The 66,804-nt window shown below is 55.3% G+C and overlaps 5 protein-coding genes across 12 annotated transcripts in view; 2 read left to right on the top strand and 3 right to left on the bottom strand.

Annotated features, from left to right (window-relative positions):
* Window positions 1-13,589: 13,589 nt before the first annotated feature.
* Window positions 13,590-22,884, top strand: FKBP1A (FKBP prolyl isomerase 1A). Its single transcript, XM_027721763.1, has 5 exons — window positions 13,590-13,713; window positions 13,829-13,876; window positions 19,845-19,957; window positions 20,710-20,862; window positions 21,871-22,884. The coding sequence occupies exons 1-4, from the start codon at window positions 13,590-13,592 to the stop codon at window positions 20,836-20,838; spliced, it is 414 nt and encodes a 137-aa protein (XP_027577564.1). The 3' UTR covers window positions 20,839-20,862; window positions 21,871-22,884.
* Window positions 22,885-25,032: 2,148 nt separating this feature from the next.
* SDCBP2 (syndecan binding protein 2) lies at window positions 25,033-27,977 on the top strand. Its single transcript, XM_027721760.2, has 8 exons — window positions 25,033-25,734; window positions 25,830-25,905; window positions 26,139-26,242; window positions 26,415-26,576; window positions 26,805-26,980; window positions 27,057-27,228; window positions 27,352-27,443; window positions 27,535-27,977. The coding sequence occupies exons 1-8, from the start codon at window positions 25,681-25,683 to the stop codon at window positions 27,587-27,589; spliced, it is 891 nt and encodes a 296-aa protein (XP_027577561.1). The 5' UTR covers window positions 25,033-25,680; the 3' UTR covers window positions 27,590-27,977.
* On the bottom strand, window positions 27,846-41,040 carry SNPH (syntaphilin). Of its 4 annotated transcripts, XM_027721759.2 has the most exons (6): window positions 40,936-41,040; window positions 40,713-40,770; window positions 34,074-34,150; window positions 33,130-33,330; window positions 31,320-31,469; window positions 27,846-30,441 (listed from the first exon to the last, which is right to left on the bottom strand). In XM_027721759.2, the coding sequence occupies exons 3-6, from the start codon at window positions 34,115-34,117 to the stop codon at window positions 29,304-29,306; spliced, it is 1,533 nt and encodes a 510-aa protein (XP_027577560.1). In that variant the 5' UTR covers window positions 34,118-34,150; window positions 40,713-40,770; window positions 40,936-41,040; the 3' UTR covers window positions 27,846-29,303. The 4 variants fall into 4 exon arrangements, with proteins under 4 accessions (XP_027577560.1, XP_027577558.1, XP_039240842.1 ...); XM_027721757.2 differs by lacking the exon at window positions 40,936-41,040 and having other exon boundaries at window positions 33,811-34,215; window positions 40,713-40,774; XM_039384908.1 differs by lacking the exon at window positions 40,936-41,040 and having other exon boundaries at window positions 33,130-33,231; window positions 33,811-34,215; window positions 40,713-40,767.
* Window positions 41,041-43,087: 2,047 nt separating this feature from the next.
* RAD21L1 (RAD21 cohesin complex component like 1) lies at window positions 43,088-60,619 on the bottom strand. Of its 4 annotated transcripts, XM_027721823.2 has the most exons (14): window positions 60,547-60,619; window positions 58,202-58,493; window positions 54,425-54,554; window positions 52,846-52,945; window positions 51,814-51,920; window positions 51,254-51,439; window positions 50,540-50,641; window positions 49,453-49,563; window positions 48,184-48,413; window positions 47,217-47,319; window positions 46,311-46,453; window positions 45,529-45,609; window positions 44,987-45,064; window positions 43,088-44,171 (listed from the first exon to the last, which is right to left on the bottom strand). In XM_027721823.2, the coding sequence occupies exons 2-14, from the start codon at window positions 58,283-58,285 to the stop codon at window positions 43,962-43,964; spliced, it is 1,665 nt and encodes a 554-aa protein (XP_027577624.1). In that variant the 5' UTR covers window positions 58,286-58,493; window positions 60,547-60,619; the 3' UTR covers window positions 43,088-43,961. The 4 variants fall into 4 exon arrangements, with proteins under 4 accessions (XP_027577624.1, XP_027577622.1, XP_039240841.1 ...); XM_027721821.2 differs by lacking the exons at window positions 58,202-58,493; window positions 60,547-60,619 and adding an exon at window positions 54,701-58,177; XM_039384907.1 differs by lacking the exons at window positions 51,254-51,439; window positions 58,202-58,493; window positions 60,547-60,619 and adding an exon at window positions 54,701-58,177.
* A 5,341-nt stretch (window positions 60,620-65,960) lies between these two features.
* The window catches only part of PSMF1 (proteasome inhibitor subunit 1), a 5,292-nt gene continuing 4,448 nt past the window's right edge, over window positions 65,961-66,804 (bottom strand). The window contains exons 6-7 of one of the 2 annotated variants that reach the window (XM_039384924.1): window positions 66,343-66,455; window positions 65,961-66,172 (exon numbers count right to left, since the gene is read on the bottom strand). In XM_039384924.1, the coding sequence (XP_039240858.1) occupies window positions 66,102-66,172; window positions 66,343-66,455 (184 nt within the window). In that variant the 3' untranslated portion in view covers window positions 65,961-66,101. Of the gene's footprint in view, window positions 66,173-66,296; window positions 66,456-66,804 lie in introns of both variants that reach the window. The other variant, XM_027721828.2, reaches the window with a different exon arrangement.

Here is a 66,804-nt window from a genome sequence, read left to right as displayed (position 1 = left end):
CTGTGCAGGTTCTGCTCACCGATGGGAACTTTCACATCCAGGTTTGCTGCCAGCTCTCTCCTTGCCGCTGGGAGGGAAAGGGGATAAACGCAGGGGCTCAGGAGCGTTTCTCTGCCAGGAAGAGGGAATTTTCCCTGGAGCCGGAGGGTGGCAGTGCTGCGGAGAAGCCGCTCTCCACCTCGAAGGCTCCTCTGAGGAGCTCTGCCAGATCCTGCTCTCTGTGGGAGGTGCACCCTGTGCTCCGGTGTGACCGGGAGCACCCTGGGACACCGCTGCTGGCTCCTCCTGCCTCTGGTTCTCTCCTTGGTTTTTGTAAGTGATGAGCAGTGCTTATCTCCTGGTTGAGCAGGTCAGCTCTGCCCCGCTGCCTGCAGGATGGACTGCGAGACCAGTGACCAGGACAGACCTGTCTTCTTCCAAAGCTGACAAAAGAGCCCGTGGAACCAACTGGGAGTGATGTACGTGCAATGTCCTGTATTACACTGTCTCCTGTGAGCTGGTGGAGTGTTCCACTATAAAATAAGCTATAAAGCAAAAATGACAGTAAATTAATGGGGAAGGGGTAATACACCAGAACAGAAAAAAGGCGATGGTGGAAAGAGATGCTTTGATTTGCTAAAGAAAATCACCTTCCTTGTCACTTGTGCAGCCCCATCCCTGGAAATGTTCAAGGCCAGGCTGGACAGGGCTTGGAGCAACCTGGTCTAGTGGAAAGTGTCCTTGCCCATGGCAGGGGTTTGGAACGAGATGAGCTTTAAGGTCTCTTCCAAGCCAAACCAGTCCTTGATTCCATGATTCTATTTGGTGTTGTGCCCCTGCAGTACTTAAATCCTTATTTCTGACACTCCTGTAGTTTTTGATGGTTGTTACTGAGTTTATTTGACTTTCCCTCTAGTAAGATCTCTTTCCTTTGTCATTCCGTTTCTGTGTTCTAACATAGGCTGAGATTGGGCTTTTCTAAAACTGGCATTTATGCTCATAAAAAAGTGTCTTTGTTCTCCTTCTTTGCCTGGAGAAGTGTTTCCCTGCAAAATTTTCCTTTTTTTCTCTGATCATTTCCCCAAGAGGAAGTTGTGCCTGTGTTCCTGGCCTTTCACACCCCAGTGTTAAGAAAGTGCTCCACATCTCGTGTGAAAAATCACTTCTTTTCAATTTCTGGATGGTAAGGTACAGTTTCAGGACTGTGCTGTCCTATCTGGAGCTCATGTCTTTCACTGTATCTGACTGTTTTTCTCCAAGTGCTGTGTTTTAACAGTTTTCTCTCCCTCAGATGGGTAATTGTAGGACTTCCTGGGATTTTTTTCCTTTGCGTGCAGTTCTTTGTTTCCTCTTTTTTCACATGTCCTTGTTGCTAAGGTTGAGTTCCTGTGTTTTCTGATAGCATTCACACCATTTCCTGGGAACTTTACCTCCCCCTCTCTAATGCTGCTTCTGCTGTGGGATGTTTCCTGGTCCATGTTTCTTGCATGCTCAGTGCTCTGTTTTCCTCAGGAGGTTCTGTTACCCCAGGGCCATGTGGTGTTTTAGTGATCCTGGTATAGGAACACCCATTTCTAGGTGTAGTTGTACCTTCAGCTGCCTGTTCAGGTAAAACAACGTTAACAGCACAAAGCAGTTAGTTTTAGTTGGCTTTTTTTTTGACCCAAAACTCAGGTAGCCCAGCTGGCAGATAAATGGAAGCAGCAACAAGAGACAGGGAGTAAAAAATTCCAGTGGGCACAACAGCAGCTACAAGTCAGGTACATTTCATGACTCTTCCTTAAATTAACTCTTTAATGGCTTACGGGGCCTACAAGAGCTCCTCTCCTGCCTCATCCATTTTGGTGGTGATTGAAGTCCTGACTCCTGTTCCACCAAGAGAAGGCAGCTGTGCTAAAGGGAATCTGAGAGCCTCTGGCCATGCCTAGAGCAGTCAAGGAGAGGTAAGTCTTTGGAGGACTTGCTGGTTGAACACATCCAAATGCTGCCACTTGCAAATTCCCATTTGCTGGCTCTAGACTTCTTTTTACTTTAATTTTTTTTTTTCAATGGGGCTCCCTTGCCCGAGCAGCCCCTCTGTAGGTCCCAGTGCCCTGAGAAAGCTGTTCAGCCAGCATGGCTTGGGTTGGAGCTGTTGGTATCACACATTCCTGGGCTCTGGGCAGGTAAGATGCCATGGTTCTGCTGTGGAGAAGAGGGTGCTGGGGAAGGGACCTTTCCTTCACAGTCAGAAACTCCAACATGACTTTGTTTCTTAAGCTGCAGAGCTTTGTTTTCTCTGAGCCTTTTGCTGCATATTTGCAACAGAACAAGGGATGTAGCTGCTGTGTCTTCTGAGTGCTTTCCCATTTCTTTTCCAAACCTACTTTTAACTAAGTGAAGGCAAAAGATCAGTTAGTGATGGAAGAGGCATCGTCCTTTGGCTCCAGACCCGTGGTTAGACTTCAGGCCTTGGCACATGGTGTTACTGGAAAGCTCACTTTTTGCAGCGAGTCACACGGTGTGCAGCAGCGATTAACAGTAGGATTGGTGCTTTTCACCAAAATCTGCCCTTCCAGCACCAAGCTGAGCCCTGCTGTCATGCAGAGGGGGGCTGTGAGCTCCCCGTGCTGCTCTAGCAATCGTGACATCCTGCCGAGCCCCAGCGGGTGACGCTGCCTCCTGTGAGGCACTGAGAGCACGGCAGAGGCTTTGGGAGGAGCCGAGCAGGGCAGAAATAAAGCCTCCCTGTGTCGGAGATAATTGTGCACTGAATTAGCCAGGGAACCAGAGCTACTCAGCTACTCCCGGGAGGTGACTGCTGGTCAGCCCTTGGCTTTCCTGTCTGTGAGCTGAACATGCAGCTCAGTGCACCTGGGGAGTAAATGAGTGCCAAAGAGCCGGAAGATTAAGTGCTGAGTACAATTTCCAAAGTACCTTGTGTCAGTCCAAATGTAATTGTGTGGTGAGTGGCTACAAAACAGTCTAGGAAAAAAAAAATCAGGATTTGATATTTCCTTTTGAGTTTGCCCTTTCCCCTTGGGTGGGGAGAGATGTATTTTGCTTTCTTATAGATGTGTATGCCTAGATATGCTGGATCCCACTGCACTGCCTGTGGTCCAGCGTGAGTGATATTTGTTATCTGGGATGTCAGTAAAACAGCAGTGAGGAGAGATGCCACTGACTCAGTTGTACTGTGGCTTATTAACCAAGTTCTGACTCAGCCAGGGAAATTTGGGTGGTTTAGATTAACCCCCACTGGACAAGGCAAGGCTGAGCTGAAGATGACACATTGTGATGAACTTTGCAGAAAGGGTGCTCACTTCACCTTGGGTATAGGGGTGGTACAGAGACACTAACACAGATTTAACATTCCCAGTGGGAGCAAGGAGAGGGTTTTGCCTCTCCTCTTGTGCCCTGGCTGCTGCAGATAAGTCAGAGATCGAGGCAGGATCTGCTTTTAAAGAGCTGCCCAATGGGACCAGACATGCCAAAGGGATCATTAGCGGGCAGAGCGATGGTGCCATCACTCCCTGCCAGCCTTTTCCTGTGCTTTCTGTCCTCTGAATCCGATTTCTCCCCCTGCTTTGCTTAGCCCAGTGTTCATAGCAGTGCTGGCTGCGAGCTGTGAGTGCTGCTGCCTTGGGAACGCTGCTGCTCCCACACTGCCAGCGCCAAGGAACTGGGCTCCCACCGCCCTTCATGCAGGAGTAATTCTTGGTTTGTGATGCTGAGACTGCTGGGTGCTCTGGGCTATGAAGGGTCTGTGAAAGGGGACTGAAAAGCACATTTCTTATCACCAGGCTGAAATGTACCATGTGGGGTCTGCATTGTCGAGATCCCTCAGGAGCTCACAGACTGAACGAGGCTGGTAATTGCAGATCTGGCTTAATAAAGGAAATTGTATCCCACACCTCCTATGCTCACTGATGTTGTCCTGGGCAAGGGCAGTGCCAACACCTCACACTTCCTAAGGACAGAGAACAGCAAAGGGCAGGGGGTTTCCACAGCCCTGAATATACTAATGGGCTGACAGAGCTGGGAGAGAAGAGAAGGCTCCAGGGAGACCTTAGAGCCCCTTCCAGTGCCTAAACGGGTCCCAAGAGAGCTGGAGAGGGACTTTGGACAAGGGCCTGGAGTGACAGGACAAGGGGGAATGGCTTCAGTACGGAGATATTGGGAAGAAATTCTTCCCTGTGAGGGTAGTGGGGCCCTGGCACAGGTTGCCCAGAGAAGCTGTGGCTGCCCCATCCCTGGAAGTGTCCAAGGCCAGGTTGGACAGGGCTTGGAGCAACCTGGGATAGTAGAAGGTGTCCCTACCTATGGCAGGGGGATTGAAACAAGATGGTCTTTAAGGTCTCTTCCAACCCAAACCATTCTGTGATTCTGTGAGGAAGGAGCCAGAGTGGGGTTCTGGGCCTTCCTGGACTGCCTTCAGAGAGAGAGGCTGTGTTGGGGAGTGACCTGGGGTAAGAACCTGGTTGTTCCTGCTGCCCTCTGCCTACCTGCTCCTGCCATTTTGTCTGCCTGCTCTGGGTTTCACATGCTGGTTCTTTGCAGCTGGTGGTTGCTGGTGCTGAGACAGGAGTCCTGGAGTAGCTCCAATGTGCTCCTGTAGTCCTCTGGAGCTCAGGCAAAGGACTTCTTCCCCACATCCATAAGATCTTACTGTGGGAACAGCGTGGGCTGGGGAAGAAACACTGGACACAGCTTGACCTTTGAAGAGCAGCGGATTCTCCACTTGACTGTAGAGAGTCTGGGAGCTACTGCCCCAAGTACTTGCTGCCCTGTGAGCTCTGACAGGGTCTTGCAGGGCAGGTCACGTTCCCTCCCTCAGCTCCTCCTGGGGCCCTGCAGGTGTTGTACCTTCACTTGTCAAATCTCCAGCCAGCTCTGATCCACTCATATCTCCAGTGCACTCCTTGATGTGCAAAGGCAACATCTTCCTCACCCTGGGTGAGGAAGGCTCTGCTTCCCTGCCACGTGCTGCTGCAGGACATGGTCACGTCTGCTGTCACACTTCTGAGCGGTGACAAAGACACTGAGCTGCACAGGCCGACCCAAGGGGCTCTCCGACAGGGGAGAGCGGTCTGCGGAGAGGTAAGATCAGTGTCCCAGGGTGCTGCTTTCTCACATGCAGAAGCGGAATTTCACACGTGCAGCTCACCCTCGCGAGCGCGCTCACCCACGCGGAGCCTGCCCGGCTCGAGCCGCAGGCTGTGGGGGTGGTTTGAAGTGTTTATGACTCAGGCTCGGGAACACATTGTTAAAGAAAGGCTCTGCCGTTGTGGGGTTGGTGCTGACTTTCAAGTGAAAGGGGCAGAGCCGTGCAGAGCGCTGTCCTACCTGCTGAGAGCATCAAGGGAACAAAAGCTACCACAAAACCGTACAGCCCAGAGAAATGCCTTTGTAATTTTAGAAACAGAACTGCTGTGGAAATAAGATGTTGTGTGAGTAAGTGCTTCTCGGTGGTGCAAGCCTAATGCCTCAGCCATCCCCGTGGGACAAAGCTTTTTAGACTGAATGCCTGCAATTTGGAATACAAGGGACTTGACCCTCGCTGTGCTGTAAAAGGCAAAAAGCAAACTGAGACCAGAAGCTGAGAGGCAGGATCAGGCTGCTGAGCTTAGCTGGCACGGGGAAAGTAGGTGCTCTGCTCTCCTGGGTGTGCAGGGAGAAGCTGGACCCTCCAACCTGGTGGGCATGGCAGCGTCAGTGCTTTTTCCGTGGCATGGGCTGTGGAGGAGTTATTGCTAATCACTGCGTGAGGGACACTCACTCAGTGCCTTCTGGAATGCTGCTTTTTGGGATTGTGCCCACGATTTTGTATGCGGCTCCCTAGTACCATTACAATGAAGGTCTGTCATCCCTCCAGGAACACCTTGACTGGTGTTGACGGCACAGTGAGCTATCCCCAGTCCAGATAGGCCGGGGAACTGCCAGATTGCCCCCTCACCCCACCAGAGATGAGGGCAAGTGGCAATGTGAGGCATTTCTTGACTTGATTTCCTGGTTCCCCAGCTGTCCATGTGACACTGCAGCCTGTTCCTCCATCCAGCCTCTCACGCAGCTGCCCCGTGCCAAGTGTTCATCCCTCTTTGCTCTCTGCAGGGCTCTTCTGGAAGAGCTCACAGTCCTTTACAGTCCTGTCTGGACCAGGTGCCTGGGATAGCCATCTGCCCTGCTGGGCAAGGGAGCCTTCCATGTTTTTCCAGAGAGGCAGTGGATTTTTTGGGTGCAGGACAGAGCCCATCTGCTGCGCTCTGAGCTGCACTGGAGCTGCTTGGGAATTGGGAAAGTTGATATGTGGTGTGACTGGGAACCCAAGATGGTGATGAGCCTGTTAGCCCTAAGGATCATCCACGGCAAGCTGTGCTAAGAGAGAAGGTCAGCCCTGATCTGCACTGTGACCCCACCACTGGTTGCCCTGTCCTGACAGAATGGCCTCAGGACAATTCTGCTCGTAGGAGAGTGTCAGCCAAGGCCACATGCTGTTCCAGTGGAAAGCTGAGCCTGGACGGGCCGTCCACTCTCTCTGTGGCCTCACCCTGTATCCCTCAGGATACTCCTGGTCTTGTCTGATGCTGAGGTGTATCATGCTAGACAGCAAGTTCGTTTTGGGGCTGTGGGGAAGTCAGTGCTGTAGGTTGCTTCTGGGAACTTGCCAGATACTTGAGGCTTGGTGTGGTGTTTACTAAAGCAAACCACATCCAAATAAAACAGAGGCTTTGCCATCAGCCCTTTTCCTGCACACTGAAACGTTCCTTGTGCCTCCCCTGCTGATCTATAGAAATCCCCTGGGCTCTGGCCTTTGCAGTCTCTCTCCTCACTGTCTCCATTACAGTCACTTTAAGCCGGATGCAATTTGTACTTTTTAATGTTACAGAACTTGAAGCGCTGGATTGTGGCTCAGTAGAATGGGAAAAAGACAGTGTTAGAGCAGCTCAGCAGAGCACTGTGCCTCAGTTAGATCCGTGTCTCATGCGTTAGTAGCCTCTCATCTCCTGCAAACATGCCTTGAGGAGAATAGGAGAAACACCAGGGGTGTGACCTTGGTGACAAGACAAGCCTAAGAGGAGCAAATGAGACAGATGCTCACTGATCAGCACTTGCCTTGGGGCTTTGGCTGGTGGAGGAGTGGGTGTGGGATCATGGAATCACAGAATGGTTTGGGTTGGAAGGGATCTTAAAGCTTTTCTTGTTCCAATCCCTCTGCCATGTGCAGGGACACCTTCCACCAGACCAGGTTGTTCCAAGCCCTGGCCAACCTGGCCTTGGACACTTCCAGGGATGGGGCAGCCACAGCTTCCCTGGGTAACCTGTGCCAGGGCCTCACCACCCACAGATAGTGGGCTGGAGCAGGAAGAGAGGCTGCTGGCCCGCCTGGCCCCTTGGAGCCACTCTGCAAGAGATCCCACGGGCTTATGAACATGGAACACCACTGAGCAGGACCTGGGGATCCAGGCAGAGCCTGAGGGAGGGAAGCACTGTGCCCTGAACCACCGGGATTGCCAGCAGTTGGGGAAGCACCCCACAGCACCCCAACTGCCATGACCACCTTGTTTGTGGGTGTCAGGTGGAGCAACGTCCAGCCAATGACAGGTGTGTTTGTCGTGGGGAGTTATGACATGACTCAGAGTTTAAATCAGGGATAAGCAGCAGATGGGGTTTAGCTGTCAGTCAGAGGTTCATATCATTTCTCAGGTTGGATCATTCCCTGGAGTTTCAGCTGCAGGAGAAGCCAGGGCTGCTCTCTGCACAGAGGTTTGCTCTGCTGCTGGGGCATTCCCTACCAGATGACAGGCAACACCTTGGGGTTTTTCCTCCAAATCTTCCTGTTGGATGTTGCGCAGGTGAGTGGCCACGTGAGATGGGGGTATCTGCGAAGGGGCTCAGCAGTCTGGGGCAAGGGTAGAGTTTGGTGGGTGTTTCAAAGCCCTTGGAATGCTTATTGGAAATAGACATTCAAACTGGACCAAAATCACATGATGTAAACATTGGTGGTGGAGATGTTTCTGGGCCATTTCAACACTTGGAGGGATCTCCAGGGAATGCAGATGAAATGCTGGCTGGAGTGAGTTGCATCATGCTGCTGCTTCACAGCGTTTTGTTAGAATTTCCTTTCAAGCTGTGATTTCCCTTTCTCCCCTGGCTGGAGCCATTCCATGCCTCTTTGATAATTTTCCTTGGAAGAACCTTGGATGCAGTTACTGACCCTGTTATTGGCTTCCTGGTCAGCAAGAGCCCAAGGAGAAAATACAGCAAGCCGGTCCCATGGTGAGTGTCCATGATGGAGCCTCAGGAGGGTCTTTGCTGGGCTCAAATTCCTTGAGTGGTGGCACAAGGAGGCAGCTGGGATGCCCTGCTGGAAGGTAAGGTTTGTGAGGGGTTCAGTGCTCTGAGAGGCCAGTGAGGTGGCACATGCAGAGTTTGGCAGTCAGCTGTGCCAGCAGCTCTTCACCAGGCTCTAACCACGGGCAGATCTCACACGTAGAGGGTTATTGCTGCCCCAGGGTCCTGCTGCAGGGTAAGGACTTGAAGAAGTTAAGCAAGAGAATACAAGATGTTGTCAGCTTGGACACTACCTTTTCTCTCAAATGTTAGTGCCTCCTCTCGTAGATCTTGATCTCGCAGCAGCTGGGCTGTGGTTTGGAGGCCAGGGTTTGGCTGTGCTGTGTAGCTTGGCTTGTGCAAGGAGCAGTGTGACCACCTTATCTGAGGGCTGCATCTGGCCAGCTCTGCTTCCTCCCCATGGCTGCAAGCTCCACGTCATCCAGGGTGCTTGGCTACAGCGTGACGTGGTCCCACCCCTGTCTCCCTGAAATTCCTGTGGCACCTGTTCAGGTACTGCTTCTTCCAGACTTGCAGGACTGTAAGGAACATGATGCCTGGGGCTGACTGTCTTTACACACCATCCTGTGCTGCAAGGGACAGGGGCACAGCCAGCTGGGGAGTCCCAGCCTCTCCAGGAAGGGACCTGGAGTGGAGCCTGGGAGAGCTCTAGCTGGGGAGCAGCAAGGGATGGATCCAGTTTAAAGCCATTTCTCCTTGTCCTACCCTTGTCTGGCTTCTCACCAGGTTTCACAAATGCTTGTGTTCCTTTTAACCCACATCAGGTGGAGTGTGGCGGCTGGGAATGAATCCGGGCTGAAGAGGGTGAGTTCGCTGTGCAGGACGTGGATTTGCTGCGCTGTCAGGATGTGCTGCTGTCGGGGAAAGTCGTTGCTTCCTGTTGTTTCCCATTCCCTGTCCCAAAGGCCTGGTTTGTATCCTGACCCCCTCCCTCTCCTGGCTGGCAGGCACAGGGAGGGGGTCCTGCTACAGCCCCAGCTCTGCCACCTCACCAGAGCTTTTTCCAGGGCTTGGCCCGGCAGGTCCTGACAGATCTGGGCAAGGCAGATCCATGCTTTCCTTCTGGGAGAGACTGCAGTGCTGGGAGGAAGGGCCCCCACCAGCCCTGGAACAGCACTGACACACCAGGGTGTGGAGGTGTCACTTAAGCTGGTGGGAACACATGCACAGCAAACACAAGGGTTGTATTTGAGAGGAAACTATTTTTGACCAGTTTTTAGGGAAAATGCTGCAGAGATAGTGGATTTCTTTGTGCTCAGACTGCCCTTTCATGCGGAAAGGTTTAGAATTTCTTTGAACAAGGCTGAAGTTGAAGCCAGTGGTGGTTTCAAGCAGAAACAACAACTGGTAGCAGGGGGGTGGGAGCCAGCTCTGTCCACCTGCCTGGGCCATGTCACCTGAGTCACTTCTGGGAAAACAGGAGCTTCTCCCACGAGAATGGGCTGTGCTGCCTCTGGTCAGGCAACTGGGGTGGGTCTGGCAGCTTGTCCTGGTTTTTGCCAGGTTGGGAGGTTATGGCAGAAGTGTCAAATGAATGCCAAGAAGTACTGAGCTGCTTTTAAATCGTAGCCTGTAGCTAAATCTCCTACAGCAGCATCTTCAAGAGATGCTGGCACCCCCACATTTCTCCTGGCAACAGTGAGGGGGCAGCAGGGGGAGAGGGGGAAATCAGCCATCCCAGGGCTGTACAGCTGGGCTGGGTTCAGCCTCATGCAGAGGCAGAGAGGGAGGCTGGTTATTTTTAGGGCTGGTGCTGGATCTGACCGTAGGCTGACCTTGCAGCTCTCCAGTCTGGTGCACACTGGCAGGATTTGAGCAAATTGCTCCCCAGTTGTGAGATGAATTAATGCAAAGCCTTAAGTCTCATGGTGCAATGCTGTGATCAACGGAGGGTCGGTGTTTTAGAGTGGCATCAGGATGGTTGCAGCAGCCTGGGTTCAGAACCATTGCTCGGATGCACAAAGAATCTCATTTTTCTTTTTTGTTTTGGTTTGGTTTGTTTGTTTGCTTGTTTTGGTTTTGTTTTGTTTTGTTTTCTGGAGCATGAAGGCTCTTCTTTGGGATCACTTGGCTCAGCCCAGCCAGGTGTTGGAATGTGCTGCACTCCGTCACTGCCTCGCTTCCAGCCTGGCTGCCTCTGGATTTAGGAACAGCACAGGGGCATGGTCACTGCCCTGGTCCTGCTGGCCACACTACTGCTGACCCAAGCCAGGTGCCATTGGCCTTCTTGCCCACCTGGGCATCTGCTGGCTCATGTTCAACTGCTGTTGACCAGCACTCCCAGGTTCTTTTCTGACAAGCAGATTTCCAGCCTCTCTGCCCAAGCCTGGAGCGCTCCATGGGATTGCTGTGACCTAAGAGCAGGACCTGGCACTTGGCCTTATTGAACCTCATACCACTGGTCTTGTCCCATCAATCCAGCCTGCTCAGATCCCCCTGTGGAGCCGTCCTGCCCTCCAGCAGATCCGCAGCTGCTGGTGTGTGCGGTGCCTGCCAGCCCACTGCTGCCCGGGGTGGTGCTTCTGTAGCTCAAATAATGTTCCTTTTATTTTTTTCAGCATTAGATCTGAATGGTCACTCTTGGCATTTCTTACTTTGTGAGTTCTGCCAGCGGGTGATCCAGAGGGCAGGGAGCGGTTTGGGCAGAATTCACTAGTTTTCAAGTCTTTGTGTTTTCTCCAGAGTTTAGGCACCAGAATTTGACCTGAACCTGTCCTGCGTCTGTCTGCTGGACCATGAGCAGTGAGGGGTGATCAACCCTGGCTGAGCTCCTTACCTCTGTTGAAGCACTGCTTGTTGCAGTGCCCTTGCTGCTGGTAAGATGAGCAGGTTATGCCAGGAAGTTAAAAAAAAACCAACAAAATACCCCACCCAGAGCAAGAGCTGCTGTGTCTGACGTGTGCAAGCGTGCCTGCACCAGTGAGGTGAGGGCTCCAGCATGGGCTTACATCCAGCAGCATTTTCCCCTTTCAGATCCTTGTTTATCAGTGGTTCTTGTAAGGAAAGCAGGCCCAGCTCTCCACAGAGACAGTATGAATCAGGAGGGATGAGAATTTGCCCCTTTTTCTACCCTGTTGTTTTTCACCTTGACTCAGGGCCTCACACATCCACCCTGCTGATGTGGAAAGTCAGGGACCACAGGAATCATCAATGTGCTGGAGCTTTAACGTAAAACATAATACTATGGATCAAACAAGAAAAAACACCCCTTGGTAGTTCAGTATTTAAAAGATGCAAGGAACAGAAGCAATTAAAACTTGCTTCATGCTATTATCTGTTATTTTAAGTCTCCTCCTCTTGTGTCCCATTTTAATGCACTTGCTGAGAATCCTGGCTTTTTATTAGTCTCTTGGCTGTCCTTGGAACTTCTCTGTTCCCTTGTGGAGGCTCAAGTTCATCTCCTTGAAGTAAAGAAATAGGACACTTTGAGGCAAAAATCCTGTGCTTGGAGTGATTCTTTTTTTGACCAAAAAAGAAAATAGTTGCTGCTTTTCCCAGAAAAAAAAAAAAAAGTCCTTTTGAGTGTTAGATTGTTCAAACCTGTGTGTCTTCTTCTGAGCCTGCCCCTGCCCTATCTGCACAGTGGGGAGCAGCACAGGGAGCAGCATTAATCACAGAATCATTTTAATCAGAAAAGACATTTAAGATCATTGAGTCCAACCGTTCCCCTGGCACAGCCAAGGCCACCACTAAACCGTGTCCCCAAGTGCCACATCCATGCGTGTCCTAAATTGCTCCAGGGACGGTGACTTCACCACTGCCCTGGCCAGCCTGTTCTAATTCCTGAGCACCATTCTGGTGAACAAATTTTCTCCAATACCCAACCGAAACCTCCCCTGGTGCAACTTGAGGCATTTTCTCTTGCCCTGTTATTTGTTGCCTGGGGGAAGAGCCTCACCCCCACCTCACTACAACCTCCTGTCAAGGAGCTGGAGAGAGAGAGAAGGTCCCCCCGCACCTCCTTTTTTCCCAAACTGAGCCCCCCCCAGCTCCCTCAGCTGTTCCCTGTGCTCCAGCCCCTTCCCTAGCTCCACTGCCTTTCTCTGGGCACATTCCAGCACCTTAATATCTTTGTTGCTGTGAGGGGCCCAAAACTGACTCCAGGATTTGAGGTGCCTCAGCAGTGCCCAGCAGAGGTGGACAGTCACTGCCCTGGTCCTGCTGGTCACACGATGGTGGGCACAAGCCAGGATGCTGTTGGCCATTGCCATTGGGGTTCCTGAGCAGCTCCGAGGCTGCACTGCGGTCTTGACTGTGTCCAGTTCTGGGCTCCTCACTGCAAGGAGGACGTTGAGGTGCTGGAGCGAGTCCAGAGATGGGCAATGGAGATGGAGAAGGGTCTGGAGCACAAGTGTGATGAGGATCTGCTGGGGGAGCTGTGGGGGCTCAACCTGGAGAAAAGGAGGCTCAGGGGGACCTTCTTGCTCTCTACAACTCCCAGAAAGGAGGGTGTAGCCCAGTGGGGGTCGGGCTCTTCTCACACGTAACAAGCAATAGGACAAGACGACACAGTCTTAAGACATTGGAATGGGCTGCCCAGGGAGGTGGTGAATTCACCGTCCATGGAGGTTTTTAAGATGAGACAGGATGTGGCACTTAGTACCATGGTCTGGTAACCACGGCGGTGTTGGATCAAGGGTTAGACTTGATGATCTCGGGGGTCTTTTCCAACCCAGTTGATTCTATCATTCTATGATTCTAAGATGCACCGGGGGAGGTTTGGGTTGGACATCAGGAGGAATTCCTTCACAGAAAGGGAGATTAGATATTGGAATGGGTTGCCTATGGAGGTGGTGGAGTCACTGCCGCTGGAATGCTTAAGGGCAGCCTGGAACGCGGCACTCGGTGTCATGGTCTGGTTGACACGGTGGTGTTTGGTCACCGGTTGGACTCGATGACCTCGAGGAGAGGTCTTTTCCAACCTAATTAATTCTGTGATTCGATGATTCTGTGCTGGGCCACACATCTCGGGCCCGGGCATGGCCATACACGGGCACAGCCCACAGGGGCCCCAGCCCGGGGGTCCCTCACGGCCGGCCCGCGTTTCCCCGGCAACCGCGTGGAGCCGAGATGGCGGCGGGGCGGGGGGGGGGCGGAAGATGGCGGCGGCCGGGGCGGGACCGCTCCCTGGCGGGGCGGGAGGGCCGCATGGCGGTGACGGGCGGGTTCTGTGGCGGTGGTGGGTGGGCTGGATGGAGGTGACGGGCGGGCTCTGTGGTGGTGATGGGTGGGCTGGATGGCGGTGACGGGCGAGTTCCCTGGCGGGGCGGGCGGGCTCTATGGCGCTGACCGTCGCGGCTGCGCACACGCGGCCCCTCCTCCCTCGGGCTGCGGGCGCTGCGGGTGCGAGCGGCACCGGCACCGGCATGGGCGTGCATGTGGAGACCATCGCCCCCGGCGACGGTGAGCCGCGGCCGTGCCCTCTTCCCCCACACTCCCCATCCCTCGTCCCTGCTCTCCCCGCGGGTCCCGGTGCGGGTCCCGGTGCCGCGGGGTGACGGTGCGTGTCTCCCCGCAGGGCGGACGTTCCCCAAGCGCGGCCAGACCTGCGTGGTGCACTACACGGGTGAGTGCGGGGCGGCCCCGCCGGCAGCGGAGGGGAGGGAGGGTCTGCCCGGCCCGGGCACCGAGGGAGCGGGGACTGCCGCTCCCCACCGCCCGCCGCCGGCTGCCTCCGGGGACCCCGGGCCCGGCGGCCGGGATGGGCCGTGGCGCTCCCCGGGGGAACCGGGGGGGTCCGGGCCACCACGGGCGGCTCTCCCGGGGGGGGGGGTGCGGGGACGGGATGGGGGGTCCTGTCGGTGCCCCGTGGCCGTGGGGAGGCCCCGTTGTCCCCATCTCTCCCGCAGCCTCATCCATGGAGGGGCCTTTTCCCGCACGCATCTCGCCTTGTTTTTGGGGGTGCACCGGGAGAACAGCTCGAGGGGTCCCCGGGGGACAGGAAGGGGCACCCAGGGCAGAGCCCAGCGCGTCTCTGGGGGTTCCAGGGCAGCCGAGGCCTGCGGGCTGTGGAGCCCAGAGCCCCCACGGGCTCCACGAGTCATCCCCGAGGCGTTTCAGGGTCCGCTGCCTGGGAGCAGGACCCCCCTGCCAGAGCTCCCTGTAGGGATGCAATCCCCCTCCCCACTACTGCCCCAACCTCTTCTCCCTTGTGGGACGACACCAGGGGTGCCTGTGGGGCAGCTGCAGACCCAAATTCTGGGCTTTTCTGGGGCAACCCCAGTGTGGGTAACCAAGACACTGTTTAGGGGTCGGGGTAGTGCTTCGATGAGGGGCTTCTCCAAAGCCAGAGAGGGTCATGTTCCATTCGGTGTTCTCCAGCAGCCTTCTGCAAGCTCGGGGGGCGGGAAGAAAACAACCTTGAGACCCCAAAATATGCTTTGGGGGGGTCACTTCTGGGGCTGCTGTCCCCCTCGGCCTCCTTTTGTACAGCTCTGGCTCATCAGGTTGGGTAAAAACGAGTCAACGACTCATTTGTGACTGTTTTTGCTAATAACCAATTCCCCTTTCCGCCTCCCTGGCCATGGTGGGGGGCTGGGGAGCCCCTCTGTGCAGGGCCCGGATAGCCCAGCCTGCCGGGAGGGCTCGGCGGGCATCCAGCCCATCTGCTGCTCCTCCGTCTCCCCCGTTCTTTCCCCTTCCCTCGTCAGCAGGGAGAGGAAGCAGCTTGGTCTGCCCGGCCGCCCCGTTTCCTCCGCCGGTGGAAGAACAAAGAGAGGCTGGCAGGCAGTCAAGTGGCTCCCGGTGGGCCAGTCCTGCCGCCTGCCAGCCCTCCCAGCTCCCAGCCCTTCGGCTCCCAGCGCTGACTCCCCCCCCTCCTGCGGCGCTGCCGCTCTCCCCAGCTCCGTCCCCCCCACTCTGGCAGAGCTGCCTGGGGGGTCACCACCGTCCAGTCCCCACGTCATGGTGCTTCAGGCAAAGTGCTACGTGGTGACTTGCTCCCGACAGGCGCTCCCCAGCAGCAGCGATCCGCTGCGCCCCTGGGAGCGGTTCTCTAATTTCCTTTATTTTGTTTGTTTGTTATTATTGTCTCCTTTTGTCCTTTATTCCCCCCCTCCCGCTCCCCCGCCCGTTCCGTCCGCAGGCGGCTCCTGCCCCCCCCCCCAACCCGCCTCGGCAGGCAGCAGGAATCAAACACCTCCAGGCCCTGATGCCGTTTCCCTGCGTCGGCAGCATGGCTCCCGCAGCCAGCCCTGCCAGAGGCTGGAGCGGGGCTTGGCTCTCGGGAATCCTTACAAACCTTTGATTCCCGGCTCCCTTGCAGAGCAGCATCAGGGATGGCGGCAGAGTGCAGTGCTGGAGGTGCCGAGCTCCGAGGCTCCTTCCAGAGCCCTGTGTTGGCTCCGTCCCCGGCTGCCCTTTGCTCCAGTGCTGGGGAGATCCAGCCTGTGGTGTGGAGCCTGTGGTGCAGCTCTCCCTGCACTGGGTTATGGATGCACAGTGATTTGGGTAAAAACCATTTTTGGGAAAAAAACAGTGATCCAAGGGTGAGGGACTGTGAGGAGCTGGCTCAGTCAGCCAGAGGCTGGTGCTGCTTCTGCCTGTGCCCCAGCTACTGCTCCATGGGGCCTGGCCCCACCGAGAGCATCCCAGGCATGAGGGATGGACAGATAGACAGCCCTGGTGTGGGAGGGTAGTGCTGGGGAAGGAGGTGGAGAGCTAAGAATCCTCTGGGCCTCCTGCTTGAGGGATGCCAGTTGCTTATGCTGGGATTGCAGAGGTGGAGGTGTATGAGGGGAGCTGGGGGAATTTGACCCTTTCCCCCTCCTCCATCCCAAGACCCAGGTCTTTTAGTGGAGAGCTCACACCGTGGGGCATCTTAAATAGCCTTCGATATGAAATCTGCTACATAGGGCCCTTAAAGGAGCTAAATCAAGGATAAAGGCCACTGATACGTTCAGGATTGCTCGCAGCAACTGGCATGGGATGGGAGGGTGGCGTGGGAGTGAGTCGGTGGGGAAGGGGTGTGGGTTTGGGGGCCAACAGAGCTGAGCCCCCTGGGTCAGAGCAGTGGGCAGAGTGGGGGGTCTGGCAGTGCTGGTGCCAGAGGGACCTGCTGTCTGAGCACACGGGGCTGCGGAGAGTATGGGGAGAATGTGGGTGGGCATGCCACCGTGCTTCTGGATGGGAAATGGGGAGCCGTGGTCATGCTGGGCAGTGCCAGGACAGGAGCAAGTCTGACATGGCTTGGCCAAAGGGCTTTGCCTGAGTGGCAGAGCGCACTCAGCATCTGCAGTCTTGGAAGGAGAGGGGTTTGGAGCAGGGAGGGATACTAGAGAAAACTATCTTTCTCCAGCAAAGTAGCACCGAGGGAACCATCCTCTCCAGCACCTGTGGGGTGGTGGTGCTCTCCCACTGCTCTGGGTGCTGCTGCCCTCGATGCTCTCCTGCTGCTCAGCGAACACCCTGTGGTTGTGAGACATTTCCTACCGAGGCATCTGACTGTCATTTTACGGGTTGTGACACTTGTGGCAGCTCCTGCACCCCCTTCCCTTCCTGCACTGGGGTCATCTCTCCTGCCAGACCATGAGAACAGTGGACAAAACCCCCTCTGCATCCAGCTGCAGGTGGCAATGGGTGGGCTGGGTGATGGGAAGCACTGGTGGAGGCAGGATTGAACCTCAGCTGTGCATCCTGGTCCTGAGCAGAGGGGAGTTGGAGCATGCTGGGTATCCCAGGGCTTCTGGGAAGGGTTTTCCATCCTGTCCCAGCTGGAGCAGGGGGGCCTGCATCACTGCTCTGGTCTCTCCCTGCCTCTCCTCAGGAAGCTGGCTCCACGTTGGAGCCCCTGGGCAATGATTGTGCCAAGGATTGGCAGCCTAGAGGGGATGGAGGAGGTGCAGGTGAGGCTCTGCACCTCCAGCAAAACCCGACCCAGCAGGTTTGTCCCAGGGCTGACTCTGCCTGCTCCAGCGCCGCTCTCCGCCGCCTCTGCCCGCCCGGGGGGCCCGGAGCCAAGTCGCACGTTGCAGCCAGCATCTCCCAGCTCCTGCCTGCCAAGTGTGGCAGAGACCTGGCACGGCCACTCTGCCCGTCCTGGGCTGAGGCTGCACTCCAGAGCCCCTGCTCCATCCCACGACTGCTGCAGCCCCTGCAGGGCTCCGTGCTCTTCCTCACTGTCGTTCCCTGAACCCTCCCAGGGTCTGTATAGCCCAGGTGGGATCTCTTGAGGCTCAGAGCCCTTCAGGCTGGTAACCAGGGTAGGTGGATCTCTGTAACCCACCTCCATGGGCTCTGCTCCCCTCACAGGACTGGTGGTGGCAAGCACAGAGCTGTGCCAGGGACTGTCTGCTGCTCCTGGGGCTCTACTGGGGTGGCTGCTTTTGCCAGAGGATGCTTTGCCTCCTTAATAGCTTTAAGATCTCGTTATCTCCTTGCTCAGGGATGGCATAGATGAGGAAATGGTTGCTCATACTTGTCCAGGGCTGGAGAAATCTCCCGGGAGGCTTGTGGGCAGAGGAAGTGCCTGAGATGAGGACGCTGTCTCCGAAGCATTGGAGCCTCTTTGTTTTCCCCGGTGGCGTAATGGGGGATCATGGCAGCCTCACAGCAGCCCCATGCTGGGGAGCAGGGATGGGCTGTGTGTGACCTCTGTCCTGGGCCGGGGGCAGCTGAGTGATCAATCCCTTGGGCTACTGCAACCAGCTTAGTCTGTCAGTCCCTCTCTTCTGCAGGCAGGGTGCTGCCAGCCCCAAAACACTTCCCGAGGCTGGACTGGGTCAGGTGAGCTTGGCAGCAGGGTTGAGCAGTGCCATCCAGTCCTGTGCAAAGTTGGCCGCATCTCCTGGGCCGCTGATGGTGCCTCTACGTCACCCTGCTCGGGACACCGAACAGGATGTGCTTCTGCAGGCAGTGGATGCCCCAGGAGCAATCCCGGAGGTCCCTGCTTGCTGTGGCGAGTAGGGGATTGTGCTGCACAGCCCCTGGGGTTTTCCTTGGTGGGTGTCCAGTGAGGGGGATGGCAGAGAGCTGCCACCTCCATCCTTCCTCAGCCACCCTGGCTTGTTGCAGCGCTGGAGGGCTCGGAGCCGAGGCGGGGTCAGCTCGGGGCTCAGCCAGGCAGCGCTGCCGGTGCCAGCCAGCACAGCCTGCCCCGTGTCCCTGCTGCCAGCGGCCCCGCCGGGCGGGAGGAAGGCCAGCGGACGGGAGCAGGGAGCAGTGCCAGATGGGGCTGGAAGCAGGTTCAGCGGCGAGAGGTTTATCCTGGAAGGAGGAAGTGAGAGAACTCCAGACTTACTGTTCCAAAGTCCAGGGCTACAGCGTGACTGGCTGAGCTGATGCTTGACATCTTGGAGGGGGGATTTTTGCTGTTTGTGAAATTAAAAGCTTAATTCTACTCCCTGAGAGAAAGCTTCCTGCAGCCCAGAGGTCTCGGTGCTTTTTGCCCCTGCAAAAGTGGTGTATTTTTTCCCGTTCTCTTCTTTCCATTTGGCATCTCCCATCTCTGTGGCTGCTGGTCCCTGCATGCCATTTGCTCTGGTAACAGTGCAAGCAGGGGCCAAGATCCCCCATCCCATCTTTTTCACAGACACATTTTCCCTTGCCCATGTGCCCTGGCAAAGGGAAGTCATTCTGCTCTAGGCCTTCCTGGGAAAATTTGGTTTTTCAAGGCTACAGAGCAGTTTCCAGCCAGGAAAACAGGTTTTTTGGGCTGTTTCAGGAAGTGAAGAAGTGAAAAGCATTTGGAAGAGAGTTTAATATTGCTCTTATCATACAGGGTTTATTGTGCAGGGCACTGGCTGCGTTAATGCAGAGCTGGAGCTGCCTTATAGGAGCTGGCCAGTGGAGTTACTGCTCCTATAAGGCAGTGCCAGCTCCAAGATTCCCCAAGAAGGTCAGGCAGGGAGCAAGGGAGGGGAGGAAATTCCTCCTTAGCTCATGTTGGGGAGTTATATTTAGCTCTGGGGATATCAGCCTGGCTCAGCCCTTGCTGGGGAACGAGGGCTGCCCCAGGCACACGCATCCAGCACTTGGTGCTGCCTCTCCCTGTTGTCATTCCTGGGCCCGGGAGGGATTTGGCACAGATCAGCAGGACACAGCTGGGCATGGGAGGGCTGGAGGCTGGTCAAAGCCTCCAGATGGGGCACTGGAGCATCATCAGTGTTTTGGATGACTAAAGGGGGAAGCCTGGCAAGGAGTGAGAGGTGTGTGCCGGTGTGATAGGAAGTGCCGGGCCGGATCCTGCTGCCTGACAAATGGCTGGCAGTGGTGCTGTGAGGTGGGCAAGGTTTTCTTCCCCCCCTTCATCTGCTCCCCTTATCAGTCCTTGGTCCCAACCCAGAGGACCACTTCTCTTTGGGCCGAGACAGCCAAGAGCCATCCTGCCATGCCCCAGGCTGGGTGATGCCCCAGGGGCTTTCCCCTCCAGGACCCCTGTGCAAGTGTTTCCCAGGGAAAAGGAGGCTCAGCTGAGACACATCTTTGACTCAGAGCCATGTGAGCTGTCCCAGGGGTGACTGTCACAGGTCACAGCAGGTTCACGCTGGCGCGCGTGGCTCTGTCCCTGTGTCACCATCATCTCTCTCTCTCCCCAGGTATGCTGGAGGATGGGAAGAAGTTTGATTCCTCCCGCGACAGGAACAAACCATTCAAGTTTGTGATGGGCAAGCAGGAGGTGATCCGTGGCTGGGAGGAAGGAGTCGCTCAGGTGCCTGGAGCTCCTCAGTCGCGATCCATGTGCCGGGCTGTGCCGAGCCGTGCGCCGGGAGCTGCAGCGTGGGCAGGAATCGCTGTGTGCAGCTCATTCCCTGTTTTATTATTTTTTTTTATTCTATTCCCCTGAGATTTCCACCCCTCCGCCCCCTCGGCGCTGGGAGGTGTGGGCGTGAATATCACCTTCTGCATTGCCACCTGCCAGCTGGCAGGGATGGAGCCGGGCCGGGCCCCAGCAACACCTACGGCACGTCGGTGACTCAGCGGTGACATTTCTCCACTGAGTCAGCTCCGAACCAGCGGGAGCGCTCCAGCCTCCAGGGCTGTGAAGCCCACGAAGAGGGAGGGCTGGTGGGCACGGCACAGCTCCAGGCTGTGAGCCCACACCAGGGAGGGCTGGTGGGCACAGCACAGCTTTGGCTCCTGCCTGTGTGACTGCACCCGCTCCATGCCATGCTGGGGACATGAGCACAAGGGTGACAGTGGCTGGAGGGAATTGCCTGGCGTTCCCTGCTGTCACCTGTGTGAAGGACATCTCAAGCTCTGCTCATTTTCCAGCCCGTGCTGCTTGCCTTTCCCCTCTGATGTTCTCCCCATTCCTCTCTTGCCCCTCTGGTTTGTTCAGCCCAGGGCCTTGCTCTTGCCCAATGTAAGGAAAGCAGTGGGGACAGGTCTGTCTCTCCCCTGTCACTCACCTGGCGGCTGTGCCCATCTCCTGACATCCCTGTGTTTCTGTCCCTGCCCCAGATGAGCGTTGGTCAGCGGGCAAAGATGACCATCTCCCCAGATTACGCCTATGGCTCCACTGGCCACCCAGGGATCATCCCGCCAAACGCCACTCTAATTTTTGACGTGGAGCTCATGAAATTGGAATGACCCACCCCAGCACCCTGTCCTCGGGTAAGGAGGGGCAGCTGCTGGCAGGGAGTGTGTGGACTGGGGACAGCTTAAGGCCCTTGTCTTTGGTCTTGGGACAGTGTGGGGAGGTGGGATGGTGGTGAGAGGCAGGAGGAGTGGGTGGCAGTGGGGAGTATGAGAAGGAGGGGGCAGGTTTCTGGCTGTGGGTAGAAGTTGCTCTTGGGAGTCTGGTGAGCTGGGGATCAGATCACTGCGGTGATAAAAGTGAAGCTCCCAGCCTGGCAGGGCGGGTTCATGCCATGGATGTGTTGTGGTGCTGGTTGTCTGTGCCTCAGGTTCCATGTGCTGTGTTGCTGCACCACGGGGCTTGGCTGCTGCTCCCCCTCCTGCCTCTCATGCTGATGGTGCTTGAGGCTGATGGTGTGGACAGCAGGCTTTGATTATGACCCAAGAGCTGGAGCACCTCTGCTATGGAAACAGGATGGGAAAGCTGGGGTTGTTCAGCCTGGAGAAGAGAGGGCTCTGAGGAGACCTTAGAGCTCCTTCCAGTAACTAAAGGGGTTTCAAGAAAGCTGGAGAGGGACTTTGGACAAGGGCCTGGAATGACAGGACAAGGGGGAATGGCTTCACTGACAGAGGACGGGTTAGATTGGATATTAAGAAGAAATTCTTCCTTGTGAGGGTGGTGAGGCCCTGGCACAGGTTGCCCAGAGAAGCTGTGGCTGCCTCATCCCTGCAAGTGTTCAAGACTGGGTTGGGCAGTGCTTGGAGCCACCTGATCTAATGGAAGGTGTCCCTACCATGGCAAAGGGTTGGAATGAGATGAGCTTTAACGTCCCTTCCAGCTGAGACCGTTCTGTGATTCTGTGGGGCTGTGCTCTGGGGTGCAGGGTCCCAATGGTGGGGGCAGGATAGGGCTGTGCTCCCCCTCTAATTTGGGCCTGACTTCTGCTTGAAAGGCTGGATGTGGTTTGTGCTGAGGCTGCCATGCCCAGAGCTCCCTCGGCGGGTGGGCGGCTCTGTCACGCTGCCTCTCCTCTCTCCCCGCAGGTTTGGCACATGGAGGAATCCAGAATCTCAGCTTCAAGAAGAGTGCACATGACTTTGTACGGAGCTTTTCCTGATAGTCCACTACACTCATTGTATAACCTTACACCTTGATTGAATGCCTTTGGTCACTAAGCTTTGCGTCTGACTCTTCCTCCTCGTATCGTGTTTTTATGTCTTTTTAAACTATACGCCGTAAACCTCAACTCTTTTTGGGTCAAGTTCTTAATCTTATTTTTGTTCCAGGTGTAGACTGCGTTTTCCCAGTAGCACGCAGATGGGTTGACCTTAGATAGGAGTAATTTGAACAAAAGGAATCCTGTTAGTTACTTGTTTTGGTGCAGATTTATGGTGTTTCCAAACCAGAAATTGCTGCTGCTGCAAAAGCCATAGCAGAGTGAGCCTGTTGAGGCTAAAGGGATGCAGAGAGCAAGGTAGCACTAGGATTGTTCATAGGAATTCTGCCTGGAATGGGACAGCGAGGGAGCAGCCTGGCCTTTCCCTGTTCTCCATGCAGGGAGCAGCATCGGGGAAGGGGGGCTGCTCTGCCCCTGCTTCACCCTGCCACGGGGTAAGCCTGCCTTCCCCCCAACCCACTTTTGAATTTAGGGAGTTGGGTTTCCATCAGAGCTCCATCGCACCCTGAAAATCCCCAGCATGGAGCATTCTGTAAAGAGAAAGGAAAACAGTGGACAAAGGGAAGGTGCTGTTAGCAGGGGAGGTGATGGAGGCTCAACTCAACAAAAACGCCCCTGTCCTCCCTCCCTCCCCCGGGAAAGGAACCATCAGCCCCTGCTGTCCCCGCTCTGAGCACACCTGCCCGTTCTCTCCTGCCACCTGATGCTGGTCATCGCCGCTTGCCTGGTCTCACAGGACACATTGCTGCCCCCCGTGCCCCCTCCTCTGCTCTGCCCAGTCCGTTGATAACAGAAATTCCTGCCGGTCACTTCCTTCTCCGCCGCACAAAGGTATCCAGTTTATTATTGCAATAAAAACGCTTTATGCTGGCTTTTCTCAGCTCTGTGTCCTGGAGGTTTTTCCCTTGCCCGTCTGTCGCTCAGCACAGCAGGGGCTGGGCTGGGCTTGTGGGGTGCTGTGGGTGCTGTGCCCGGCTCACGGGGTGCTGTGGGTGCTCTGTGGGGTGCTGTGGGTGCTGTTCCTGCCTCACAGGGTGCTGTGGGTGCTGCTCTGCGCTCCCAGGGTGCTGTGCCAGGTTCATGGGGTGCTGTGGGTGCTCCGCCAGGGTTGTGGTGCTGTGCTGGTGTGCCTTGGTGTGAGGCTCAGGTGCTGAGCTCTGGGAGCGCAGTGGGATGCCTGGGGCTCCTGGGCTCTGTGGGGAGCTGATGGCAGCCTTCTGGAATTTGCATAATTAATTGCCTCACCATAACCTATTAAGTGTTGCCCTCACAGCCTCGTGCCCTTGCAGCTGTGATTCACCCCAGACTGGGAGCATGAAGGGCAGACTGATGCATGTTCCCAGGGTCCCTGTACCTCTGGGGAAGTCTGTCCATACATCTCCCTGGATTTATCTTGGCCCTTTTTGGAAGCTGGACATGGCACGTGGGACACGGCACATCCCCCGCTTTGGGCTTGGCTGCTCCAGCTGTGGATGTTGTGTGTGTGTAGGAGCTGCTCGGGCACCAGCACAGGCCAGCGCCCGGCTCCTCAGCTGACAGCCTTTGATCCAGTGCCACGACTGATAACACAGCCACAATCGATAACACAGCCAGTCCCAGCTCCAGAGCAAAGTTTGTGTGTAACAACAGGGCCTGGAGGGAACTGTGGCCCTGGGGCAGGAGCAGCTCAGCCACTGGGATGCATTCAGGAATAGGGGGCTGTGCAGGATTGGGGCCAGGCTGTGCAGGAATTAGCACTGCCCTTAATTGCTGCTCAGCGAAGCAGAATGGGAGCTGCTGGGGCACCAGCAGCCCACTCTGCCCTTGGCTGTGGCTGTTTCTGGGCGGAAGCTCAAGGCCAGCCTGGGTTTCTCTTCCTGCAAAGCTTTTTGCTTTAATTATTAACCAGTGCCAGGCAGTGCCGTGGCTTCTGGCTGGAGATAAGCCAGGGCTGGGGAGAGGCTTGGGGGACCTTGCTGACCTCAGGCCCGCAGTCCCTGCATGGTTCCTGCAGCACCTATAAGTGCAGGTGGGGTATAGGTTCTTCCAGATCTGGTTTTAGGGGAGATGAGGGTTTTGGGGAAGAGACAGACTCCTAGGAACCATCTGTCTGTATAGGACTCTCCCTGCCACTGGGGCTGTTCTCGTCCCGGGCTGGCCACGGCAGCCAGGGACCATCCAGCTAAAAATAATACCAGTAAATAAAATGCTTCCTCCTGGTCTGGCACGCAGGAGTGGAGGCACAGGGAGCTGGGACTTGCCTGGCCATGGCTGCACAGCAGGACTGGCCCCAAGCCAGAGAGCTCTGGGCTGGTGCCACCGGCTGTGGGCCCGGCTGAGCACCTTCAGCACCACACTGCCCAGCCCCTGAGGACACGGTGTCCTGTGTGGTCCCTGGTGCGAGCAGCAGGATGTCACAGGTGAGTGCTGGAGGGCTGGATCCCAGAGTGACACAGCAAGATCCCATGGCAGTGGGATGCCACATCCACCTCGCGCTGAACTCCACACTGGTTCAGTTTTTCCACCTGTGGTGTGGGACTCCCACGGGGCTGTCATGCCTGGCACGTGTCCCAGGTGACAGCTGGAATGGTGCAGGACACGGCATCCCAGTCACGGCTGTGTCAGCCCCACGTGCCCGGGCAGTGAGGTGTCAGCAGGAGCCACCCGCCCACGCAGGGGCTCACGGTGGGGCATCCCCTTCATCCCCCAGAGCTGTGGAGCCCAGGATGGGGTGTGGTGGGGGGCCCCCCCTTGGGGGGGCCAAGCCACATGCTGGGGCTGACAGGAGGGGTGATGCAGTGTGGGGGGGAGAGTGCTACAGGCTCATCCCTGCTCCTCCAGGATGCCCAAATCCATAGAAAGCCATCCCTGTCCCCAGGGCCCTGCTCAGTGTTGCCTTCACCTTCCACTTCCTCTTCCTCACCTATGCCCTATCTGTCTGGGCTGCAATCAGCTGAGGCTGCCTGGCCCCTCCCTGGGCTGGGCATGGCTATAAAATCCAGCGGCCAAGCAAAGGGTGTCACAAGGATCTGGGAGCTGTTGGCAGGTGAGTGCAGGGGTGCCAGGGTTGGGCTTGGACAGTCTTGTCCGTTGGATGCTGCTGCCATCCCCGAGCTGTGGGTGGGATCCTGCCTGGTTCCCACAGGGCTTAGAGCTGGATCTGGATTTGGCCCCTACCCACCAGTTTTGGATGATACTTTTTGGGGAAGGCAATGCTGTGGGGCAGAGCTGGGGGAGTGCAACCTTACCCTGGGCACAGTATGAGGTGCACTGGGGACAGAGGGGGCTAATGGGGGGCAGAGAAGCATGGGATATCCCTCTCCCTTGCCTGGATGATGCCAGGCTGGTCCCTCAGGGCAGGTGGACATGGGGAGCAGAGGGGCTGATGGGAGGCACAGGGTTTGTTCCCATGGGATATCCCACTCCTCTGTCTGAGTGATGCTGGGATGGCCCCACTGGACAGGTGGACATGGGGAGTGGGACCTGCCACCAGGAAAGCAAAGCCCAGGTGCCTGTGCCTGGCAGCCACCCATGTCCCAGCCACCAGGAAGTAGCGGCCCTGGTGACACAGCCTTGAGTCACGCCAGAGGCTCTGGGCGACAGCCTGTCTGGGACACCTGGGCCGGGAGGGGGATGCTTGGGGAGAGGTACCCCAGTCCCTGAACTGCCCCATCCCTGTCTCCAGGCAGCAGCAGCGATGGCAACGCTCTACCCCTCCCTGGAGGACATGAAGGGCCATCAGGTCCTGCAGGTCAGTGCCAGCAGCATTCCGGGGGGTGAGCAGACCCCAATGGAGGGTGCACAGGGTGGGGGGCACAGAACTGAGCAGACCCCATCTCTTGGCAGGCACAGGCAGCTGCTGGGGTGAGGACTCCCCCCACCACAGTGGTCACGGAGAAGCCAAAGCTCACCTCGGGCACCGGTAATGTGGGGCACAACCAGCTCACCCTGTCCAGGGGCTGCCTGGGGGGGTGATGCTCACCATGTGGGGGACTCAGCTGAGATCCCCCAAAACTCAGTACGTGGGTGGGGGATGGAATTTTGAGGGTTTCTTTCTGCTGGCCCATGGTCCCAGGGGGCTCACAGGCTGGAGGGTGGCAATGTCCGTAGGTAGGGGACCCCAGGAGCTGAGATCACCCTCGGTGTGTCCCGCAGAGCTGCCCGTGCTGTACCCCAACCTGTCCGAGCTGGAGAACTACATGGGGCTCACGCTCTCCAGCGAGGAGATCCAGAAGAACCTGCACCCAGAGGACAACACTGTAGGTGTCTGAGCCAGCTGCTCTCCCTGTCCCGCATGGGGTCCCCGTGCCATGGTGGGGGTCCTTTTGGGTCTGCATCCTACCCAGGGAGGGCATGCAGCACCCCCCAAGGGCTGAGGTGCACAGGGCCCCGTGTCCCCCCCATTCCCACTGACTCCTGGCTCCACCACAGGCCCTGACCCCTGTGGGCCCCACCCCAGGCCAGCTGGTTGCCCCCCTGACCGGGAACAGCGTGGGGCTGCGGCGGGCAGAGATCAAGCCGGGCGTGCGGGAGATCCACCTGTGCAAGGATGAGCGGGGCAAGACGGGGCTGCAGCTGAAGAACGTCGACCAGGTGAGGGGCTGGGCTGGCACGGGGCTGGGCACAGCACAGGACAGTGTGGCACGACGTGACGTGGTGCACTCGTGGCATAATCGTGACAGTGTATCACGGCACGGTGTCTCATGGCACGGCAATGTGTGGCATTAAATGCCACAGCGTGCCACAGCACAGCACAGCAGGGTGCAGAGGGCATGGCACGGCATTCCATGGCACCGTGCCACCGCTCCTCTGTGTCCCCAGGGCATCTTCGTGCAGCTGGTGAAGGCCAACTCGCCAGCGGCGCTGGTGGGGCTGCGCTTCGGGGACCAGGTGCTGCAGATCGACGGCAAGAACTGCGCGGGCTGGAGCAGCGACAAGGCACAGCGGGCACTGAAGAAGGCGAACCCCGAAAAAATCGTCATGGTGGTGAGGGACAGGTGAGCGGGTGGCAGTGCTGGTGGCAGTGCTGGTGGTGGCAGTGCCAGTGGCAGCACTGACCCTGCTCTCCCACAGGCCTTTCCAGCGCACTGTCACCGTGCACAAGGACAGCACCGGCCACATCGGCATCGTGGTGAAGAAGGGGAAGATCGTGTCGCTGGCCAAGGACAGCTCAGCTGCCCGCAATGGGCTCCTCACCCACCACTGCATCTGTGAGGTGAACGGCCAGAACGTCATCGGCATGAAGGTAGGGCTGTGCCCTGCTGGTGGCACAGGATGTGCCCAGGGAGTTCAGGGTGTGGCCAGAGAAGCTGCAGGGGTTCTGAGGAAAGCTGGGCACCCCACAACCCCTCCCTGCTCTCCCCCACAGGATAAACAGCTCACGGAGGTGCTGGCAGGGGCTGGGAATGCGGTGACACTGACCATCATCCCCACTGTGATCTACGAGCACATGGTCAAACGGTGAGAATGTGGGGCTGCAGGGACCCCCACACCCCACAAGGCCCCCTGGGTTCCCCTCACTGATCTCCTCTCCCTCTGTCCCTCTGCCCAGGCTCTCATCAGGGCTGGTGAAGTCATCCATGGACCACTCCATCCCTGACCTGTGATGCCATCACTGCCTTCCTGGGGAGCTGACACTGGAAGCTGGGAGGAGCTGCTGAGGGGACCCCACAACATCTGAAAAGAAGCTTTTTTAGTGTGAATCTCCTCATCGCTCCAGAGGCTGGTGGCTGCTGGGTGGTTCTTCCTCTCCTCAGAAGGGGTGGGGCAGGTGTCCTGTCCCAGGGTCCCCATGTCCCCCTGTCCCTGCTCAGGCCAGCCCCCCTCAGGGTGGACGCCAAGGGCTGGCTCCAGCCAAAGCAGACACAGACCCAGCGACGTTTATTACATCCACCACAGAGAGTGAGTACAGGACAGGGGAAACAAGAAAAGGGGGGTTTACAGCTTTTTCAGTTCTGTATTTAAAAAATATATTATATAGATTTGTCTTTCAAATATAATCGTTACATTTATTTCTTGGCAAAGCTTTGGATAGTCTAACAGACGTGTACACAGATCCACAAATACATTGCACGAGAGGCGAATATCCCAGCTCCGCTTACACCTGCCCCGGCTGCCTGGACACTGCTGCTCCCCAGATCTTTTCCCCGGCACCTGGTGCTGGGCTGGTGGAAGAGCTGCTGCCCCCCACTGCCCCCCAGCACAGGCAGAGCCGGCGGATGGGGGATGCAGGGAAGCGTGGGGCACACGGGATGTGGCTCGTGCCCCCGCAGGGACCGCTGGGTGCCGGTGTGTGGAGCATCACCAGCTCCCAGGGCACCCGGCCAGTGGCACCCATGGGTGGGGGAGTGGGCTTGGGTTGGGGTGGGGGGAAACACTGTTAGTTCAAGTCACGAAGAAACCACAGACATTCGTGGGGTGGGAGCGCGGCACGCCCGGGGGGAGCCTGAAGTCTCGCGCCCCAACAGCCCCGCTGAGCAATCCTCGCTGTCTTTGCGTCTCGACAACAAAAAAAAAAGGCATTTTTCTGGAGGCCACCAGCAAAGCGGGGATTTGGGTGGGCCAGGGGGGCAAAGGGCTTGGCTCTGCCTGCACGGCACTGCCCGCACCCCGGCAAAGGCATCCGAGCTCCAGCACATGGTGGGATAACCGGCATCACCGCTGCCAAAACTGCGAGAGGCCCCCGACCTGCTGTCTGGTGGCCAGAGTCCCAACACCCGGGCTTCAGTCTGTACCCAAAAAAAAGTGAATATAGTGCAAAGCAAAGGGAGGGAGAGCCCACGGCTTCCTCGGGGCACTCCATGTGTGAGCAGCAGCACAGTTCCATCCTGGTGTGGGGAGGCATCTCCCAGGGAATGGGCAGCTGGATCGAACCGCTCCGGAGCTGGTTCCTGTTTCCGGGCAGGATCCCCCCATCCCGCTGCCCACAGACAGACTCTGCACCTGGAACAAGGGACCACTGCACCCCCAGCGCTCCCCGCTGCCAGAAGCTGCTTGCCATCACCCACCCGTGGCAGGGCTGACCCTCGGGACAACCTGGGGACAACCAAAAAGCAAGTGTGATGGAGGGAGAGCCCACCTGGTGGGTGCAGCCCCCCGCAGCCAGAGGCACGGGTAGGGATGTCCATGAGCAGGGGGTGATGCTTAGTACCCCTCTTCCAACAACAGTCCTTTCCTTCCTCCAGGACAGAGGAGCTGGAGGGGGTAGCACACCCCGACACACCCACAGACCCCTCCACCCCATCCCACCCGCCAGTGCCACACCAGGGTTTTACAATCAGCAGTCGGGTCCATGGGGGCGGGTGGGGGGCCTCGGGGGGGTCAGGGCTGGGCGCTGCCCCCGGGGCCAGGGCTGGCGACGGGGCGACAGCCCATCCTGCGGATGGAGTGGAGGGCGACGGTGCAGCAGCCCCGCAGCAGGGAGCTGATGTTGTAGATGGGCTGGCCCTGCCGCCGCTGCGAGCGGCACAGCCAGGCCACCGTGGGCACCGCCGGCACCACCACTGCCAGCAGATCCACGATGAAGTGGCGGCTCCAGTAGCTCTTGGAAGGGTTGTTCTCGCAGCCGGTCGCCTCCGTCAGCTCCTCCTCCGCCACGCAGGCGATGGCCACCGAGGGGCTGGCGCTGGGGGGCTGCCGCACCGCCGGGTTGCAGGGGGCACTTCCCTCAGCACCGGTACCCGCCGTCGTGGCATCTGGCTCGGCCACCAGCATGTCCGTGGCCCCAGCGGGGTTGGCGAGCTCAGGGACGGGCATCGTGTCTTCCATTTCGGAGACCCAGGCGGAGGTGGGGCTGCCCAAGCTGCAAGCCTGGGACTTCATCACCTTCTCCAGGATGGTGTCCAGGTCGGGCTGGCAGGGCACAAAGTCCGTCTGGATGGCCCGTTCCTGCATGCAGCTGGCCTGCACCCCTGCCTCCACGCTGCCCCGCAGTCCCAGCACCTTCTCGTAGGTGTTGTTGGGGGGCAGGCGGGTGCCAGGCTCACCCCCCACCTCCAGCGGGTCCGTGTGGCCCGGAGCCTCCTCCATCCCCACGAAGCCACTGTCGGCCCCCTCGTCCAGCGAGATGGTCTGTGAGCCCCCCACGTTGCGGTCCCCGGCCCCCTGGTCGCTCAGCTTGGTGTAGGTGGAGCTGCGGGTGAGGGATCGGGCTGGGGACCCCCCGGCTGACTCGCCGGCCCCCTCCTCCTTCAGTGCCCCGTTCTGCGCCACCTCCATGCTGTGCAGCAGCGTCTCCAGCTTCTTGTTCTGGATGTTGATGTCCACAAAATACTTCTGGAGGCCCTTGTCCTTCTCCAGCAGGTTGTTCTTCACTGTGTCTATGACCTGCTTCAGCTGCTTTATCTCCTTGCGGGCCTCCTTCAGCGCCAGCTGGGCCTCCACGCGGTGGCACTCCTCCTCGATCCAGTCCTCCTGCATCCGTGACAGCTGCGTCTTCAGGTCCTCGATCTCAGCGTCCCTGCGGAGATGGGAGGGCACCGCCACGGCGCTGAGGGGGCTGCGGGGACAGCCCTGCCCTCGTGTGCCCAGCACTGAGTTGGAACCAGATCACCCAGTAACACTCGTGACTGGATCCAGTGGCTTGAGGACCCTCGGGAGCAATGCTCAGGACCCCAGGGGGTGACACTCAGGGACCCCGAGGAGGGATGCTCAGGGAACCTCAGGAGCAATGTTCAGGGAGCCCTAATAGTGATGCTCAGGGACCCTTGGGAGTGATGCTGAGGGCTCCTAAGAGTGATGCTCAGGGACCCTCAGGAGCGATACTCTGGGACTGTCAGGATTGATGCTCAGGGACTCTTGGGATTGATGCTCAGGGATCCCCTGGGAGTGATGCTCAAGGATCCCTGGAAGTGACACTCAGCCTTCTCCTGGAGGGGCTGCAGCACCCAGGGCTCCCAAGGGCTGCGTGGGGGTGGGCAGGTGCCCTGGGCAGGCGTGTGGCAGCTGGCATTCCAATGAGGACATGCCTAAGCCCGAGAGGAGCAGATGGGGATTAGCCACCCTCTGACGCTGAAATTCAGCAAAAGCACGGCAGGGACTTAACCGGGGCAAGGGGAGAGCGCAGCCACCACAGGTGGGACGTGAGGCTCTGTGGCCCCCTAATCTGCAGCTCTGGGTTGGATGGGCAGCAGTGCCAGACCCCTGCAATGCCACAGTAGAGCTGTGACCTCGGTACCTGGGCACGAGCCCGAGGACAAGATGCCGTGCTGGGAACTGAGACCCCCAGAAGGACCAGTCCCAGACAGGAGCTGCCAGGTAGGTGGTGATGGCTGGTACCAGGACCCTTCCTGGCAGCTCCCGTGCCAGGGAGTCAGTGCCTGCTGCTCCCGTGCTCACCTGTCCTGCAGCCGCTCCTGTGTGTCCTTCAGGCGAGCCTTCAGGTGCCGGATGCAGACCTCCTTCTGCTGCAGGGGGGTCAGGTACTGCTCCGGCGTCGGCGGCTTTATCCCATGGTTGTCACTGCAGAGGTTGTACTTGGACGAGCGCCTGCAGGGACATGGATGTCACCCATTGCCAGGGCCAGGGTCAGCACAGGCTCGGCCCAGGGGTACCAACCTGCTCCCGGGTTGGAGCAGGTCCCAAAGGAGCTCTGAGAGCAGAAGGGGCAGGATGAGTGCCCGAGGGTGCTGTGCTGCTGGCAGGAGGGGCAGGATGGCAGGTGGCCACTGCAGGTGTTCTCAGGTGCTGTTTGCTGGCAGGAGGGGCAGGGTGGGTGTCTCAGGTGCTGGCAGGAGGGGCAAGGTGGGTGTCTCAGGTGCTGTGTTGCTGGCAGAAGGGTAGGTGCAGCTCCTAGACCCACTAATGCTACTGGCGGGCACTGAGCCTTCTGCGGAGCTGGGATTTCGCTAGGGCATGAGCAGAGCTGGGAGCAGGTGGGCACCGAGGTCTCTGTGTGCCCATAGTGAGCTTTCCAGGAACGACTGATGTGGATGGAGACCCCAGGGTGGGATCAGCCCCATCAGGAATGGAGGCAGAGGATGGGGAATGGAAGGGTTTCGGAAGGAGCAGGTCTGGAGATGGCGGCTGTCCTGCCTCTGGAGAACAAGCCAGAGCATCCAGCATTTGCTCCAGGCTGGGCCAGCGGCACATCTGGACCCTCCTTGTGCCACCCCTGGCACTGGGGTGGAGGAATTGACATCTCTGGCCCAAAGCCTAGGGCAGTGTAGAGTGCTGGGGCTGGTCAGGGAGGCTGGTTTTGCACATTTAGGGGTATATGGTGGGCTGGGAGGCACATGGAGAGCTGGGAGCAGAATGAGCGGCTCCTGCATGGCAGTGAGGGAACCGAATTCCCCGTGCATGGCAGCAGGGTGGTGGGAATTCCCTGTGCATGGCAGGGGGCCATCCCAAAGCCCCCATGCATGGTGGCCAGCAGCCCAGCAGCCTTCGGCCAGGGACAGAAGCATCATGTTAGAAGCATCCAGGCAGGACTGTAGCCTTGGACTGCCCCATGGCCACTGTCCCCAGTTGCAGCACTCATGGGCCCTGATCACCACGTCACCCGTGGGCCCTTCAGACCCTCCCAGACTGACTCCACCTCTGGGAGCTGGAAGGTGGCTGGGGACACGCAGGAGTTGGGCCTCACTCCCTGGAGCAGTGCACCATGGGCTGCTGTGCCTGAGGGGCTGGGGGTGGTGCTCGTCCCACAGATTGGTGCCAGCTGTTTGTGCCCCAAACACACCAGCAGCTCCCTGCTAAGAAGCCGGGGTGCCACCAGCTCTTGCCAAACCTTTGCCAGGCAACACAAAGGGATGGAAGCGAACTTCTTGCTCTCGTGCCTTTGGTCTGGAAGGATCCAGGTGCTCCTTGGAGTGCGGGAGTGGCAGGAGGGAGCGTGCAGCGTGCAAGCCACAGCCACAGCAGGACGGAGGGAAGAGGACGGGGGTCCCTGAGTGGCAGGCAGGGGGACAGGGAGGGACACAACACAACAGCAGCAGTGGAGAGGTTTGGAGGAGGATAGTGAGGGTCTTTGGAGACACGCCAGCAGCTCTGCCAGCTCCAGCTCCCCCAGCCACCACGCGCACAGCCTCGCTCCACTGGGCCCTGCGCTCCTGTCCCTGCCAGGCACCGGCACCGGCAGCAGGGGGGGGCTGCTCCCCCTGCCCAGGGGCACCCGGCAGCCACCCTGGGGCCACGGGTGATGGGTTACCTTGGGGTGGGGCTGCTGTCGCTGCCCTTGCAGGAGCCAGAATTGCTGCTGCTGCTCAGCGAGGAGGTGCCGTAGGTGTCCCTCCCGGGGGGCGAGGGGCGCCTGGAGGCAGGGAGAAGAGGCTGTGTCTCAGGCCGAGTGGCTGAGGGCGCTGAAGACTTAAAGAAGGAGGCAAAGCCACTCCGTCCATAAACCCCGCGACTGCCAACCACCACACCGAGAACACACAAGACAAAAGGACAAAACAAACAGCAGGGATCAAAATGGCACGGACATGGCGACGGGCACAAAGGCAGGGCTGGGGGGGACGCCCACCCGCTCCCCCCTCCCTGGCGTGGCAGCCCCTGGATGCTGGCACAGCATCCTTGCACCCTGAGGACCTTGGGAGCCCCTGGGACCCCCCGGGAGCCCCTGGAGAGTCCCCTGGGAGCGTGGTCCCGGCAGAGCTCGGGCCACGTCTGCCAGAGCATCACCTCCACGTGGGCAGCTCTGCCTCTTCTCCCTGCCCATTCTGGGCCTCTACCTCCATAACAGCAGACCAGGTCATGGAGACATTGGAAAGGAACGAACGCTTTTTTCCTCCCTTTTTTGCCTCTATCACTCAGCTCGAGGAGAGACTTTCCAAGGGCTAACACACCTCCCAGTTTCACTGCCCCAACCCCAGTGCTCTCCACCACTCACTGCCTGCCTTCGCCCAGATGGACGGTGGGGTCGATCCTGGCCGTGGCACAGACGGACAGAGGGACGGGGAGTGCAGCGCTCAGGGGGCCACATGCACGGACAGGGAAGTGCTGTGCAGTGGGCAGCGCCATGCAACCCCCCGAAAGCTGGGCTGGGGGTTCGTGCTGCGAAGTGGCAGCTGGTGGTGGAGGCGTGGGGATCATCCCCTCCCGGCTGCAGGTGCTGGTGCCCGGTCCTGGAGCCAGAGGTTGCAGCATATTCACCTTCGTGATCCAGTGGACGAGCGTCTGCTCCCCGGCATGGACATGGCCGCGGTGCCACGGGTCCTGGGCACGGGGAACTGCGGGTGAAGGCAACAGAGAGAGGAGGTGAAGGCAGGAACGCGGCCCCAAGGAGGCAGAAACCCTGCAAAATGAGAGGTGAGCCCTGGCACCAGGGTATCAGTGTAGGCCCGAGGGCCACCAGTCCCAAGGCAGACGTGGACAGCATCCCCTGCACATCTAGGCTGTGCTTCCTGCCTGCCTCCCATAGACTGGGAATGCTGGGATGCAGCATGCCTTGGGCCCATCGGGATGCTGTGGGCACAGGGCGAGGGTGTTCTTAATTTAGAACAGCAGAGCAGGTGCCTGCCCATGGTCTGGAGCTCCTTTCCCACCAGGCTCCAGACACGGGACAAGATTCCCGCTGCCCTCAGGTGCCCATCCATGCCAGAAGGAGAGTATGCCACAGAGACACAGGGTGCCTGCAGCAGTGGCATTACTCAGGGCAGAGATGGGACAAGGGCTCTGACACCCGTCCCTGGACCTCCCTGGGCAGGCAGCTCTCCCCGCAGTGGGATGGGCGCCTGCTTTGCCATAATTAAGTCCAAGTCACGCATTCAGCAGTGAAATCAGGTGAGGGAGAACAGATCCCTGCATGATGAGGCAGCAGCAGCTAATCCCTCGGGAACCACAGAGCCTGCTTTCCTGTAAATAAATAGGCCAGATCCAGAGGCTTGCAGCACCTCGGGCACACGCAGGATGTCAGGGAGTGAGGGAAGCATCCGCTCAGCACCCGCATCCTGCCAAACATCCCACGGCACCGCTGGGATCCCCACTGTGCTCACAGTCTGCCAGAGAAGGACGGGATGGGGGCACTGTGTGCTCCTCCCTCCCCCCATCCCCAAGCCCATTCACAATGCCAGCATTTATCCCAGATTTTGGCAGAGCAACGCGAGCGATGGGACCAGCCAGCACATAATCGATGGGTGACAGGAAACACCCGGTGCTGCTGGCCCTGCTCCAGGGGAGTGCGAGGAGTGGGACAAGAGGGGAGGCAGGAGAGGAGGGGGGGCACAGCCAGCTCACCCCAGTGCACCCTTTTGCATTTGCCACCCCAGGGTGGTTTTTTCCAGGCTGCCTCAAAGCCCACCCTGCCCAGCCCAGGCCTCTCCTTTGCCCAGGATTCGCTGTTCCCCGATCTCCAAACCAGGGCACTGAAGAGCCCAAAGTGCTGGGGATGTGCAGCCACAGGGTACCCCCAGCCCCAGCCAGGGCAGGGGCAGCACCCCTGGGACACTGCAAGAAGGAGCTGGGGGTCCTGCTGCTCCGACTTGGGATGGATTTGCCAGGAGATGACCTGGGCAAGGGGAGGCAGTGCTCTGTCCTGCTGGATCACTGCTCCTGAGTGGCTGCGAGCTCTGCTACTGCAGCAGCGTGAATCAGCATCCATGGAGAACCAAGCGTGGCCAGCAGGAGCATCCTCCAGGATTCTCCAGCATCCTCCAGCAGCGCCATGCAGGGCTGCGGCACAGCCTGCACTCCAACAGCTCTTGAGCAGGGATTTAGGGAGATCTGTGGCCACGGGGGTTGACTCCTTGCCCTCTCACAGCCCCAAGCCCTGTGTCCTGGGCCCTGCAGCCAGTGACATCCGTTATCAGCCCAGTGGTATTCCAGCATCAGCCCAGTGGTATCCCAGTATCAACCCAGCGTGCCCAGCATCAACCCAGTGTGCCCAGCACCCACCCAGTGGTATCCCAGCTGTACCCAGGTCTTTCCCCACCCACGGCAGTCACCCTCATGCCAAGCCACTTTGCACAGGGTTCCCTCTGCCCCCTCCTAACACGCAGCACCAGTAAGTGCCAGCACCACAGATGGCACGTGTGTGTCCAGCACTTGGGGCTCCTGAGAGCACCCTGTGCTGCACCCCAGGCACCCCCTGCCAGCATCCGCAGCCAGGAATGGCTCTGTGGGGAAGCCTGGATTTGACCTTATGTCTGAGGAGCTCATTTCGTTCTCTTCCTCCTCCCACTGCTGCAGACTTGCCTGGTGCCCACGCCGAGGCTCAGTGCCTCCCACAGCACCCAGGGTGTCTGGAATTCAACCACCGGTAATAAACTGTCACTGTCTTTATTCTCAAAGAATCAACGGACCACTTCAGTCTCCCCAGAAGCCTCACCATGCCCAAGGGCTGCCCAGGACAGGCAGGGTGGGCAGACTCAGCACCAAAGCCAAACACACACCTTCCCGTGTGGTGCATGGCTCCTAAAGGCTGAGGAAATTATTGGTCTGCACACAGAATTACCCCCATCACATGGACCAGGATGAGCTGCTGCAGCACCAATGGAGCCTCACTAGGAAGGCAAGGAGAAACCCAAGATTAACTCTGGTCTAGTGGGTGGCATCCCTGTCCATGGAGGGGGGTTAGAATCACAGAATGGTATGGGTTGGAAGGGACCTCAAAGCTCATCTCATTCCAACACCCTGCCATGGGCAGGGACACCTTCCACTAGACCAGTTGCTCCAAGCCTCATCCAACCTGGCCTTGAACAATTCCAGGGATGGGGCAGCCACAGCTTCTCTGAGCAACCTGTGCCAGGGCCTCGCCACCCTCACAGGAAAGAGTTTCTCCTTAATATCCAATCTAATCCTGCCCTCTGTCAGTGTGAAGCCATTCCCCCTTGTCCTGTCACTCCAGACCCTTGTCCAAAGTCCCCCTCCAGCTCTCTTGGAGCCCCTTTAGGCACTGGAAGTGGCTCCAAGGTCTCCCTGGAGCCTTTTCTGCTCCAGGCTGAACAACCCCAGCTCTCCCATCCTGTCTCCAGAGCAGAGGTGGTCAGGACAATTCCTGGAGCAAGATCAGGGGGCACTGGTTTGTCCCCATACTGGGGGGACCAGAACCAACACTTTCCTGGAGCCTCCAACAGCAAAAGTCCCCACGAGTCTCCTGGCAGATGTAGAACAGAAGGGGAGCACTTTTAGAAACAACAGCACAAACCAGGGCTTGTTCCATGCAGTGGAATTAGCCTGAGGAATTCCTGATAAATAAAAGCAATGAGCCTTAACAAGGAAACAACTGGAGCTACAGCACGAAAAGCAGATCCCCCACAGAGGGCTGGGATGCAGAACTGGCACAAGACCCACACACTGCCACTGTCCTGGCATGGGTGACCACAGGGCACATCTCCTGGTGGGTCCCACCAGCCACAGAGGGCACCTGGGGCTCTGCCCACCTACTGATCACACCATGACAGTGGTGCAAAGGGCAAAGGATGGCAGAGCAGTGAGAGCAGAGGTAGAGCACCCTGAGGCTCAGCCTCATGCCCCAGAGGAAGATTTTCCCAGGAAGAGCAGCTCAGTTCCTTTTTGGGATCACTGCCCCGCAGAGACGCCTCTTCACCTCCAATCCTGCCACTTCCCCACTCCATCATGGATCCACCACCTGTGCCAGTGATACACCGGGCTGGGCAGGTATTGCCCCTCCTAGGTGCTTCCCATTGGGAAACGGGGCCATGGAACCCTTGGAGAGACCCTCACTATCGGCTCAGTGAAGTGTCCGATGGTTCCTCAGCTTGTTCCTCTGAAGGTTTCATGGCCACAGGCTGACGAGCTTCCAAAGCTCAACTCCTGTGGGATTCAGAAGGATCCGGCTGCTGTGCTGGCCTGAGACACCCCAACAGCTCATCCCATCCCCACGGGGAACATGGGAGAAGGTGTGAGAGCCCAGGGCTCACCGCCAGTGCCAGCCCTCAGCACAACGCTGCTGTGCCAGCAGCTGCCACATTTTCCCAGATTTCTCGCTCACTGCTTCCTTTGTTGAGGCTCCCATCACCCTGCCCGCTGCCGGATTCCCGTGTTTCCCTTGGCACATCCTGTGTGAGGAGCGTTTTGCAACGGTGGCACCGAGCCCAAGCGTCTGAGAGCAGCTTCACCCACTGCAGAGACCTGGGAGAGGAACCGTGGTGTCCCCTGGGAGATCTCCAGCCTCCCAAGATGAACAAGATTAAAAGCAGAGGGAATGCGGGGAGGGAAATCACAGCTTTGTTTTTCCACGGGGCAAAAAGGGCTCCACAGGAGCCTCCCTGCCTTCCTGACACTGCCTCTGTTTTTCTTCACACTAAAAATAAGCACAGCATTGGAGGTGGCCAACCACCAGCAGCTGATGTAGGGCAGAGCCCTGTGTCCCCAGACAGCAGCAATGCCAGGGGTGGCTTGCAATGGAAAAGGGACTGGGATACAGCCGGGCTGTGGTGGGAAGGAGAAGGATCCAGCAGCCAGGGCCGGCAGAAGTCCTGATGGAGGAGGGGGGTCAGCACTGGGGGCACCATCCGAGCAGCTGCGGGCAAACACTGGTGACCATGTCTGTGCTCCTACTCCTGCCATGGGGGATTTTTGGGATACAGGGGTTGCATTGCTCCTGCTCAGGAGATTCCAAGGATGTGGTGATACCTTGGCTGGTATCACCAGAGGCTGGGAACCTCTGCTCCAGTGGAGATGGCTCATCCCAAAGCAGGCAGAGCTTCACCTGGGTTCCGGGTAGAGGGAGATCATGGAATCACAGAACCATTTAGGTTGGAAAAGACCTTCAACATCATCAAATCCAACTGCTAACCCAGCACTGCCAAGGCCACTGCTAAATCCAGCTCAGGGCAGAGCTGAGTGCTCAGGGCGCAAGCAGGGACAAACCCCACGGGGTGTTTATGCAACACCACCAGAAAAATCAATGGTGCTAAAAGTGGTTGTATCCCATTCCAAAGTGCAGGAGCATCTCCTTTTATTCTCCTGTTTGTTATAAAATGCTGAGTTGCCACATGGAGATTACAGGAAAACAAAGACCATTTGGAAAGCTCGGGTTATGCAGTTCATCACTTTTCCAGCTGACCTGGCTGTACCTCCAAATGGGGAGGTGGCAATTCCCAGCCCTCACCAGCTAAAAACAAGGTGCCTGATCAGAGGGCACAGTCTGGGCTCTCGCTGGGCCCTCTGGAGTCAAGGGGAAATGGGAAAATTGCTCCATGACAAATGCTGTAGCAGCATGAGAGCAGGAGCAGGACACCCAGTATGCAGACCCCATGTCTCACCCCGGGCTGGGAAGGTCAGCAGGATGGGATGGAGGTGACATCGCACCGCACAGCCCATCCTGCACAGGTGCTCTGCCAGGAGCAGAGCTGAGGACTGGGAAGCAGAAGGAAGAGCCCACTCCTTCAGGATACAAAGGCAAAAACATGGAAGACAAATCCAGCTTCCAGTGCAACAGCTACTCCTCCCCTCTGTGCCTCGGCGCAGCGGAAGCAGGTCTCCCCTAACCACCATCCACCTTGAGAGAGGGCTGGGAATGACGGCGGTGCCGGGGGATTAGCCCTGGGTCTCCGCACCGCTGGAATGGCCTACTTTAACCACACACCAGATCTCCTGCCTCAGCCCTCTGCAGCGCTGCCGAGGTGGGAGCAGGGGCACTGCCCCTCTGACCCCCACCCTGGGACCCCGCAGCCCTGGACACCGGGATCTGCACCTTCTGGCACAAGGTCACAGCACGGCGTGTCCATTGCCCAGGGAGGGTGGGAACACCAGGATTTTATAAGCAGAACAGGCGCCCAGCAGCAGGTTCTGTGCGACAACCACAGCGCTGACCTTGCGGGGAGGAGAGAACAGAGCACCCGGCTCAGCCCACTCGGGTGTTTTCGTGTCCCTTTGGAGATGGAGCATGAAGCCATTAAGTAATAAAATGTCAACTGCACAGCAGCTCCAGCTCCAGCAATGCCCCACGGAGCCAGAGACACACTGGGATGCTGCACAAGCAGATATGGGGCTGGTGTTTGCAGGGACAGTCTGGTGCATAAGATGAGAGTCTGATCCCTATGACGTGGGACTGGTGTATGCAGGAGGGTCTGGTGCAGGAGAGGGGGGTTTGGGGTCTGCAGGGAGGGTCCGGTGCATGTGATGTGGGTCTGATCCATGTGACATGGGACTGGTGTAAGCAGGGAGGGTCTGGTGCATGAGATGTGGGCCTGGGGTCTGCAGGGAGGGTCTGGTGCTTGCAGGGAGGGTCTAATGCATGTGATGGGGTCTGATGCATGTGACAAGGGTCTGATATGGGTCTGGTGCATGTGATGTTGGACTGGGGCATGCAGGGGAGGATCTGGTGCATGTGATGTGGGTCTGGGGTGTGTAGGGAGGGTCAGGTGCATGAGATGTGGGTCAGGTGCATGAGATGTGGGTCTGGTGAGCGCGATGTGTGGCTGATGCTGCTGTGTGGGTCCTAGTGCATGTAATGTGGGTCCGGGGTTGTGAAGCAGGACTGGTGGGTGTGGTGGGGGGTCCAAGTGGCTGCAGTGTGGGTCGGGGTATGCCATGGGGATCTGGTGCATGCCGTGGACTCCGGTGCATGCAATACGGTCCTGCCGTGTGTGCCGCGGGGGTCTGGCACACGCAATGCGGGTGCGCTGCGGGCCTAATCCGTGACCCGCCCCGAGAACCCTGTGCCCCGGGAAGCCCCCCATTCTGACCCCCCGCGATGCGGAGCGGCGCTGGCAGACCCGTGCTGCGCCCCCCGCCTCCCCTCTCCGAATCTGCAGCCAGAAAGGGATGAGTCACGGCGGCCCCGCACCGCGCCCCCCGCCCCGCACCGCGCCCCGCACCGCTCACCTGCGCGGGGCCCCGCCGATGTCGGGGGCGGCAGCGCCGGCGGAGGGGGCTCAGCGACCTGCCGGGGAAGGGAGAGAGCGGGCGGTGAGCGGCGGCGGCGCGGTGCCGGGTGCGGTGCCCGGCGCGGTGCCCGGCGCGGTGCCCGGCGCGGTGCCCGGCGCGGTGCCCGGTGCGGTGCCCCGCGCCACCCCCCGCTGCCCGCGCCCTCCCCCGCCTCCATCACCTGCGCCGGCCTTCATGGGTGCGGCGGGGCGGCCGGGAGCGCTGGAGGGATGAGGGATGGAGGGAGGGATGGAATGGGGAGGGAGGGAGGGAGGGATGAAGAAGGGAGGGAGGGATGAGCCGAGCAGCTGCGTAATTTGCTCCCTCCTCTGCGATCTTAAAGCGACGGCGCCGCGGGTGCCTCCCCTCCCGCCGGGTTTCCCCCCGTTTCTATGGCAACCCTCCTCTGCCGGGGCGTAACCCCCTCAAAAAAGAAAACAGCCGGTTTTGGGGTCCTTCCCCGTCGGCGGAGCCCCGCGGACCGGGTGAGCCCTGCGCCCTGTGGCGCTGAGCTCCTCGCCCCGCGTAACCCCGGAGGAGGAGGAGGAGGAGGAGGAAGGGGAGGGGGGGAGACGGGGCAGCCCCGCTCTGCGGCCACCCGGCCCCTGGAGTCCCATCGGCGTCGTAATTTTCATTTTAGCAAGTCCAGCTCTGAGGAGATCCCTGCCCCAAATTAGTGACGCATTTTCATAAAGTAAAATCAATAAATAACTGGAATTCTCTGCCCTATTTCCATCCGCTCTGGGTGAGCGCGAATTGCCGGGGCTGGGGTGGAGAAGCAGCATCAGCCACAGCGAGCTGCTGCCCCGGGCTGTTCCTGGGGTCCGGGGGTTTGGGAGATGAGGCTGGAGGCTGGCACGGCACGGCACAGCACGTCCTCCAGCACAGCCCAGGTACTCATGGCATTGCCCACACGCTTCCTGCGGTAGCTGTCGAGATTAACCTTCCCAAATTATTCCATGAGGAAGCGTCTCGGGAGCCCCCGCGCCACGTCCTGCAGCCTGTGAGTGGGTGGGTGGGGGGAGCAGGAGGGCACCGGGTCTGGCTCTGCTCCGGTGTCCGCGGCCGGGAACGCCCAAGGTCGTCTGCGGACACCCCCGTGGAGACCAGGAGCATGAGATGCACGTGTTACATACACCCAGGTAACATCCGACCTGTGTGTGTCCACATACGGAATCATGGAGGGAAACGTTCCCGTGTCGGTGCGGTCAGAGCAGAATCAGCTCCTGCTTTGGGTCCGGACCTGAGGCCCATTGTGCTTCCCAGCCATTCCCAGCTCCCTTTGTCACACCCCCACAGTTATTCTGGAGTTCTGACAAACCTGTTTGGTTAATACATGCCCGTCTTTCCTCCAGCGCTATTTCCTGCATGATTTGTACCTCATTAATCCCGACACACAGACTGTTTTCAGTGTATATATATATCTCCCATTTATTCCTGCCCGCCTCCAGCTGCCTTTTGTTTCCCTTGTTCCTGGTGAATCCAGTGCACAGCCTCTATCCTTGAAAGGAAAATTAATGAGTTATCACATCTGCTGCCACTGGAGCAGCTCTGACCATGTGGCACAGGCAGCAGCTCTGCTGTGAGATGCAGAGTCATTCCTGATGGCTTTTGGGGGAGACAAATAGTTCCTCCTTCCCTCTGCAGTCTGCAGTGCTTGGTTTCCTGGGATGCTCAGACTCTCAGAGTGGGAGCACTGCTCCAAGGGGACTGGACCTGCTATGGGGAGAAAGGGAGAGGTTTTCACCAAAACCAACCCCTTTTCCCACCCAGGTCAGCACTTGGCTCTGGAACTGCCAGGCCCGGCCCAAGGAGAGGATGAACCCACCTCAGTTCCAGTCTTGGCCTGGGCCATGCTCCTGTTCTCACCCAAAAAGGGAAATAGCATTTGTTTTGCTGAAAAGGGAGAGGTATTTTACCAAACAGGGACACTTTTCCCTTTCTTACACCCCTCAGAGAACAGCAGCAAATGTTTATTGCTTATTTTATCAAAAATTCCTATGTGGAAATAAAAGGACACCAGCTGGAACACCCCATAGCCAGTGGCCACCCTGTGCCATCCTCCTGCCCCAGACTGGGGCTTCACCCCTTTTTAAAGCCTTTTTACTCCCTTAAACAGACCCTCAACCCAAACCTCACCTGCCCTGAACCCTGTGTGACAGGAACCACACACATTTGAGGGCCCAGAGACACAGGGGTGTCACTGAGGTGAAGTGAACACCCAAAAGCCAGGTGACAATATCACCCATCCTTTCCAATTTTAAGTAAAATCACCACATCCCTGACTGAGATGAACCCACAGGATTCAATCCTTCAGAAGAAACACCAACAAGTGAAGGAAACATCTAATTTTTATTGATTCCACATGAAGGGAGAGTAGTGTCCCCACAGCACCAGAGCACCTGAGTGGGGGCACAACCACTCCTCTGGTGTCTGTTGGGGCCACCTGGAAACCAAGAGCTTCAGAAAATGACAGTAAAAGGGGTAAAATTTATCTTAAATTAGACAAAAATACAAGGAACTAGTAATATTTCAGTTAACATCAATTTTTAAGTACATCTACACATGAATAAAGGTGCTAGTAAGTAAACTATCTCTGAAATCTGAAATTGCAGGACTTCTGGGTAATAGAATTTCTTCCTGAAACTTATGGACACTTCCAGGGCCAGTGTAACCTCTGTCTCTCTGGACACACAAAAGCAACACTGGAGACAGGACCTTGCTAGATCTTAAAATATCAAATACTGAACGTTCTTTGAAAGGAATAATTTTAAATAGACTAAATTTTTTGCTAAGGAAAGTTAACAGATGTCTCTTACTGATGGTGTGAGAGGATTAACAGACACAAGCCTCCATAAAAACAATTTAATCTCCAAAAGTGGTCTATGAGAAACGTTTTGAAGGACTTTATAAAATCCCTTCAAGGACTTTTATAAAATTCCTTTAAGGACTTCCATAAAATCCCCAACAATGTAAATCTCCTATGTAGAATATATGTTAGTGGTATCTTATTAACCTATCATATAACCATCGTATAACCATGAATATTAAAGATAAGCCCAGCAGTGAACACCTGGGGCAGCAGTGAACACCCACACGGGCCACTGCTGCCTGGTGTAAATGACAGGGAGCTCTGCTCAGCTCCCATGGTTGGACAAGGCACTCAACCCCTTTCCCAGGAAAACTGTTTGCTGAGAAGGTGTAACTTCAGGTGTGCCTTGATGAGCTGACGATTCTGTCAAACATGGGCCCGGCCGTGGCCGTGAGGTCGGCGAAGGGCTCGCGCTGCCGCAGCTCCAGGACCAGCTGCTTCTTCAGGACCAGGAAGATGTAAAACTTGGCTGCAGCTTCTTTCCGGTTGTTGTTCCGACAGAGCTCCCGAAAACTGAAGGAGCACGAGCCTGATGTCCTCAGTTGCTGTGTGAGGGAAATGAGAAATCAGTCAGGTCAGCTTCCCCGCCGCTCAAACAGGATCCCACGGGCTCCAAGCAGAGAGAGCTGCCCAGAGGGAATATCTGTGCTTGAATGCCTCGAATAGGATCCAGCCTTCGTGGAATCATGGAAGAACAGAACAGGTTGGGTTGGGAGGAACCTTAAAGATCATCTCATTCCCCCGCCCCAGGCAGGGGCACCTTCCACTAGACCAGGTTGCTCCAAGCCCACATCCAACCTGGGCTTGAACACTTCCAGGAGTGGGGAGTTTACAACCTCTCTGGGTATCTTGGCATCCGTGTTGATGGAAATGGCTCTGAACATTTTATTGCCACAGTATTGCTGGTACCTACCATGTGTTACTAAAATCTACAATTCCAATGAATTCCGTGACTCCAACGGATCACTTCCACCGTGGTTCATGTCTGAAAACACTAAATATCCATCTGCAGCCTGTTCTTTGGTTACAGGGACCTCACAGGCAAGAACTAAGTGTTCTTATCTCTTGTTTTTTAAAGGCTACACTGAGGTTTAAGTATGTATTTATTATTTGCACAGAGCCTTTGAAATGCGTTTGTATAAAATAATGTTCAGAAAAATCTCGTGATTCCTGCAGCTGTGAGAGGAGACCCCATGTCAGGCACCCCAAATCCTGACATAAATACCCAAAAAAGCACAGTTACATGCTGCAGGTGAGGGGCAGCAACATGGACAGTGTGGAAGGAGGAGCTTTTCTGACATGGTCCATCTGAAATCAACACCTGGTTTTGATGTCTAATAACAAGATCCAGAACTGGTACCTGTAAAGTTTTGTGTAACTGAAGAGTTCTTTTGCTCCATTTTATTTCTTCACTGTCTTTCTTGATCCTTTTTTGCTCCTTGAGAGGAAGTAAACAGAAAGTTAGTGTTTGTAAAAAGTCACACACTGTGATGAAAAGGAGTTCCAGCTTGACTGAAAACCTGAGCATCTGGGTGGCCAAAGTCAGGGAATCTGACACGTCAGTGCTCACACAAGGTTTTGTGAACAGAGAGAAGAAGGGTACCTGTGTGCTTTCTGCTGCAGAGACAGCTCAGGTGCAACAGGCCAGGTACCATGGAAGGCATTCCAGTGAAGCAGCTCCACAGCAAGGGACTGCTCAGTGGGACTGGGATTCTGACAGTATTTGTACCGGATGTTCAAATATTTGGCATGGGATTTTGGGCTTAACCTCTGAAGCTGGCAGCTGACTGCCCTGGTTCCTGATGCCACATTTTTTTTTTATTTTTTTTTTTTAATGTTTCTGAGAAAGAACAGGGTTCTCTTCTGAAACAAGCCAGGGCCACCAGCTCTGAGGACACACACCTTTGGCACCTCCACCTGCTGTTCTTCAGCTTCCTGGCCCAAGGAAGTTTTTGAGCTCTCGGAGAAAGCTGCTCCATCCAGCTGTGGGCACGGAAAGGACAATCAGCAGGGCTGACCATTTATCCATACAATGAGATTCTCATTACTTAGCTCTGCTCAGAGGATTTAATTATAATGAAGTTCTCCAAAATTAGCTAACAGTTGCTACTTCCACCATGCCTTTCCTGACACTGGGAAGGACCTTGCTGTAGGAGTCATCCTACAGCTGAACCTACACCTATGGGCACAGTTCAGTCACGTAGCACATGTTCTCTGCTGCCATTAGGTCCAATTTTGTCACTTTTCAACTTTAATGAGGCTTGTATTCTCTAAAGAATGCCCTTCACCCTAAGTGAAGATGGTAGAGATAGATAATTTGTTATTGCTTAAGTATTTCCTCAATATGAGACACAAAATGTTTTATCCTTTATAAAGATTATTATATTTATCTCGTCAGTACAATATTTCATATTTAATATTAAGCTTTCATTTATACTTAGTGATTAGACTGTAATCTATGCTTATCAACAGACAGTTTCATTAACCATTCCTTCACTGTGACAGTTTACCAAAGTAATTATAAATAAACTTTTATGACACAAGCTACTTCATGTTCTCTTGGTTGGCTTTAGCCTCCTTTTCAAACATTAATAATTTCTTAATGTGTTTTAGGTGGAACCTTAGCACAAAGTGGAACCAATATAAACACACTTAGGTCTCTAAAATTGAGGAAAACTGCTCACTATAGTTTCATCACAGTTCCCATTGGTTTCATTTCTGGCATTCTGTGGTGGAATAACCATAAAGGAGTCATTTCTAATATTTCTCTCAGTCTCAGAATGAGCTGACTCCTGCAGGTAACTTGGCTCTTCTACTGGCAGCATCCCTGTATTAATAGAAAACCAGAGTTCAAGAGGCAATTACTGTGAGTCACTGTCCTTAAAAAAACCCACTGAAAATCAAAAATCACACCCTAGTTTGCAATATTTGAGAGTAGGAGCCATAATGAGCAAGTATTAAAGAAACATCCTTCCCAACAGGAGAATGGAAGAAGAACCTTCCAAGGGAGTGTTTCCTTTTCTAAAAGTTGACCTTTGTGGATTCACAGGAGGGGGGTTTGTTGATTCATTTCTGAGGCAGAAACACAGGTTAGTTTTCACAGAGTGAAACATGACATTTTTTCTTGCCTGATATTAAGAAAACCAAATCTTCCAGATAGAAATAGAATTATTTACATGAATTTGAAAATTTGGAGAGTGGTTTGATTAAGCTCACAATAAGTGGGAATATTTTTTTTAATTATATTAAAAAAAACCCAAATAACACCACCCAAATCTGCAGTTTCAGAGACAGTCAGAGAAACCAAAGGTAACACTAAACATATCTCTTCATGCCACAAGGAAGAAAAAGATTTGCATTTCATTTAATTTCTAAAGAACAAAAGAACAGCAAAGGACCAATAAAAGCAAACATACAAACCAACCTTTTTTATTAATAACAACAGTCCCTTAACTCCCTTAACATTTAACTTTTTTGGCCTTTGATTTGTAGACTCCTGCACACAAACACCATGCATGTGTCTCAAACATTATGTAGAATAGAAAATAGTTTCTAACAGCTAATTCTGCACAAGAGAATTAAAATATTACCTGTGGTATCTTGGTCTTTTCGCATTTCTTCTATTTCAGAGACCCTCTGTACTCTACCTCCTCTCATCTTAAATCTGACACTCTTGAAGCATTTTTCAAACAACTGAAAATAATTATTTTTTCTTTGTTTGCTTTCAGAATATCACATCAGATCATTTGCAAACATCAACACAAAGGTATGAATACGAGCTGCATGTTAACTATCGGTACCCAGAACTTTAATATTTAAATTAGGCCATTCTGAAAATCTGCAGTTTTGATTTTTCTTTTTTTTTTTTTGAAGTAACAGCGTTCTGCAGCTTCAGCATTGTCCATGAACTCCATGAAAAAAAAAAAAAAGATCTTAGGAGCAGCTTGGATCATTTTCCCTTGAAGCCAGGAAGGATGAAAGAAAGAAATGTCTGCAGTTTTTATCCTCTTAGAGAGCAAGTTGTAATTCTGCAGCTGGACTCTAAGTGGTGAAGCTGCGCTGCTGCAGTGAACCCTTCCAAATCCGTCAGCAATACTCTAACAGTAATATTTAAGTCATCTGATGCACATTTAAAGTAAATATAGGCCAAAGATGTCTCAGATTGATTACAGAGAGGGAACAAGCCAGAAAACAACAAAACAAAGGAGAAAGTAGAACAGAAATGGACAGAAATGCAAAAAGTTGTGTCTTAGTGTAAGATCAGTCAGGTGCCAGTGTGTGAAATGAAACACCAACTCTCACGTCTTTGTAATTTTTCCCTTCTTGTTGGACTGCAGGAGGTTAAGGCTGTGACTCTACAGATGATGAAGTAATTAGTGGTGAGTGTGCAAATAATCCTCAGGTGTCCAGCTGACTTGCACTGCAGAGCAACGCTTCCCCTGACACTGAAATTCGGATCAAACTGAGTCTGCAAAACCCCTGTCAGCCAAATCCCACCTCTGCAACGGTCCTGGAATCTACTCAGTGGCATAAACCCCACAGGGAGCTGATCTTTACCTTTTGCAGGTCAGCGTGAACCACAGGCTGTGTGGAGTGGGACAGGAGTTTATCCACACCTCCCCACTCCTTCCACATCATCGTTTTCTTGGTTGGGGGAGCGAGGTCCAGCGTGGCCAGGATGTCTGTGCAGTTGGTGAGCTGGTTGTAAATGGCACTGCAGCTGAGCTCCTTATGTACATCCACCAGCAACTTCCTCTTTCTTTTGTTTTTTTTCCTCGAGGTCACAGCTACATAGAGCAAGTAATAAAAAACAAGTCTTAAGGTCTATTCCCAGGACATTAGGCACAAAAAATAAAAAACAAAAGCCCCGTGAATCAAACCAGCTGCTGACCCCCCAAACACCACCCAGACTTGAAAAATCAAAGTACAAGTGCAGAGGCCCTTTCTTCAAAAGATTGCATGAAATTTTCACTCTTTGTACTCCTGTACAGGAAATTCCCATATGTTTCATTACAGAAGACATATGACTATTGTACTAAAGAACTGGGAACAGGAGGACTTAATGAGAACTCATGATATAGCAGTGAGACTGAATAAGCTATCTTTAATCCATCAGGAAGTTAAGTGTTCCAAAAACTGCTGGTGCACTCAACAGGTTTCATTACCTCATAATTCATATCTGTATTTGTCAGTTTAATCCTTTAGCAATTTAATCAAGATGTAAACACAAAAGAAAGACACAGATTGGTCATATAGTCATAACTTCCTGAATATGGTTCTGGCAGGCTGGAAAATTCCAATGTGGTAAATATTGCTGTCAACGTGAGCTTGTTTATTTGCAAACAGCCAGCAAGGTGATAGGTAGCATTTAGATTTACTCACAGAGGAAATGTAATACTTTTTTTTTTTTTTGGATCTTTAATCAGAGTTAAAAGTTCACAAACCAACATTTTCCAAAGGCCTGAAAGTTTTAAGATTGTTATTTTAAACATAAAAGTCATTGATGTAATAAAATTAAAAATCACTGGTGATGAAAGTTCTTCAGGTGAAACTTCAGTACCACCCCTGAGCAGGCCAGGCTTGCAGTGCCAGCAGAGCAACAAAACTTGATTTGGTGCATGGAATAAACTGCAAGAAGAGACTTGGGCAGATCAGACAAATGACCTGACACTGGTTTTGTATAATAGTTACCATAAAATGGAACTCTGACAGAAGGAGCAGATGAAAACTAGAGTGGGAATAATCTCTTTTGCAAATATTTTGACTACTAAGGAAACCAAACATAGTTAATGCAAACATCCAGCAAGAAAGTGATCAGGTTCTGACCTGTGTCATCGACTGGCTCAAGCACAAATCCTTCTTCTTTGAACAAAAGGAATGTCTCGTTCATTGTGTGACTTACATCCTTCATGGTGGTGTCTGCACAGTTGGACTCAACTGCAAGAAAACCCAGCAAAAAACCCAAATGCAAGAAAGCTCACAAGATGGACTGACATCTCAATTGCACAACAGAGAGTGATATCAGAGGAAAATGGTGAGAATTAGACAACTGTGGCTTTGTTTATAAGCTCATAATTCTGTTCAGCAGTAATCACTGGCACTGCTGCTGCTCGTGCCCTGCCCTGCGCGTTTCCCTTCGCTGACCCCAGAAGGACCAGGCAGTGGGAGAGGCAGAAGAACTGATCTGCAGAAGAAGTGTTTAGGGGGAAATGTGTGTAGTTTCAATCTGTATCTGTTTGCAGTTCCAGGCAAGTGCAGGACAGTGTGGACATTTCTATCAATAGAGAAGGAACAGGGAGCACCAGCACTAGCACAAGCAGAGGCAAGAGCCACTCTATCCCTTTAAAGCTGTTCCAGAATTCTCAGTTTTAAAGCAACACCGTGATGGGGGAACAGGGATTTAAGATAACAAAAATTTCCCAGAAACACTTTTCAAAATGTAATTTATTTCATCAACATCAAACCAAAAGATTAGCAACACCTTTATGAACTACTTAAGTGTCATTTGTCACAGAAATATGAAACCAGAAATAGAATTTTTTTAGGTTGGGAAAGACTTTTTAAGCTCTCATAGGGAAAGTTCACAGTTATAGCACACCCTTATAGGGTTCTCTTCCCCCTCAAAAGGAACATCACACTGTGAGCAGCAGGGTGGACCAACAGCATATCCAACAGGATGCCACATAAAAGAGTTTCTAAGCAAAGTCAGGTTACAAATTTGGAATCCCTAAATCAAATGAAATTACCCTAAAGTAGGTGGATGAAGCAGTTTAGAAAAAAAAAAAAAAAAAAGGTAAAATAAATGAGGAAAGGAAAAAGCCACAGGATACTGCACAAAGCTGAATGTGTGTGACCTTAGGCATTAACAGGAACAGAGGGTTTGTGTGAGATGGAGCAGACTCTGCAAACTCACTGTTTGTGCTGTTCTCTGGCAGATCTGGTGACAAAGGACGCGCTTCTTCTATATCCAGAATATCTCTATCTAGGCCATTTTGCTCATCCCTCAACAGGATTTCTTAAACACAAAACACACAGTTTTAGTCATCCTAAGCCTTGGTAGTCATGAAATAGCCTGATACAGCCTGATGTTACTTAAGGTTAATTCTCTGCAAAGAAAGCAAGCTCAGCTTCCCCAGATGGCTGTCAGTGGTGGGGCTGTCTGCAACAGCACAAAAAGGAGAAGGTTAGTCCTAAGTTTGAAATTTCCATCTTTTCTTTGAAAAACATGATCTTGATAGTGTTAACAGGTATAAATCTATAAGGTTTATGCAGATATTCTAAGCCATAACAATGTAGAAGCTACTTTGCTGCCTTTGTTATTTCAACAGTAAGGATAAAAATGCTGCATTATTTCACCTTTGAAAACAGAAGTTAAACTGTTAAGCATTAAGCATAAATTTAATGCCTTTAATTCTAAAATAATGAAATATAGCCTTTAAACCAATTTGGCAGCGTCTAGGTGATCATAGATTTAGTCATAAGTAGAAAACAAATGAAGCATGAAAACAACAAATAACACAGAATTTATGTTTGAAAACAACCACTTTGGTGCTGTCTTGTTTGTTTTCCTGTAAGAATAAAAATATTTGGAGAGGAACTGATTCTGTTTGTCTGTTGCAAACCCTACCAATCATATCTGCAGCATCCTCCTCATCTCCAAAACGGTCATGCTGGAAGCAGAACACATCTTCGTGCAGCACAGACTTATCTCCACTGGCACTGGCCGAGTTGTGATCAGTCACCAGACTGTTGCTGCTCGTCAGGAAGCTGCCCTCAAAGAAGCTTTGCCTTCTCAGTGCATCTGCTTCTTCCTCTGAGGAAACACACAGCTTCTGATGCCTCATCTGCCTGAGCTTTGGAAACCCAGATTCATCCATTTCCTAGTTTTTTCAAATAATTTTTAGAAGATTGCAAGATACCCCATACCTCAGTTGGGATAATCAATAAACGATTCTGCTAGCTCAGGAAAAGCAGAGAATGTTTAGTTTGATTCTCACTCTGATATCAGATTATATTGCTTACATAAAATTTTAAGCACGAGATAGTATGACAGACCAACCAGAACAAACATGGAACAAATGCATGATAAATCACAGCTTTTTCACACGTGGAAAGGGATCTGTACAAAATTTCACATAAAATACAGTTTCCCTTATGGAATGTTTCTAATTTCTCAACTTCTCTCACCAAAGTTTCTGACACAGAGAGGTATGTTGCTTTCGTAATCCTCTGTAAGTGTGATGTCTTCAGCTCTGCTCTGATTCAAGGTGAAATGTTCAGCAACATCGATGGCACTGATGAAAAAAATATTATAAAAATAGAGGGTGAATTGAAACCCATTGAGCATTCAGCTGGAATGTGAAAATTGCTTCTAAATATCCTTCAATCCTAGAATTTCATCACAAACCCCCATATTTCTCCACTCTCTTTTGCCAGTAAACTTGGACTCATTTGATTTTGTTCCTGAAACATCTTTTAAACCGAATGACACAACTATTTGAGCTGGCAGAAAAGGCACCTTTACAGAACACACTTACCACACCAAGGCCCTTGAATAAATGGTATTACATTGCAGCTGTACTCACGAAATAATAAACCCTTACTGATCCCATCAAACTGTATTTATGGGGAGGTACAGAGGAAGCCTCAGTGGAAATCTGTTACCCTGGACCTTCAGGGCATCAGAGCCATCAGAAATATAACTTGGCCTCCTGCTTTTTTTTTTTTTTTCAGTTTTCTACTGAATTAATGCTGATCTGTGTTAGAAAAGCCAAAGAAATATGCTGGCTTTTCCTCGGGAGCCAGGTTGACTCCTGCTGATAAAACACCCCGGCCACGGAGAGCAGTGGAGCAGAAATGAAGTCACACAGTGGAACAGTACAACAGTGGGGTTACTGGCCAGAGTTTCCAGGATTGATACTAACTTTTATCTCTTCTCTTGAGATCAGAAAGCTGTTTGCATCCTTCACTCAGACAGTTTAAAATCCTGAAGTCTAAGTTCAAGGCATTAATTCATTGTGAAGGTCTGTTGATTAAAAGACTGAGGAAAACTACCAAAGCACGAAGACTGCACCTGTAGCTTTGTAAAGCTCAGAATTTAGGAGAATTCAGTTATCAAATCAAAACAACCCCATCTGAGTCTTGCTCAGGTAACAGCAAGGATAGCTTTTACTTCTGAAAATACTAAAAAGATTGAATAAAAACTAGGGAAGCATTTACTTTACATCTGGTAGTGGTGTTTCAAAATCATGAAATTCTTCAGGTAATGTAATGGACTGATAAGCAGCCTCAAAGTTCTCTTCTGGAAGGTCAAGAAGCCCTGAAAGAAACAGACAACATAACAAAGTAAGTATCAATAAAATAAAAGTAGTGTTCTCCCAAGTAGGTATAATAAGCCTATAAACCTGTCAGGAGGGGCTGCTGCCATTCTAAATCACAGCATGGTAAAGCTTAGGCACTCCAAAGTGAAATTTTATTTTCCACATCTTTTAGAAGATCTATTTTTTGCAGGCAGATACAGAAGAGTCTGCTGCAATAGGACCTGAAATATGTAAGTACTTGTGTTTCTGAATAGTTGCTTTAAGTTCCTGGAAGATTCTCCCAGCTGACATTTAGCCCAGAGTCTTTTGTGGCACTGCAAATGAATCACTGTGGTTTCCTTTTCTCTCCTGTGTCTCCAGCATCAAATAATTATGTACTGAGACTGCAAGTACTTGGAAATCAAGAGAATCCTGGAACAATTTGGGCAAGAGGGGATTTCTGAAGGTCATCAAACCCAACCTTTTGCTCGAAATAGAGTTCACTTCACAGTCAGATCACTTTTGACTATTTCTGCTGATGGAGATCCCATAGGATCCCTGGACAGCCTCTTTCAGCATTTTACCACTTCCACTGAGATTTTCTCCCCCCTTCTGTCTAGTTTTAGTCTCTGTTTCTGCTGTGACACTTGTCTTGTTCTTATGCTGCATGGTGCCCTCCAAGCTGCTATAGTATCTATCCAAAATAGCCTCAAGATGTGCCGGGGGGTTTCAGTTGGATGTTAAGGAAAGTTTCTTCACTGAATGGGTTGTAAAGCCCTGGTACAGATTTCCAAGAGCAGTGGTGGAGTCATCATCCCTGGAGGGATTTAAAACATGTGCAGATGTGGCACTTGGGGACATGGTTTAGTGGTGGCCTTGGCAGTGCTGGGAGGAACAGCTGGACTAGATTTTTGGAGGGCTTTTCCAACCTAAACAGTTCTGTGAGTCTATGATTCTATAATCATATCTTTGAAAATAATGCAGAGTAATTTTTCTCTATTCTGCAAACAGACCAGGTCACAAAGCACATTAGAGCTGGCAATAGACATTGGTGTCCCCGTTCTCAGCCTTTTTTTAGACAACAGTGCCTCACATTTGTTGCCTAAGTACAACAAACATAGAGCCTGTTGGATAAGGATCCAGTCATCTCAGCTCTCTTCTCCCTGGCTACATGGCCAGAGCTCAAAACATGCTGTCAGGTCTGGCACTGACACTGTTAGACATGCTGTCAGTGTCATCAGAAATTAAAATTAATTATCCAGCAATGGAGGCTGAATTCAAGCATCTCCTTGTAAGCCTACTTAAGATGCTGCTTCTGTTAAGGGAGTCAAAAACTTGAAATAGCATTAAATTAAGCCAGACTAAACACCAGCGGTAGGCACAAGTATGTTCGGTTGCCTTTGGGATCAATAATGTGTATTTAACAATATCCAAAAATTAATTTTTAAAATGAGAGTTGTAAAGGATACAGCTGGGAAAGTGCTGGATTTTGAACACACCTGGGCGAAAGGCTGACTTCATCTTGGTCAGAGCTTCGCTGCAGTCTGCCAGGAGGTACTTGGCTTTCCTGTGGTAAATCCGCACCACTCCCAGGAGTAAGTGTCCAGAGGTTCGCAGAGCTATAGCAAACTTAAGGATTTAAAAAAAAAAAAAAAAAAGTTGTTCAGGAGTTAGGATTTTTTTTTACAGTTACAGTAGTAACAGAGTTCCCTATGAGAGACAAACACCTTCACCCCGGAACTTTGCAGGAGATTGCTCCTCATGGCACAGCCTACCTTTGGGGAGATGATCTTTTGCACGGTGTCCTCTAAATTGCACTCAAAGATATGTGCCTTGGTGAGCTTCTTCTCCCAGTGGGCAGCCAGCCAGATTTTGGCCAGCGGCCCCCGCTTGTTGATGAGCAAATGGACGTAGAACATGGTGCCTGGCCAAGGGTTGCAGGGCAGCCCTGCTGAAATTCCCCTTGGGAAATTCCCCCTTCCAATGGGAAATGGGTCCTGGGGCACCAAGTGGGACTAGGGGTTTAATGGGATCTGAGGAAATGGGGGACCCAGTTGGGTGCTATGGGGAGGAGGGGATTTATGGGATCTGACTGGATTGGGGGCAGGGGAAACCCAGGTAGGTATTGAGGGAATGGGAGGATTTACTGGGATCTGAGGGGATGTGGTACCCAGGTGGGTATTGAGGGGATGGATGAATTTAGTGGGATCAGGAGGGGACGGGGAGATTTAGTAGAATCCTGAGGGGATGGGGACACCCAGCTGGGTGCCAAGGGGATGGGGGAACCCTGAGAACACTGAGGGAATGAAAGGATTTACTGAGACCCTGAGAGGAGGGGGACGGTGAGGGGGAGATTTGGCAGGACCTTGAGGGGACGGGAGGGGGAGGATTTAGTGACCCAGACGGGCGCTGAGGGGATGAGGAGATTTAGTGGGATCTGAGGGGACAGGGTGCCCGGACAACGCCGGGCTGGGGGTGGTGGTGGTGGTGTTGGATTTAGCGGGATCCTGAGGGATGGAGGGGCCCAGCCGAGCTCTGAAGGAGCCCAGCTCGGCACTGCGGGGATTAGCGGGCGCTGAGGGGGCGCGGGGGCTCGGCGGGGCGGGCGGGCCCTCCTCAGGCCGCGGCTCAGCCAAGGGCGGGAAGGCGCCGCAGGGCGGTCCCGGTACCGTCCTCGGAGCCGCCGGTTCGCGGCAGCCCCGGCCGCGGTCCTGCAGGGCTTGTGTCCCCTCGCTGCGGCCCTGCACAGCTCTGGAGCCTCCGGCAGGGCCCTGCCGCTGGAAACTACTCCCCATTCCTTCCTGGGGCTCACCGGGAGCACACACACATCCCTGGGGGCGCCCACACATCCCCGGGAGCACGGTGCTGCGCCCCACATTTCAGGTTCCTAAGAGAGGAGAACAGTCTCACTCTCGTCCTTCTCCTTCCTCTCCTCATCTTGCCTCCTTCTCCTCCTCTCCTTGTACTTCCCCTCCTCTTCTCCCAACCCCTTTCACCCTTGACATTTTAAGAGCCGGCTTGCAGGCACCACCCCATCCATCTCTTTCTCTCCAGGTGAGCAGCTCCTCTGTGGCTCCAGGCACGTCTGATAAAACTCCCTTGTGAAGGAAATTTGCAGAAGAAAAAGAAAAGAGGAAAAAAAGAGAAAAAAAACCCCAAACAAAACCAACAAACACAAAAATTCCCCAAAAACCCAGATCTTCAGACAGGACCTCTGTGCAGAGGGAGAAGGGGAAAGGTTTGCAGCCACCCACCTGCACCAGCCCCAGCCACCACCGAGAGCAGAAGGCAGTATGTTTGCACACTTAAGTGTCGTCAGACAGGGAAAAATTAGTTTGCAACCCTCTGCTTCGTGCTTTCCATGCTTTATATTCAGGCAGAGCACAGCAAGGCTCCCGCTGCTCCCAGGCACAGCCCAGTGCATCAGCTGTTGCCATATCACAAGGCACCTGTGGTTTTCCCTGTCTCCCTGGTGTTATCTGAAGATAACGAGATCTTAATTATCACCAAGAAAGTGCTGAGCCTCTTCCCAGTGTGGCTCTGCAGTTGGTCATAGTGGGAAGCAGGGCTCTGTCCTTCCATCTGCCTTTGGGCAGAGTGGGAACACTGGGCTGGGGCTCAGATGTTTGAGGAAGGGATTTTTTGCTATAAACCACCCTTGGAATGGTGTATCCACAACGGGGACTTGGAGGAACCTCCCATGAGCCCCAAAGCAGATGTCCACTGCCCCTGCCAAGGCACCAAACCTGCTTGGGTGTTCCACACCCTATGAGAGGGAAATTGCCCTCTCTGGTGCCCACTGTGCTGCTCCAGACCTCCCCAGTGCTGAGGCTGATGTCCAGCCCTGCCTGCCTGGGCAGTGACAACAGCTCCTAGGAGCAATTTGCAGAATCAGAACCCCCCTGCCCTGTGGGGAGCACTGGGGTGCTGTGTCTGTGTCACACAGGGACCAGCAGTGACAGGCGGAGAGGCTGTGATGTGCCAGGCACCGCTGGTCCTCCCAAACTGCTGGATCTCTTGATGGTGTGGAGCCAGCTCCTGAATTGCCCAGCTGCTTCTTCCCTGACCTCCGAGTCACCTTGAGCCATGCTGGCTGCGGGCGCTCGCTCTGCCATGGGATGCTCTGAATGCTAAGGAGGCAGGAAAGAAGCTTCACCTCAGTGCTGGGGCTGGATCAGGGTCAGCACTGCCAGGGGGCACCAGACAGCTGTGCACACCCCAAAATTGGGCTGTGCTGCACAGGGCTGTGCTGGGGGACAGAGCCAGGTATACAGCCCATCCAGCTTCATCACATTCCTGCTCCTGCTGTCCTCCTCTGCCTGCCTGAGGCTCCCATTTGCTGTCCCTCTTATCCACGTTAATAATTTCTTCTGAGCAGTGACATGTGCGCATCCCTGGCAGCCCCGTCTGGCTCCCTCACCCTGCTCCATGTCCCAGACTCCCCCGCCCTTTCCCTTTCTTTCCAAGCCCTCTGTCTCTCCCCTCCAGCACTCCTGCAGTTTCATTGTGAATTTTGGCAGTGCTCTCTCTGACCTTGGCTGTCTCCCTCCTCTCTTTGCTCCTGTGCTGGCAGCATAAATCCTGGCTGTCTCTGTCTCCTTCCCTTCCCTCAGTGCCAGCACCTTGGGGATGGAGTGGCCCTCAGCCTCACGCTCAGCCCCTCAGGATCAGGCTGGGGAAGGTTTTTGGGCTGTCCTGCGGCCCTTCAAAGGCCTGGGGTCACCTCCCGGCTCCCATCCAGCAGTGGCAGTGGGATTCTGGGGCAGCACAGTGCCAGCAACGATGGTGGCAGGATGTGTCCCTCCACCTCATCCGTCACAGGTGGCCTCCCGAGTGTTGCTGTGGGATTGGGGTGCAGGAGCAGCCCCCAGGCAGCATGGAGCCCTGACCCCATGGCAGGCTCAGCCCTGTCACTGTATAAAGGCATGAATAGCTCTGCTTCTGCCACCCAGATTCCCATTCTGGCAGGGCTCCCAGCCTTTGCATCCCTGGGCTTGGGTGCTCCAGAATGGAGGGCTTGACCAGGGCTCTGTTCAGGAGCAAACTGGCGTCGGTTCTGTCTTCCCATGGAATTTGGCAATGGTGAGACAGCAGATCTCCTCCTGCCCGTCTGTTCACAGAAATGTGCCCGCCTGCTCCAGATCCATCTTTTCCTGCTGATTCGGGACAATCTGTGTCCCATGACCTACTTGTCTCCAAGCATCTCCTGCCTTCCCGTGGAGTGGGTTGATACTAAAGCCTCTCTAAATGTGGTTAACATGTCAGGATGCACTTACATTTATTTTTAATTCTGCTTTTTTCTCGGCCCACTTTTGGCTGAGTCCCCAGGGACATTGTGCTGGGAAGTTTCTGTGTTTCATAGAGTCACGGAATGGTTTGGGTTGGAAGAGACCTTACAGATCATCTCATTCCAAGCCCCTTGCCATCGGCAGGGACACCTTCCTTTAGACCAGGCTGCTCCAAACACCCTCCAGCCTGACCTTCAACACTTCAGGGATGGAGCATCCACACTGAGGAGGCAGGAGCAGAGAGCAGGTGGGTCACGGCACACAAAACTTACACTGCAAACTTAAAAAATAATAAAATCACGTGTATCCATGCCCCTGAGATGGGAAACAGTGATGCTATCAACCATCCTTGGAGTGATGTTTTCCTAGCCCACCCCGCAGCCCTGTGCCCTGCTGCAGCTCGGGGAGTAGAGGTGCCATGTGTTGGTCTGGAGAGTGCTGGTCAGCATCATGGATAGGCACTGTGCCTGGATGGGTGCTGAGCTTGGATGGGCGCTGAGCCTGTCCAGCCCTCAGAAAACACAAATGCACCTCTTTATTTGTGCGGCGCTTCCTAAACTCTTTGGTGCTTTTCGATCCCTTTTAGCTGCATCTGACAGAGACTCCAGAGAAAATCCCTGGCCCTGTCATGACACAGGTGGCAGGAGACTCCCATCTGACATCCCCACACAGGGCAATGCTCTCCAACTGTGACTGGCAGGGAGCCCAGTGTGGCTGCAGAGGAACACACTGAGGGGGGATAGGGTTCAGGACATGGGCGGGACAGGGTGCAGGGCATGGGGGGCCCAGGGCGCTGGTCATGCATCCCTGTGTCCCTGGCACTGTGCCAGCAGCACTGGGTGAGCTTGTGGGAGATGCTGGAGGCATGTGAAGCTGTTGAAGGGAATGGCAATGTGATGGACAAACCTTCCCGGCAGCTGTCAGCAGCCCACCCGCTATCACTCGGGATTTACATCCACATCCCCAGGCACCGCTCCAAATGTGGAAATAGACCACGTCTTATTAACAAACGAGGGGAAACGTGCGGCTGCCAGCAGGTCACTGCCGGGGCACGGGCCTGGGTCCGGTGCCAGGTCAGGGAGAAGCAGGGTGTGGGCACTGACGTGAGTTCTCTGTGAAAAATTGAATAAATTGTGTGTGCGTGTGTGTGTGTGAAAGGGGGACTCTGTGCCATGGGACTGCAGTGGGACTGTGGTGGGACCACGGGGGCCAGGCTGTCTCAGTTTGGAGCATTTCATACCTGACGTAAACCCGGGTCAAACCCCCAGTTCCCTCTGGGGATTTGGGGACAGGCTGTAACCTTGTGGAGACTCAGGGTGGGCAGCGGCCGGGTGGGAGCTCTCCCTGCTGCCTTTAGGACTGGGGACGCTCAGGTTGCAGCCCCAGTGTCCCCAGCCCAGCTGTGCCCCGTGGTTGTGGGGAGCACGTCCCCCAGGCACACCCCATGCAGACCCCACGGTTCTGCCCTGCCCTCTCCTCCAATGCCCCTCCCCACGCAGCCCCCCGCGGTGCCCACGGAGGGTTCTGGCGCTGTCGGGGAGTGCACGGAGGGGTCCCTTTGCACGGGGTACGTGCGCAGGAGGTGCCGGTGTGCAGCCGGGTGTGTTCATGTGTGTGCCCCCCGTACGTGTGTGTGTGTGCGTGTGCGTGCGGCTGCCGTGCGCGACCGCAGCTCGGGGCACCCACCGCCCGCCCCGCGGCGGCACCGGCACCTGCCCGGGGAGCCGGGGCGGCGGGGGTAGGCATCCCGGCTCGGGGGGCCGGGTGGAGAAGGGAGGCAGCTCGGTGCGGGCACCGGCGGGGCGGGCAGACCGAGCGGAGAAGCGGGAGCGGAGCCCAGTGCGGGAGCGGGGAACCGGCGGGCAGAGCCCGGCGGGAGAACCGATTGCGGAGGGGGGCAGCTCGGTGGGGTCACAGGGACACGTGTCCCCACGGGGGGTGTCAGCCCGGTTCGAGGAGGTGGGTCGCGCAGTGGGAGCACGGTTTGGGAAGGGGGAAGAGCCGGGTTCGGGGAGGCAGGTGCCGGGTTCAGGGAAAGGGAGCAGCCCGGTGCGGGGACTCGGGGAAGGGGAGAATTCCAGTCTGGGGGCTCGGCTCCGGTGAAGGGGGACAGTGCGGGCGGGGACTCAGCTCCAAGGGGTAGCCCGGTACGGGTAAGCGGGATCCCAAGAGGAGAAGCCCAGTTCGGGGACCTGCGGGGTGGGGTTGGCAACCCGGTTCGGGGCAGCGGCTCTTGGGACAGAGAGCACCCCGCTCCCAGGGGTCATCTCGGGTTTGGGCGAGCATCCCGTCTCCTGTCCGCGGGAATATCCCATCCCGGTCCGGCCGCTCACCTCTGGCCGCGCAGGCCGGCGGCGGTTCCATGGCGTCCCCGCGGGTGGCAGAGCTGCGGAGCCCGGGCGAGGCGGCGGCGGGTGCGGCGGGTGCGGGGGCTGGTGCGGGCGCGGGGGGGCCGGTGCCGGCGGGCCCGGGGCTGGCGCTGGCGCTGGGCTGCGCCCTGGGCGGCGCGGCGCTGGTGGTGCTGGCGGGGGCCGTTCCGCGGGCGGCGCGGCCCGACCCCGCCGTGCCGGCGCGGCAGATGGAGCGGCTGGAGGCGCGGGCAGCCCGGCTCCGCGCCCGCCTCGACCGCTGCACCGTGGCCGGGCTGGCGCTGCTGGCCCTCGGCGGGCTCCTGCTCGCCGCCCTGCTGCTGGCCGCCGCCGCCGCCCGCCGCCGCGCCCGGGCCGCCCACCGCACCGGTGGCACCTACGGCTCGGTGCGGCTGCGGCTGCGGAGGGTGTCCGCTGACGGGACGCGGGCGCTGCTGGAGAGCCAGTTGAGCCCCCCGCCCCAGCCCCCCGAGGGGCCCGGCTCCTAGCCGTGCACGCCCCGGGGACACCCTGCTGCCGGCAGAAGCGGGAGTCCCCTTGCCTCACCCGAACACCGATACTACCTGGTGAGACTTGGCCCGTGCCAGCCTTCAGCCACCACCCTCGCCTCCTTGAATCCTTTTCGGATGGGGCTCCCATCCGGCAGCACCGGAGTGATGCGGCTTTGGGATATACCACTGGTCTGGGCTGTTCCCCACCACCAGCACTGGGACAATGTGGCCTTCAGACCCCCCATCGCCTCTCCAGCACCTTCCTGCCACTAGAATCACAGCAGCAGCACCGTCAAGGCACCCATGGGATTTCCACACCGTGGCCGGTTGCAGTCTGGGCTGAACGTGAGGCTGAGCTCCTTCCCACAGCCAGGACCTGACTGCTCCTCTTCCCAATGGATCTCCTCAGTTTCTGCCATCAGTGACCTTTCCTAGCAATAGTTTCCTGTAAAACTCTGTGGCACAGAGCTGGTGCTTGCACTGCTCCAGGCAGAAGAGGAGGAGGCAGCAAGAACGGCCACCGCCCGTGCAGTGGGGGCCAGCCCCACCCCACCCCCTATCCCTCACACCCCACCAGCACTGTTCCACACCGCAGGATGAAGGCCAGGACACGCGCCCGCACTGTGCTGAGCATCCCACTACCACCAGCAACCCCAGAACAGCCTCCTCAAAAATCATGGTGCTCTGTACAGAGGAGAGCGGATGATTCCCAGTGCCTCGAGGCAATGTGGTGGCCCGACAGTGCTGCCACTAGGGTGTCCCTGCGCCGACCTTTGTGCTGATCCCAGGGCCGTTGCCCGTGGCAGGAAGGCAAAATTGCATCTCGGGAATTAAACATGAAGCGTCATTAAAGCGCAGTGTTCTGTGGAAAGAGAAATGGGTATGAGCAGGGTGCTGGGAAAGGGAAATAATTATCCCATTGGAAAATGCACACCCACAAAAGGTGCTGTTATGAACTGCCACCAGTTTTCAATCCATTCTGTAAATTACCCACTTCAAACGTTCCCAGGCGGGGACAAATCCCTCCAGACAGCCCGACATAGAGGAAAGTCACTTTTAGACCCAGTACAGTTGCCTGGGTTGGGCTTTATTCCAGGGCTTCCAGTGTCCCCTTGGATGCCGGGGAGCGTCCTCTGCCCTGTGTTTCCATTTCCAAGGCTTTGCAGCTAATTCCCACTGCCGTGAAGGGCCATGTGTCCCTCTCCATCACTACATCACCCAGCCACACTCTATATTTATTGTAGGATCCCAGGAAACAACCTTGAATGGCCTCACACCCACAGTTCTGACACACAGGTACCTCTCCCTGGGATGAAACCACGCTTGGGGTGAGATTTATGGCTGTGCTCTGCTATCTCCAAAAGGTCCTGGTGCGGATGCGGGGGTGACACCGTGGGAGGGAGGGGATAAAGGGAAAGAAGGGGAGGAAGGGGAGAAAGGGGGAGCTCTGGGTCTTCCCAAGGCGCTGCCCTGGGGAAGGCAGATGTCCCTCCCACAACTCAGCACTGGCCCTGTGTGTCTGGATTAGAAAATAAACCCGTTAGATGGAGAAATCATCCTCATCCCTTTTTGTCGCTTTAAATAAGCTGGAAGAAGCGTTTCCAGGATGAAAGGCTGAGCCTGGTGGAGGTTACAGCTGCTGAGCAGCTGCTGTACGTGAGCACGAGAAATACTCCCGTGGATTAGGGCATGAGGCTGCTCAGGAGTCTGCGGGAAGGGGCTGTTGTTGCTTTGTCAGCACGTTGCTGGGCTGTGCCTTGAGTCCCTGCAGGACTGGGGGGAAATCTCTACATGGAGAAAGATATATTTGCAGTGAGCAAACTGTGTTGAGGAAGGAGTGCCATTAAAGACGATTTACCACCGAGAGTCCAGGGCTGGGAAATGCTTTTGTACACAGACAGCCCCCACCCCCGCCAGGCTGAGGCAGGGGGACATGGAACTCTCTGGCCTGCCTGTCCCTTTATCGCTCTGGCAGGTGCTGGGGACGAGGCACTGGTCTACGGCAGTCAACTCGCAGAGGGGTATTAGGAAGCAATCCAAAATAATCCAGAGCGATGAGAAAATTTGGCTGGGAAAGGCTGATGCTGTGCAGCCTGGGTGGGATGAGGGTCACTGGCTCTCCAGTCCCCCAGCAACGGTGTTTTTGGGGTGTCTCTACTTGTGCCAGGGAAGAGAAAGCAGGCAGGGCCCAGCGTGCCTTTCCCAGTCCCACATAACTGGGCCTGCTTTGTTTTCCTGCTGGGCCACACGCATGGCTTCCCTGTACCCGGGATCCCAGGGATGGAGCACCAGCTGCAGGGTAATTAGCAGCACTGGGGGCTCTGCCATCCCATCAGGAGTGTGTGGGCAGGTGCCATGGGCTGGGTGGGCTGGCAGATGGCCTGAAGGACTCTCTGGGGATCCTGAGCTATTACCAATAATCCAGTGCCTCTCTTTAAACGTGTGGTGGAAATGCCTCCCCGGTGCTGCCGGAGGAGGGAGGCTGTGCCTGTGCCAAGACCGCACACCCAGCCCCAGCCGCTCCTTGCAGACTCCCCATAAAATTAACATGGGGCGTGTTGCTGTGCTCCCGTGCATGTTAATGTTTCCTGCCACTTAGGGTAGCAGCAGCAGTGCCGAGGACAGGGACACATGGCTGAGGGCCTGGACTGTCCTTCTTGCTGAAGGGAGACCTGGCCCTCACAGCTGTTGTGGTACGAGCCCGCAATGGGGGTGGCTGCCCCCAAACCATTCGCAGGGAATGGGGTCTGGGCTGGCCAACCCTATGGATGGAACAAGGAATGTGCTTGGGAACACTGGCCCTCAGGAGCCACCTCTGCCATGCTTTGTCTCCTTTAGTGTGAGCCAAGCCAGCCACAGGGACAGCGTCCTGATCCCACCATCCTCTGACCCAGAGAGGAGGATCCTTGCCTCCTTTTACCTATCCTTTCCAGAGTGGATGGCTCAGCCCTGAGAGCCCTGAGGCTTAGGCACAGGCCTGCAGTGGGCACTTGTCCCCTTTGGCACCCACTCCCCTCCTCTGCCACCTGTTTCCCAGCTGCACAACACCACGGACCCGCCGGGGCCAGGCGCTGCAGACAAAAGCCGGTTCCTCGGCCCCGCCGCAGCCTCTCCCGGCGCTGACTCGCTTTAATTAGCCCCATCAAAGCCGGCTGCGTCTCTCCCTCCTGGAAGGTTGCAGAACATGATTAATTCAGGCACAGAAAGCAGCCTCCCCCCCGCAGAGAGGGGCCCCTTGATGAGGCCAAAGCTGTTTCCTCTTCCCCAACACCCCACGCAGCAAGGCTGGGGTCTGCAGTCTCTCATCCCCAGCGGAAAGGTTTGAGGCTTTGTTCTCCTGGGACAAAGCTGTGGATGGGTTCAGGCTGTCCAAGGAGCCGGATGGGACAAGCAGGAGCGATGGCCTCACCGATTCCTGGGTCTCTCTGCCCATCCCTCCCATGCTGCTCTGGTCACAGGCATCACCCACAGCCCATCCGTGGGTCTGCAGGTGAGACTGTCCATGAAAAACCACCAGGTGTGCAGCTGGGATAGCACATCCGGTGGGTCTGGGCTTAGAACCAGCCCCTGCACATGTAGGGGTCCACACACAAGCCCATGGGGGATGCAGGGGATGCTCCAGCTGCCCCCAGCCCCAGATTTCTCTGGCTGGCCTTTCCTGCTCCCACCTGTGCCTGGGGTAGCACACACTGTAACACAGCTTTATTAGCTGCATCTGTAGGCAAAGAGGTTTTAAAAGGAAAAAGTCTTTGGGGAAAAGAGATAGATAGGGGGGATCCCTTCCCTCTTTTTATTTCTGCCAGTGCAGCTGCATGCAGCGTTCCGACAGCACTCAATGCCCTGGAGAGGCAATTACTGCAGGAGCTGGGCTGGGCTGTTCTCCACTTCATTTTCCTAATACAGTTACATCGTCTTGGAAAAGCGCTGCTGGCTCAGGGGAAGATACAAAGCGGGTTCCCAGTGTGGATCCTCTGCCTTGGGAAGGGCTCTGGGGCTTCCCGTCAGAGAGCAGGGGCCCACCCCAGCAAGAACAAACACAACACTGGTATCATGTTTTTATTTCAGTCTCACAAACATCCTTCCAAGAGATCAAACCATGAGAAGAAAAACAGTGTGAGCCCCTGACAAGGAAGATGAGCTGCAGCCCCAAAATCAACTGAGCTGGGGCATCTGTGGGGAAGGGAGGAGGTTTCCAGAGAGAGCTCAGGAGCCTGAGGCACACAGATCTCCCCCATTCTCCCAAAGCCAGACAGGCAAAGCCACACACAAGGCTGACAGTAGCAAAATGTGTTCTATAAACCTCTTTTGCAAAGCTCCCTCTCTCCTACCCCAGCCCCATGCAGTGTTCGGTGGGCACCCCTCGTCACGCTGCCTGTGGGGCTTCACGGACACCCCAGGAATGAAAAATACCACGGCTGCAGGGAAAAGAGGGGGCATGGTAAGCCAGGAATTCAATCTATGTCTCTTCTCATGCACATCAAATGCTCTGCTGGTAGTGCTCTTCCAAGCCAGCAGGCACAGCCCTGTAGAAGCTGATCCCAGTCGCTGTTGGGGCTCTACCCATGGAGACTCCGTGGGTTGGGCTTTCCAGCCCTTCAGTCAGTGCCTTGCTCAGACACAGAGCGAGAGAGAAACCCCCTCTGTGTGGGGAGCCCACTTCAGCTGTCCCCTTCAGCGAGGCTGCTGTGGCTGCCTGGCAGAGGAGCAGCAAGGAGCCAGCTCTCTCCTCACACCCACTGCTTTTTGGGACCCCAACAGCAAGCTCTGCCACCCTGGAGAAGCAGGGAGGAGAAATCCCACAGCACCCAGGCTGCTCCCAGAGCACCGCGCCCCACGGCCTGGCACCCTCAGAGGAGCAGGGAAAAGAAATGGACCTACTGCCTCCTCTTCTGTTCTGCAAACAGGGAAGCCTTTATAGCAGATGGGACACACGGGAATGCAACCCCAAACGGAGAGAAACGCTGCTGGAAAGATCTAAATCCACCGATGTGGAGCGAAGAGGGGAAGCACATCTGCTTCCCAGGAGACTCAGCCACTCAGTGACTCCTCACATGAACATGTCATCGTAGCCTGGAGGGGGAAGGTGGTCGGGATCAGGCCTGGAAAGAAATTTAGAGCAGAGTCAAACAGGAGTGAGAGCTCAGGTCTGCAGCAACAGGGATGAGCTGGGATCCAGCAGCAGGCTGGAAGCAGGCTGGAATATCAGCATGGCCAAGGACCTACCCAGGTCGTCCAGCTCCTAAGGGGCTAAAGGGGTCGAATCTGGCACCTGGTGGAACAGCTCCTGGGGGAAGCCGGCCTGGGATGCCTGATGATGGGTCAATGCCGGGCTGCCGGAAGCCAGATCGGAGAGGATCCACGATCATTCCCCCACTCCGACCTCTGGGGAGAGGAAAGGCAGAGAAGAAGATGAGATTGGCACTGGTGAGATAGGAGTAAAGCACATCCCTGGTGCCAAACCTCTGCTGCAGGAATGCCAAGCATGGGAACATGGGGTTAACCTGACACACGGCAGTGGGAAGGAAAGCTCCTGGGACAAGCCAGTGAGGCAGCCCATGGCAGAAAGACAGAGAGCCCTGCACAGAATCCCCAAGTGGTTTGAGTAGGAAAGGACTTCAAAGCTCATCTCATTCCAACACCCTGCCATGGGCAGGGACACCTTCCACTAGATCAGGTTGCTCCATTCAACTTGGCCTTGAACACTTCCGGGGATAAGGCAGCCACAGCTTCT

This window comes from Pipra filicauda, unplaced genomic scaffold, assembly GCF_003945595.2.
Source record: "Pipra filicauda isolate LSUMZ 115617 unplaced genomic scaffold, ASM394559v2 scaffold385_size793830_pilon, whole genome shotgun sequence".
NCBI classification, from domain to species: domain Eukaryota; kingdom Metazoa; phylum Chordata; class Aves; order Passeriformes; family Pipridae; genus Pipra; species Pipra filicauda.
This window is presented reverse-complemented; position numbering and strand designations above follow the sequence as displayed.

Bases quoted from the DNA above. Each gene is read 5' to 3' on its own strand.
- SNPH (XM_027721757.2), bottom strand. From the start codon at position 34,067: ATGCTGCAACCTCTGGCTCCAGGACCGGGCACCAGCACCTGCAGCCGG. The intron at 31,470-33,129 runs GTAACCCATCAC...ATGTCCCTGCAG, and splicing joins GACAGCAGCCCCACCCCAAG to GCGCTCGTCCAAGTACAACC. The intron at 30,442-31,319 runs GTGAGCACGGGA...CCATCTCCGCAG, and splicing joins CAGGAGCGGCTGCAGGACAG to GGACGCTGAGATCGAGGACC.
- RAD21L1 (XM_027721821.2), bottom strand. From the start codon at position 54,844: ATGTTCTACGTCCATTTGCTCATCAACAAGCGGGGGCCGCTGGCCAAA. The intron at 45,610-46,310 runs GTGAGCAGTTTT...CCGTGCCCACAG, and splicing joins GGAACTGTGATGAAACTATA to CTGGATGGAGCAGCTTTCTC. The intron at 45,065-45,528 runs GTGTGTGTCCTC...CTTCCTCTCAAG, and splicing joins AGCAGGTGGAGGTGCCAAAG to GAGCAAAAAAGGATCAAGAA.
- SDCBP2 (XM_027721760.2), top strand. From the start codon at position 25,681: ATGGCAACGCTCTACCCCTCCCTGGAGGACATGAAGGGCCATCAGGTC. The intron at 25,906-26,138 runs GTAATGTGGGGC...TGTGTCCCGCAG, and splicing joins AAAGCTCACCTCGGGCACCG to AGCTGCCCGTGCTGTACCCC. The intron at 26,981-27,056 runs GTGAGCGGGTGG...GCTCTCCCACAG, and splicing joins GTCATGGTGGTGAGGGACAG to GCCTTTCCAGCGCACTGTCA.
- FKBP1A (XM_027721763.1), top strand. From the start codon at position 13,590: ATGGCGCTGACCGTCGCGGCTGCGCACACGCGGCCCCTCCTCCCTCGG. The intron at 13,714-13,828 runs GTGAGCCGCGGC...GTCTCCCCGCAG, and splicing joins GACCATCGCCCCCGGCGACG to GGCGGACGTTCCCCAAGCGC. The intron at 13,877-19,844 runs GTGAGTGCGGGG...CTCTCTCCCCAG, and splicing joins CTGCGTGGTGCACTACACGG to GTATGCTGGAGGATGGGAAG.